Source organism: Oreochromis aureus, linkage group 1 (genome assembly GCF_013358895.1).
Source record: "Oreochromis aureus strain Israel breed Guangdong linkage group 1, ZZ_aureus, whole genome shotgun sequence".
Classification (NCBI taxonomy): Eukaryota; Metazoa; Chordata; class Actinopteri; order Cichliformes; family Cichlidae; genus Oreochromis; species Oreochromis aureus.
The window spans coordinates 5921262-5980834 of NC_052942.1; the positions used below are offsets into that span (position 1 = coordinate 5921262).

Consider the following 59573-nt stretch of genomic DNA (forward strand, 5'->3'; position numbering starts at 1 on the left):
ATTTCCGCTAAAAAGAGATTTCTGCTAAAACAACCGAAAAAGCTGGTATTTGTGCTGAAAAGTGATGAAAAAACTCACAATTCTGCTGAAACGGGATGAAGAAGAGGTGTTGGGGTCTTGAGAAGAGTTAAATAAGTTGAACTGATATGGTTGGGTACAAATACTACGATTTGGCAATAATACTGGGTTTTAGCACAACTACTGAGATTTGGGTGAAATACTATGATTTAGAAGAAATACTATGACTTCGTTACAAATACAATGTTTTGGTTCAAATAATATGATTTGCAAAAATACTATGATTTGGCACAAGTACCATGATTTAGTACAAATACTACAATTTCGCTCAAATACTATGAAATTGCATTGATACTATGATTTTGAAGGAATACTATGATTTGGTAGAAATACTATGCCTTAGTAGTAATAATACTATAACATAGCAGATATAATGTGATTTTGCAGACATAGTATGTTTTGCACAAATACTACGATTTCGCTCAAATACTATGGAATTGCAGTAATACTATGATTTGGAATACTATGATTTGGTAGGAATACTATGCCTTAGTAGTAATACTATAACATAACAGATATACTATGATTTAGCGAAATTCTATGTTTTTGCACAAATACTACAATTTGGCAGAAATACTATGTTTGGGCAGTAATACTATGATTTGCTATAAATACTATTATTTGGCACATATACTATAATCAGCAGATATACTATAACATAACAGAAATTCTACGACTTAGTAGTAACACTATAATATAACAGAAATTTTAACTGGGCACAAATAACATGATTTGGCACAAATACCATGATTTGGCAAAAGATACCATGATTTGGCACAAATACGATGATATTGCAGAAATACTATGATTGGGTACAAATACTATGATTTGGCACAAGTACTATGAATAAGTACAAATACTATGATTTGGCAGAAATACTATGATTTAGCAGAAATACTATGTTTTAACATAAATAATATCTTTTGACACTAATTTCTGCTAAAAGGTACTATTTCTGCTTTTAGCAGAAATACTGTAATTTTGCACAAATACTATGATTTGGGATAAATACTATGATTTGGCAGATATACTATATTCAGCAAATATACTATAACATAACACACATTCCTCCACTTAGTAGTAATACTATAACATAAAATAAATATTATGGTTTTGCCCCAAAACCATGATTTGGCACAAACACCATGATTTTTCAAAATACTATGATTTAGCAGAAATACTATGATTGAGCAGAAGTACTAAGATGTAGTAGAAGTACTTTGATTTAGCACAAATACTATTATGGAGGAGTAATACTTTAACATGGGAGAAATATTGATACTCACACACGCATACACAGAGAGCAAAGTGTACAGGGGCTGTTAAGAGTCTGGGCTTGGTATATCTAGGTCAGCTAAATTAGCTGCACCTGCTGTAATCAGCACTTACACACACAGACACAGAGAGAGCTATGGGTTTTCTTCAGTGTATTTCTCACATTAAGGTTTACCCTCAACAAATGGCCATAATTTCCTAACCGTAGGAGCTAGAATGGTCATTCTGACACCGTTTTGTTCAGAAGAGATGGGGAATCTGCAGGTCTTCATAATTCAGAGATAAAATATAAATTATTGAAGATATATGACTTGTAACACACTGTAACTGAGTAGAGGCAAAGCAAAACTGCCTTGACTTGCCCTCAAACAACGTTTTGTAACTCTAAATCTATATGGAGCATCAAAATCATTCTTTCACCGTAAGAAACAGCAGGCTTTGGTGAACAGTCATGGAAATTTTCAGGTCTCTGTTGAAATCCATCAAAAGATATGACGAGAGAAAAAGTGCCTCATTTCCAGAGTTTGAAATCTGAAGAGATCTGAGCAAGGCACGAATTTCCTACCCTCAAACAAGTGTAACTCATCTCAAAACGGTAATAGGTGGGAAAAAATTCTTGAATTGTGAGCATCAGGGATGTCTGAAGATATATGGGCACAAGCCTCATGTCTCAACTTTGTTTCGTTAAGGAGATATGATGATTTGAAAATGCCTCTCATTAGAGAATTCCAGCGCTGATTTTGAAGAAACTCTCCATTGAGTTTCTATGGAGAGTTTTGAGACTTTATGTTACTCTGAGGAGATTTGCAAAAATCTATAAGTCCCACAACAATGATGGTGACATTTTCTGAAAGCCAGCAAAAATACCTACGTTTTGATGTATAATTTGTGGGGGTCGAGTGGAAATTGAGCGAGTAGCAAGAAGTCATTCAGACATGAAGAGAAAATTCAGAAAGGACGAGTGCACACTCTGAGTTAATTGCATAGCAACCATAGCAACGCATGTATTTTCTGAAAAATCCAATTTTGCAACTGAAAACTTAAAGAGGTATAAAATTAAAACGGTAGAAGATCTGAAAAAGCTGAATCACACAGCAATAGCCCAATAGTCTGAGAACATTTTAAAGTTTGAATGGAGTTTCTAGGTGAAAGTATGACAAAGTAGTTAAGTTTCAAAAACAAGCAAGTTTTAGCAGAATTGTGGAAGTTTTCCATTCATTTCAATGGGACAAATTAAAGGAAAAAAGTGTAATATTTTAAAAAGTATAACAGTAATAAACACCAAAAGTCATAGCAAACATTAGCAGAAAGAGCAGAACAGTATAGAGTTTGAACGGAGAAAATCGGCTGAAAACTGAGGCAGTAGTTAAACGGCAAAAAACGTACGGAAGCAACTTGAAGAATAATAATAAAGAAGAAAGAGAAACAGGATCTCAATAGTGTGGAAGCCCTTTTAGGGCATCCACACAATAAAGAGAAACAGGAACTCAATAGTGTGGAAGCCCTTTTAGGGCATCCACACAATAAAGAAGAAAGAGAAACAGGAAAACAATAGTGTGGAAGCCCTTTTGGGGCATCCACACAATAAAGAGAAACAGGAACTCAATAGTGTGGAAGACCTTTAGGGCATCCACACAATAATAAAGAATAAAGAGAAACAGGAAAACAATTGTGTGGAAGCCCTTTAGGGCATCCACACAATAATAAAGAATAAAGAGAAACAGGAAAACAATTGTGTGGAAGCCCTTTAGGGCATCCACACAATAAAGAGAAACAGGAAAACAATTGTGTGGAAGCCCTTTAGGGCATCCACACAATAAAGAATAAAGAGAAACAGGAACTCAATAGTGTGGAAGCCCTTTAGGGCATCCACACAATAATATAGTGGAATAAAGAATAAAGAGAAACAGGAACTCAATAGTGTGGAAGCCCTTTAGGGCATCCACACAATAAAGTTTAAAGAGAAACAGGAACTCAGTAGTGTGGATGCCTTTGAGGGCATCCACACAATAAAGAGAAACAGGAAATCAATATTGTGGAAGCCCTTTGAGGGCATCCACACAATAAAGAATAAAGAGAAACAGGAACTCAATAGTGTGGAAGCCCTTTTAGGGCATCCACACAATAAAGAGAAACAGGAACTCAATAGTGTGGAAGCCCTTTGAGGGCATCCACACAATAAATCCGACAAATAGTAATAAGTGTGCCTCTTGGCATAGGCATACTTAATAAATCCGACGAATAGTAATAAGTGTGCCTCTTGGCATAGGCACACTTAATAAGAATAATAAATCCGAGGAATAGTAATAAGTGTGCCTCTTGGCATAGGCACACTTAAATATACCCATCTAGAGATTAAATGCATAAGTACATGGAGGCAGGACCTCACAGCAGAAGCATACTGCATAATGTGCATTATTATATGTATGTTATATGTAACGTGGTATATCATAACTGCTTTAAGTCATACAGAATAGATAGCAGAGCCTTAAGCACGATGATTTCTGCTAAATGGGTCAAACTGGGCAGAAATGATACTAACACATAACATCCTTATAAAATATGGATACTCATTTTCAGGTGCATACTGGTGCTGATACTTACATACTTTAAGTTTCTGAATATAAAAACTTTTTACTGCCTGTCATAGTTTTTAACTTGAAAGCCCTGAGTACTTTCTCCCACACTGAAAACGCTTGAATGATAAAATTATTTTAGATATCACCTAATAAGACTGATTCAGGACAGATAATTAGTTATTTTAAACCTTTCAGTCCTTCACACAAAGGGAACAATCTGTCTATTCTCTCCATCTCTCAGCTGGTGCTGGCTCTTCCTCACACACTGCTGAGTTTGTCCTGGTGGATCATCAGGGGTGCAAAGCCTCACAGATGATTTGCAGCAATGGGTTCCTCAGTCCTGACTCTGGACACTTGCAGGTTTCAGATATGTAAATCAAATGTGTGATAAGCTGCAGGATTCAAACACACTTTTATTTAACAATCAGAGAGAAAGAAAAAAAGAGAGAAGGTGAAAGTGCAGGACAGACAGAAAAGTGACAGGCTCAGGTGGTATACAGTACTACAAAACAGCACAAGAGAAGGAGTATTTTCTCTTTGTGTTATTAGGAGTACTAAATAAGATGAGATGAGTTCCCAGTTGTGGCCACATGTTTGACTCCTATGAAGAAAGCACCTTTCTTTTCGCCTAACGAGCGAACTGTCAGCTCATTAAGACAAATGCTAAAGTCTGTTTGGCTCGACACCACCAAACAGAGGCCGGAAAATAATCAAACTTACATTAAGAGTGCAATAAATCCTGCTTGTGCCGTGATATTCAGGGCTGAAAACCAGGCCTGTCTATATGTCAGCTTGTTCTGTGTAATACGGTTTAGCCTGACTTTAAATATCCATAAAATCTTCACAATCTCTGTAAGATTAAAGTCAACTTTTGAAAGGCTTTAAAATGAAGTAGAACCTAAACCGCGTTAAGTAGGCTACTAACATCACTAATGTCAGATAACTTTGCCGACACGTGGCCAATAGTAATGTTTTAATGTTCTTCTTAAAACATTTGTTTTGCCGCATAAATAAGTGACATAAAACTGAGTACTTACTATTAAAAGCTTACTCTTCTGCCATGCTATGAATCCTGGGATAGCGTGGACAACGAAGGATACACCCGACCCATCTTCAAATCCGGGGAAAAGGAGGACACATTTGTTTTTGTTGTTTTTTTTGTAATGCATTTATTGAATAACAAAAACATGGCACAGTACAGTATACTGTATCATTCATAATCAACGTCACAAACAGACAAGTGCAGATGAAATAAAGGAGCACAAAAAAGGGCAAACAGTAAAAATAAATAAATTGCCAAACAAAATTAGATGAAATGTGCAAAGGGTTAACATTTAGTTTTTCGATATTCTTCATCTGCTCCATTTCTGGAGCAGCATTTATGTCACCTCGCTGTGACATAATCAGCTTTCAAATCGGTCTTCTCCGAAAGATTTCGCCCCTGAATTGGGAGACTACACTACACTTCACATTTGAAAAACATCGTCATAGATTCACTCTTGCTGTTTTGCTTCCACCGCAATAATATCACACTTCCTGCACAGCTCTCTCTCTCTCTCTCTCTCTCTCTCCCTCATTGTGCTCCAAGAACAGTTTACCATCAAAAATCTGTTTTCTGCATTATTTGTTTGCTTATTGGTCTACTGTGGTCTAAGGCGGTTACCTGCTATAAAAAAGCCAGGCCAAGAAAATCTCCTTCATGTTTTTCTGTGTTTTATCCTCATCACAGCAGATGCCTTTGACACAAAGGCATCTACTGTGATGAAGTCTGACAAGTGTCACCTTTGTTTTTATACATAGATATAAGAAATGATCTGAATTATATTAATATTTCTGACTGTCTGAGTCAACATGGAATCGAATCAGGGATTGAATCACATCAGGACCATGTCGTTCGGATTCGAATCAGTTATAGAAATCGAAATTGATAGCCAGCCCTAGTTACGAGTGTTTGTGTGTGTGCGCATCTGCAGGGGTCATCCTCATCACAGCCTGTTTTCACTCATGCAGCCAGGAAAAAGGTGCAGGAGCACACTTTGCCAAAGCACAACAACAGAAAAGGGCTCACACAAGCTGTTTTATTTCCACTATTATTTTAATGTTTTCCCTTCTATTCATTCAGCACCAATTAGCTAGATTCTTAATCTAGGAGCTAGATCAAGAGCTAGGAAGTTTAATCTTTTGTTATTGTTATAGTGGTGGTTTGCACTGCACGTGTTTATGTGATGGTCTCACACAGAAAAAAATCCCTGCTCTAATACGTGTAATATACTAAAGCTGATCTTTTTGTATCTGCTCATTTTCGTCATCATTCTCCACATGTCTGACTAACATGCTCACAGCAGTGTTGTCTTCTTCTACTTTTCTGAATTTCTCTAGTATTTGTATGTCTCGTGCTCTTTTAATTCTTTCCTACAGTTAGTATCCCCTTGTGGTTCCCTCTTTTACTCAGTCATCCATATAATTACGGTTTTGATTTTGATTGAACTTCCATCTTGGAGTTTTCAGTCTCCCATTCCTGATCTAGTTATCTTTATTCCAGTCTTAATTAGCTATGAACCAGCAGAGATCTCTGCATATTGCAGAGTTTAAATTTCCAATACAGGTTTAATCCAAAGTAAAGGAAAAGTTAAACAGATATGGGGTTAGGCCGTTGAATATTGAAAGGACCTATTGTGCATTGCCTTATTTCATGTTGAGGGGTTGGGGCGCTCATATCAAACATGGGAATAATCCGTCAGCATAAGTAATGCCTGTGACTCAAAAGCATGAGACTGCTTTGAACACTCACTTCCTTCTTTCTGCTCCTCTCAGGCGTCTTTTGTTTGTAATCAAGTCAGCTTAAAGGAGTAATGGGAAGCTAATGACTTGTTTTTGACAGAAGTTAAACTGGAAGAACCAAGATTTTATTGAACAGTGAATGATTTAATTTCAGTGCAGCCGATAATACAAACCTGGAGCAGTTACACCATATTTGCTTTTATTAGATAAATTAGATTATTAGCTTAAACGGAAACAGCAGGAGGCGCTGCGCTGGAAGCTTTCGATCCATTCTTCATTAAACCAATAGACGAAGAAGAAGAAGCGGTGCGGGGGTGAACGCGGCAGCCAGGATCTTTTAAGGAAGTGTGTGAAAGCGGAGTCACATGAGCAGGCGCCCGCCCAGGAGACGGTACCCCGACATGGACCTGGAGTCTCGGATACGGTGACTGACATCCACGGGTAGCACGGGAACAGCGTCACGGCGTCTCGGGCCGCGGTGAACATCTGTGGTAAGTCGTCTAGTCGGTGGTCTCGTGCAGTTAGCCGCGGAGCTAACAGCGGGTAGCCGCGGCGGGCGGTGTTTGCTCCCCGAACCTCCCCCGGCCGAAGCACGCCGCCATCCTGTGACTGCTACTTTGTGTGTCCACAGATGGACGAGATTAAAGTGTCTCCGGACTACAACTGGTTCAGAAGCACGGTGCCACTGAAAAGAGTGAGTACACAGAGCTGCTCGGCCCACTGCGTCATTAAGGAAGTACACACTTGTTATGTCCTCTCTGTGCCTGCGAGGAAAACCAAACTCGCATGCAGTTAGAAGCCACGTTACTGTTTAGTACAGGTGCATGGCGGAGACTGGCTGGAACCGAAACTATGATCTGAGCTCACCGGGGCCTTCTGCTCCACTGAACCACAAAAATGAAAAAACAAAAGCAATTTTTATTTAACTTTCGTGCTGGATTGAGCAGCATGAAAACAAAAATGTCAGTAGGCAGTCTAATCTGAGTTTGCACATGTAGTTCGACTAATTAGAAAATGATTGTTAAATAATTTTTTTTGGAAACACACTTTGCGAGCATACCCTGGAGGAGTCGGGGAAAGTTTAAAGTACAGGAAGTGGCATTAGAAATAAACTTTGAGGTTTTTTAACGTCTGTCCTAAATTACAGATCCTGATTTTGATGTAAGACAGTTTAGACTTTTTTCTTTAATAGTTTTTGAAATGCTCATGTTCAAATCTGGCCTCAGACTTTAAAGTGTGGAAAAGTGGGTGGATAGGCCTTTAAAAGTAAATGTATGTGGAAAAGTATGTGATATATGAAGGTATAATTTCAGAGTCATCATCATCCATGTCCGAGTTTTCAGAGATGACTGAGCAGGAAACTCTCTAAAAACATTGTTTGAAGTGGAATGACTGAAAGGAGAGTTGTTTATGTTGTTATACGCGTGTTTCTGACATGGCAGTGTATTTCATTTTGAAATGTCACAGTGATTGTGACAGAGCAGTGTACATGAATACATGGAGGGTTACACGTGGACGTACAAGCATTCTTGTGGTCAGATCACCAGACCTGTGACCTTTGGCACTGAGCATGACAACATCTCATATGATCCACAGGATCAGTTTTTGGTGCAGCTGCATTTGAGTTGCACCACAAACTAGTTTTACTACATTAGTACTTTAGTACTACATTAGTATGTACCACGTTTCCCCCCCTCCATGTGTTAGAGCTGCTCTTCATCACTACATCTTCTCTTTAGTTCCAATGACACTCCTCCAGGGAGAGTCACAGCAGCTTAGTGCTGCTCACACTAACACACTGCTGTTGCTGGTGCTGTCTGAACATGGGCTCACTCTGTCGCTGTGCCAGGAAATAGTTAGGTTCCAAGTGGTTAGTCTGTGAGCTACTGAATGCCTGGCTGTCCTCAGGTCTGGTGTGCATGAGGCTTTCTGCCACTGCAAACTTCCTGCGTTGTTGTCATGTGAGCACTGAAGCCTTCTGTCCTTAACACGTTGGTCAGTCAGCCATCTGTCACATGGTCACATTTATACTGATGTTGTGTGCAGTAATCACAGGGCCGCTGTTTTCAGGATCACGTGTTCGGACAGCTAAACTAGGGCGGCATGGACGATAAAAAATCTTTTGTTTCCAAGCTTCATTTAATCCACAGCTGTGCAGTGCCCATATTTGTGCAGTAGAGAACACGTGTGAGAATAAAGTGTTCAATTTCAATTCAATTCAGTTTTATTTATACAGCGCCAAATCACAACAACAGTCGCCTCAAGGCGCTTTATATTGTAAAATAGACTGTACAATAATACATACAGAGAACATCCTAACAATCATATGACCCCCCCCCCCCCATATGCAAGCACTTTGGTGACAGTGAGAAGGAAAAACTCCCTCTTAGCAGGAAGAAACCTCGGGTAGAACCGGGGGGGGGGGGCCATCTGCTGCATGTAGTTGGGGTGAGAAAAGAAAGACAGGATAAAAGATATTAGATAAAGATTTAGCTACTAGCCAAATCCAGTGGAGTGGTTTGGTTTAAACTAGAATAAAACCAACAATGGTCTTAAAAAATTATATATTTTAAAATAAAATAATTAAACATACTAACCAAAAATGGGTTTTAATCTAGTTTAAACCAAAGCACTCCACTGGATTTAGCTACACTTTGGACAGTGTTTCCGGAATGCAGTAGCTAGCGAGCTGATTGGAGACCAAAACAGCCATTTAGGATTTTTGCATCAGTTTTTTTTGTTTTGTTTTGTTTTGTTTTTTTTGGCACATTTATAACGGTGAACAGAAAAACTTGAGCGTGCAGGGAGCACAGATGTTGAGAGTGGGAGTGACATACACTGGGAGCAGGTCTGCAGATGCCTGTCAGCACACAGAGAAGAGATCTGAGGAAGAGCAAATGCCAACAACTGAGCGAGAGGGGTTGTTATTATATGTGTGTGTACATGGATAATAGCAAACACTGAAATACATTTCTTGCAAGCAGCAATGAATTTTCTTCACTCAAAATAATTTTCTCCTCAAAATGCAACATTTGTATTTGCAAAAATTATGTACGCGCACTCAGAATAGAGGCACAAAAATAACGCCATATACTGATGCATCCATCAGTGTGAATGCTGGATAGAAAGCACATGCGTAGAAAAATGCTTGGGTAGAGTAGAAGCAGTCTGTTTACAGTTTACCGCAGCATGGTTATATATGTAACATGAGCCAGGCCTGCAGCACTTTTACCACTCATCATTCTGTATTTAGTGAACACTGTAATCAAACTCCAACACGGACTCATGTAGTGAGCATTTAGTTACAGATGGGCGGCACGTAGAATGGCCAACAAATGCCCTGGAGGGACTTTCCCTGCTGGATACACGATGGATGGGTGGCAGAAATGGAGGATCGTGTGCCTGGCGGGACTGTCGATCGAGGACGCTGAAGATATCTACCTATTGGGAACCATGATAACAGGGTTCTTGCTGATCGGAGCTGGCCTGGCCCTGGCTTATCGGAGAATTAAGAAAGCGGAACCGACTGTTCAAACCCCCACAAGGCTGCCCGCTGGGATTGAATCGATGGGACGAGGTGCGGCTTCTCAGAAAGGGCTCACGGAAGGCAGCATGGTTAAGAGCTTGGAGGCGCTTGCGGCTGCAGTGAATACTCAGAATAACATCTCTGAGCGGATATTGGGATACATCAGGGAAGAATCCGCTCAGAACAACACCTATGGGCGGAAGCTGGAATACATCACGGATCAGGGGTCCGTTCTTCGTACCTTGCTTACTACATCCAAGATCAAATCATCGCGCCAACTTTGAGCTCGCTAATCCGGTTCTCCGAACACACCTGTTGTTGACGATTAGTATAGTTGGATGAAGTAATCTGAGATCACTGGGTGGCTTAAAAGGGGCTACGCATCGATAGTAGAAACATTGATCGGCAACCCTTTGATTGGTCGGCGAAGATGTCGAAGGAGCGCGCTCAGTATTTTTCGGCAGCAGAGCAAGAACTCTTGATTGAGGGATTTCAGGAGTTTCAGAGTTTAATTAAAACGCAAGGGAACACTGCAAAGGCTGCAAAAGCAAGGAGAGAGGGCTGGCAGAAAGTTGCTGACAAATTAAACTCGTAAGTAATTTATTATATTATATTACAGTATATCCTCTTTCACATTAGAGCCACAACAGGACCCACTAGAACATGGGAACAAGTAAAAGTGAAATATAAGAATATTCCACAGAATGGTAATATTTATCACTTATATTGCTTTTAGTCTCTTGAAAAGAGACCCTGAAATAATCTGTTTGTTTGTTTATAACAGCAACTAAGAAAAGGGCAGAGCAAATAAAGACAGGTGGTGGTCCTGCACCCCCTCGTCACACCCCGGCTTTTTGTACTGTGACATTTATTGACATTGTGGGTTTTTTTTGTGTGTAGTTTTACATAACACTCCATCACTTTTACCTGTTCCCTAAAGGATCCTGTCTATCCCGCAATATCCGCTGAATTCTGGAAACTCTCCTTATCAATCTTGCACCTTCCGCAATGGGTTGCTCGCGTACAAACGGACAGGACATGGCTGCGACAGACTTCCCAAATCCACCTTCGCTTTTATAGCCGTGGTCTCTCATCTTGATTACACGAAGTGTTTTACTATTACTACTCTAAAATATGAATTACATCTGAAATAATCAAATACATGAAATGAAATGTACTATTAATCATTCTGCTTTTTTTAGGAAATGACCTGTATGTATCTGTATGAAATCAATAAAAGAATCAAATACATTATCTTTAGTTACATTGATAATATTTATTTATGGAAAAACAGTGGAGAAATATCGCTGTTGCTTTCAGTATAAATGAAGCGGACATACCTGAGTGGCATGATCTAATCCTGTTTACATAAAGTAAGCCTGCTCCCAAGCAGGTTTACGCTTCGGATCTGTTGCTATGACAGCAAGTCCCGGATGAGCTTCGGAGAACCGAACGATCCAAGATCACGCGAAATCGTCAACAATCAAATCCAGCTAACTTACTTAGCGAGGTACGAAGAACGGACCCCAGTTGGCTGTGGTCGTGAGGTCTCAGAATCTGCTCTGTGAGCAAAAGAGTGACAAGACCACGGAATTGAAGGTAAATAACATCATGGAGAAACTGGCAGCTATCCAACGGGAGATTGAGAGACCAGTGTCGGAGTGTTAAAAACAGCTCGAAATTCTCATGAGTTTGTAAAAGAAAAATCACCATCATAATGCGGCTACCCCTTCGACGCCAGCTGCGGTCTCAAGGCTGGAGCTGAACAACAACACCCTGATAACGACTGTGTTGAGTCTGTTCCTTCCCATTCCATGCAAGGCCACCTGGGTTGGCTGGAAGACTGTTTACTTAGCCTGGCATGGCGAAGGACACTGTCTCAGCTGAACTCTGGACATACACACACACGCACACAGACATATACACTCATCCCCCCCTCCCCCCCCAAACGCCTTCGATGCTTATTCCCTTCCGATGCTGACGGTGGATCATGGAGACCAGCACATAGGCTGCAGGCCCGGATGTACTGTCTACATTGGATGTCTCTTACCCTTTACCCACCCCTGTTGCTTGTCATGTGTTCTTTGGTGTATTAAGAGTTTTTTATCATGTGCTATGTGCAGAGGTGTTTTTTTTTTTTTGTTTGTTTTGTTTTTTTTTGTTTTTTTTCTGTTCTCAAACTGATCTCCCTGTTGGATCTCAGTCTGGGGGGAGTTTTTTTTTTTCTTTTCTCCTTATCTTTCCTCATGTTGTGCTTTTCCATGTTATACCCCTCTGACCTGTCTTCCCCATGTGCTGTTTGTGTAATGTATGTATGGTCGGATGGGTAAGATGGCGCCGCCATTGCGTGCAATAGGTCGGCAGCCTTAACATGAAATTTACCCTTGTGGGATTAATAAAGGTATATCAATCAATCAATCATAGTGAATGTTTTTGAAAAACAGAGATGTGAGTGAATGGGCTCAGGAAACGGGAACTGTAAAATGTTTGGTCTTCATGACAACCTCGAAGAGTTGCAGTCTTTCTGTTGGCATGTTGTTTTAAATAGGCAGCTGGTCTCTGTCACATGGCTGTGCTTCTCTCCTCAGATTATTGTTGATGATGATGACAGTAAAGTGTGGTCACTGTACGACGCTGGGCCAAAGAGTGTCCGCTGTCCCATCATCTTCCTCCCTCCAGTCAGCGGCACAGCGGAGGTGTTCTTCCAGCAGGTGCTGGCTCTGACGGGCTGGGGCTACAGAGTCATCTCGGTGAGCTATCCCGGTAGACTATTGTGTGCAGTAACTCTGCACACGATAGTCTGCCTGAAATTTCTTTGGCAGTTCTTTGAATGACATATTAAGTCCAGTTGCTACTGGAAGATGAGACACTCTGCCACGGTAGCACAAAGCCTCAGTCGGGATTAGGAGTGGGTTTCGATATTTGATTTTCCGATTAAAATCCATTTTACCTTGAATAAAGCAATATCGATTCATTAAATCCTGAATCGATTTTTAAATATAAATGTATTTTGCCAGAAACACCAGAATCTCAGGTTGAACTAGGGGTGGGCAGTAGAAACGGTATACGGTAGAAACGATATAAATCTGGCCAACGGTAGAGATTTTCACTATACCGCTCTACTGCGATAGCCTGTGGCGTGTCCAGCGGGGTGGCCTGGGGGGGCACAGGCCACCCCCCCAACCAGACTGGCCACCCCAGGTGCCACCCCGAAGCCAAAACAATAAAATCCAATGAAATATCAAATGTACGATTATGTTTTCACAGTGAAGCTCAGATATCCGAGTGTAAGTGAATGCAGCATCGGCTTCTGCGCTATTAGCATCATGTTAGCAAAGGTAGGAGAGCCAAGCACGAAAGACAGCACCACAGAAAACAGTTTTTCGGCGAAAGATTAACAGTTTAACATAGCTGGACTGGCCATCGAGCATGGCGGAGCTTCCACAGAGGCCAGCAGGTGGATGAGGGAAGGGGAGGCAGGAGGAGGAGAGACCCGAAGCGGCCGCTGGTCCGAGTGTCAGGTGAACTGAACTTCAGGTAAGAAGTTATGACCTGCAGTCTATCCGGGTCAGATATAAACCAAGTTTAGGTGGAGTTTATTTTCGTTGTGCTGACTTTTTACAGTCAGTTACAATAACTCGTATCATGCACTAGCTAGCATGATGGAGTTTATATACAGCTGGGTGGGTGCTGTGATGTTACTGATAGTGAACTTTATTCATAAGGTTAGTTAGTAGAGTTGCCAACAGCTCCTTAAAAAAGGGAATGGTCCCTCATTCAGAGACAATATTACAGGTTTTGTATTGAGCTGAGAAGAGACGCAGTTTGTCCCGAACGAAGCTAGAATGGAAAAGACACAAAGCTGGAGTTATTCTGTGTTTACGCTGCACAGCTGCCTCTTCTTCTCTCATTCTCTCCCCCTCCCTCTCCTGTTGCTACTTCAATCATGAGACTGATCAATGATCAGCTGATCGGCTTTTCTGTCTTGTTTGTTTATCGCCCACTTTGCGCCAGAAAGAGGAAACCAGCGGATGTCGCGCTAAACAACAGCAGCATCTTTAAGCTTGATCAGCTGTTAGAATTTATTTAATATTAATTTCTAGTATCAGCTGATGTTTGCTGGAGCCACAGCTGTAAAAGCTGCTGGTCATGATGTCAGTTTGGATATGTGGTGAGAGGAAACATGAAGATGAAACCAGGAGATGTCCTTACTGAATCATCAGAGCTGAACAGGTGATGGAGAAACAGGTTTACCTTTTAGGTCACATGAATGAGTTGAAGGGAAGTTATGAGCTGTTTCTGAGAGACAAATAACACCAGGATCATTTTCTAAGTAGCTGACAGCTGGTAACTGTGCAGGGGCGGTCTCTAGCAAAGTTATGCCAGGGTGCCAGGCAGGGCATTAACAGGAAAGGGGGCACACAAGAAATACTTTTCTTACTTATTCTCATTTAAAATATCTAGCTTTTATTAAATAATTATCTGAATCTTGCGAACAAAGTTTTTATCTGATGTAAAATCGATAGAAATCATACACATACCAACAAGACCGTGTACATCACTGTCACAACAGCATTTGTTTTCATTCAAAGGCTTTATGGCTTTAATACCTGGTGGGCCGGTCTCTGGTCAAAATGCCCAATTTTTTGTCCCAGTCCAGCCCTGCAGGTTAATACTGGCAGTGTCACCATACCAGCTGACTGTATTTCATCATCAGCCAGTGTTGTTCTTTATACATCAATATTACCAAAGTTTACCATAAGGCAGCATAGAAAGTATTTACTTGCTTTCAGGTTTCATTCAAATGTTAGTCTTTTCATTTGTTTCCCACTTTTCCCTGTTTCAAATCAAACACCAGTTTGTGAGAAGATTATCTTCCTATTAAAAAAAGAAGATAAAGTTTTGCATTGGCTAATTTGCCAATTGTATGTTAAAAATGTTTGTATTTTAATATTCAAAAATGTTTGTGCCCAAAACATATGTGCACTATATGTCAGTAAAAATACTATGCAAATATTGCTGTCCTTGAATGCTGAGCAAACACTGACAAAGCACTGATTGTATCTCTTGTACTTCATCAACACAGTATCTAAAAACTTTGCACCGTAGTGGTTAAAACCTCATTCTAATAAGAGTCAAAAGCAAATTCAGTTATTAGGTTTACAGGGTTATTGAATGATGGTTAACTGTTGGTAGAATTTTTTTTTAACATTATCTGCCAATTACATCTGCCACCCTTCTCCAAATCTGTGCCCCTACCTGGCCCCCCCAACAAAAATTTTCTAGACACGCCACTGGCGATAGCGCATGTTGATGGAGTCATCAAGCTACGCCTGTTTTGGATGAAAGCATGGCAGCGGCTGCAAGCAGTATAATCTGCAAATTATGCCGGGCGACAGTAATAGCAAAGAGACTAAGTACTTTTGGAATATAGGGAAAGCCAAAAACTGCGCTTCCTCCAGTTCTGTACCATTGATTCATTAATGCTGAATTCTCCTCTCTATTCCCATGCAGCAGTATATTAATAACTAACCTCGTATTGTGGATGGATCATCTCAGTTGTTCCCCTGAATGAAGTTTGGTCCTTTTTTTTTAGCATCCTGCCATGCGATTGCATTTGTCCCTAACCATCAGACCCCCACGTTAACTTTTATCGAGTGGGGAAAAAAGTTAGCGTTTGTACTCCAGCTTCACTGTTTATATTACGCTAACATAGCTGTGTAGCTAGCGATCACGTAGCACGTCATTATATACCAGCTAGTCCAACTTCAGCAACCCTACAAAAGTCACTGCTGTTTAGTTTTGTCTTCATTTATGTTGGAAGTGATGGCAGAGCTGTACGTTTTAATTTATTCAGAAATCTCTCAGTCAGAACATGCTATATCATGTTAAGGTGGAAACTAGCGTGTACTACATTAAATCTGTTCGAGGTCAGTAAGCACAACCAGAATTCATACATAAGGCGCACTGTCGATTTTTGAGAAAATTAAAGGATTTTGCCCCTTGTAGTGTGGAAAATACGTTATACAGAAGAACGGAATATATCGTGATATATATCGGTACCGCGCATGCTTCAAATTATACCGCGATATGGATTTTAGGCCATATTGCCCAGCCCTAGGTTAAACCTCACAAAACTATTTCAACAACCACCAAACAGCTAAAACAGTAAATGAGAGCAGGTAAATGGATTCAGCACAAACATAAAGCGTGGACCCGACGCAACAGGTGCATCTGTAAGATGTCAGCTTTCTCACAAGACGGCACGTACACAGACACGCCGTCGGGGGTGAAAGCCGACAGCTCACAGATTCTGATGCTGCAGTCACTCTCCGACCAAAATTTACTGAACCAGCAGCAAAAGAAGATCCAAACTACACTTCATGTTTGATAAACATCGTCATGAATTCCCTCTGACTTTTGCTGCTTTGCTCCCACCACGATAAAATCACACTCCCTGAACAGCTCAGTTTCCTCTCTGTTTTCTGCATTATTTACTTGCTAATTACCCACCAGTCAAACATTGTGTACATTGCTGTCAGCTGCTGTTTTTTTGTTTATGTTTGTTTTTTAAATGACTTTTGACAAGAAAGCCTCATTACTGCTGTGTAGTACTGAAGAAATATAAACTTCTTAAAATTATACCAAATTGCAAAACACTTAGCAATGTTTCTAATAAAACCTCTGTAACATTGCTCTACTTCACTTCAGCAGCATCAGGTAATATTCATATGTTGATTCGTGGTTTTCTTTCATTTTTGTTCTACTGCAGAATATTTTTGAGGTTATCTGTTATGAAAAACCAGGCTAGGAAAATCTCCTTCATGTTTTTCTGTTTTATTCTCAGTTACTTTGACACAAAGGCATCTGCTGTGATGCTCACACCTCTGATGAACTCTCACAAGTGTCAGTACTGATAAATGATCAGAATTATAATATTTCTGAATGTCTGAGTTAAAATGGATCTAATCGAGTCATGGATCGGATCGAATCGGGACCTTGTGAATCGGAATCAAATCGATTCTAGAAATCAGTGACGATACCCAGCCCTAGTCAGGAAGTTGTGAAACTGCAGGAGTGTGTCTGCCGCTGAGTCAGGGACATGCTGGACCTGCTTGAAATGTTCATTGCTAACCCCACACAGGAGTTTGAGTTCCAAGTACAAACGTACTAACCAGATAATCAGACTGCTGTTGGAATATGCCTGACACCACTAACTGAATGTGATGGAGTTGTTTTGGTTCTGTGATTTGCAGCTGCAGTATCCGGTCTACTGGGATCTCATGGAGTTCTGCGATGGCTTTAGGAAGCTTCTGGATCACCTGCATCTGGATAAAGTAAGGCCGTACTTTGTGTTGTGTTGATGCTGACTGATCTGTATATAGACCAGGGTTGTGATTAGGGCTGCTACAAACGATTATTTTGATAGTCGACTAGTCACCGATTATTTTTGCGATTAGTGGACTAATCAGATCATGCATCCATTGGATGTAAAACGTCCAGCTTATTGCACCAACATCCATCTGCTCTTATATAACTATCATTAGCTTACAGCTTGAAGTGTTTAAGGTGTGTGCTAACTAAAAATAAAGACAAGACGATAGTTTATGAAACTTTTAATGAAATTTGCAGATTGTCTCAGTGGAGTTTAATAAACTCAGCCGTCTGCTTCTTGCTATCTAAAATATAACAGGACACTGAAGTAAATTCTCTACCATCTCACACTTCAGTTTAATCAGTTTTCTGTTTGACATTTATTCAGCTGTGTTTAAACTATAACTTTAATCTCAGCCAAACAGATTTATTCAGGAACAAATAAAACACTGAAAAAACCAAAAAATTACATTTTAAGTTATCTAAAAGACTTCTATATCAAGTTTAACCTGAGTAGCGAAAGACTGCGGGGAGTCTGAAAATGATGTGCTGGAAGTTCACTGTTCTTGCCGGCTCTAGGGAGCCTTGAACCCCGGGCTAGCTATCGAGCTGGTGGGTAGCAGACGTCTCCAAAAACATCAGAGCACTTTTGCAAACGTGATGTCTTGATAAACCGGGCAGATATTTTAAGTTTACACTGCTACATTCTCTCCTGAAAATATCTTAAAAGTTTATTTCGTGACCTAGAAAGAGTAATATTAAAACTAAGTAGCTGCCGCCATTGTTGGAAACTGGAATTGGCTGGGCTGCGCTATGAATTGTGGGATAGGTTGGGCAACGAAGGATACACCCGACCCATCCTTCAAATCTGGGGGAAAAGGAGGACGCATTTGTCGGCCGCATTTGGATGAGTCTTTGAATTTGGACGGCCTTTGTCGCGTCACTGTAACGTAACGGCCTACAAATGCGGCCTCCAAAAGATGTGGCACTTAAATTTGGACACCGCTACAATACGGGAGACTGCTTCTTCTTTTTTGGCATTAGACGGCAGCTGGCATCCTTGTAGATGCATTGCTGCCATCTTCTGTTTAAGAGTGTAATAACGGACTTAAATCTTACTACTTATTCCTGCATCTTTCAGGATCTTACAAAGCGTCAATTTAGCGTCGCGTCGACTATTGACGTTGACGTAATCGTGGCAGCCCTAGTTGTGATCAAACAGTCCTCCCCCCTCCTGCTGATAACTTTACCTCATCTGTGGTCAAGAAAGAGAGGGCTCTGACTGCACTGGGCTCTGTAATAATCATTGTTTTTAAACTGCACTGTCACCTTATCTCAGTAAGAACTCATAAATGACTACACACAAACAATATTAGGGAAGGCTGTCGGGTTTTGAAGTCCCTACACGCTGGTGTCTGTGTCAGTCAGGCTTCAGGTGGCTTTTATCCTGCTCACTGGATTTGGCCAAAGCAGTTATTTGCAAAAGTACTAAAACCGCAGCTTATGAGTGCGACCACCCTGACAGTGAGCTGAGAGCAGAACTGGAGGTCACGCAGAATTCTGCCAGGTTCTAAAACACAGGTAAGACTAATGAGCAGTGTGCTTCAGGAACCACCACAGTGCTCCCTTGTGGTGAAAGCAATTCCTGCACTCTGCAGATACTCCATTGTGATAGAAAGTCTGTGTAATGGAATCCATTCACATCAGAGCCAGAACTGCTAACAGTGGCAGGTGTGTGGATGTAATCATGACATGAATATGGAGACAGAGCTACTGTCATGGTCATCTGAATGGCTGGAACTGCGACCTTGTGAAACACCTGCTGTTGGACACCACTGGCACTCGCCATCATGGCCGCAGTATAAACAATGTTTACCCAAACTAGGACAGCTTTCACTCATTCCTTCTGTTTACCGTTCCCATGTTGTTTTTAACTGAACATGTATTAAGGTGTAGACCTCATAGCCGGTTTGAGGTGTGCCTCGAGTGTGTGATGGTGTTGCTGTGGCTCTTCAGGTACATCTGTTTGGAGCATCTCTGGGAGGGTTCTTGGCTCAGAAGTTTGCTGAGTATACACACAAGTCTCCCCGAGTGCACTCTCTCATCCTCTGCAACTCATTCAGCGACACCTCCATCTTTAACCAGACATGGACTGCAAACAGGTGCTATGGATGGATGATGGATGGATGGATGGATGGATGGATGGACGGATAGATCAAAGTGTTTCATGTGTGTCGGTGTTGTTCCTCAGTTTCTGGTTGATGCCAGCGTTCCTGCTGAAGAAGATTGTTCTGGGAAACTTTGCAAAAGGACCAGTGGACCCTAAAATGGCAGATGCAATTGATTTCATGGTAGACAGGGTAAGTGTGTGCGCGCCTGTTACTTTTACACTGTTGTTACCACAAAATACCCTACTGCTTCATCAGCTTTTCAAAGGCAGAGATATTTCACTTTGCTAAACACGGTGTTCTTTCAGGCTGAAGAATAGGACCATCAGTCTCATAATGCATCATATTTACAGTACTGTGCACCCCTCATTTCTCTGTTTTATTAAGAAATTGGAACATAGGTGCAACAATTTATTAAAACATGTACAAATATATACAGAAACCCAGTATATGAGGCTGAAATGCATTGTATACAATTCTTAACCCTCAATATTTGATTTGAGCACCTTTATTTGTCAACACAGCCTGAACTCCTGCCGACAGCTTTCTTTAAACCAGTGCAGTGACATTCCTTATGCTCCATCAGCTGTGTCTGAATAGAGCCAGAGGTGGATGGGTGACCCTCCGACTGCCTACTGTGAACACTGCCCTTTATGCTAAGCTAGTCGCACTCAGACTGTAAGCAGGAGTAAACGTGTAACCTTTGTGCACCTCTCTGCTCTGTGTCTCCCCTCCTGGTCCCGCAGCTGGAGAGTTTGAACCAAAGTGAGTTAGCATCGCGACTAACGCTCAACTGTCAGAACTCGTATGTGGAGCCACACAAAATAAAGGACGTTGCTGTGACCATCATAGATGTAAGTGTTAAACCAGAGTTCTAATGAAGTCTAGCAGAACCCATTAAGCTGTGTTCCTGCTCCTGTCACCTGATGTGGTGTTTCCTCTGGATGTTGAGGTGTTTGATCAGAGCGCTCTGTCACTGGAAGCCAAAGAGGAGATGTATAAGCTGTATCCTAACGCCAGAAGAGCGCACCTGAAAACGGGAGGAAACTTCCCATACCTGTGCAGGAGCGCTGAGGTCAACCTCTACATACAGGTAGGCTCCGTTTCTTCCAGGTCTGTTTTCTGTGTAGCCCTTTTCCACAAACACATTCTAGCCGAACTTGTCTTCTGAAGGCAGGATAGTTGGTTGCAGCTTTAGATGACGGAGGATGAGGATGATTTTCATATTGGATGAGCTGTGCTCACTCACGGATCATGTTGTTGTGTGTCGTACGCTGTCAGCTGATGTTGTTTTAACTTGTCTACAGATTCATATGCGCCAGTTTCATGGGACAAGATACGCTGCTATAAATCCTGCCATGGTGAGCGCTGAGGAGCTGGAGATGAGCAGTAACCAGGACTCTGAAGACTACCAGTGAGCTGGCATCCACCTTTGCCCATCTCCACAGCTCGGGTCTTTCTGAGCAGATTTCACAGGACGTTGGCAGATTTTCTGTGGAGTTCAACAGCTAACCAGCACGTAACCTGAGATTATTTTTTATTGAACAGATGAAGCAATATTTTGATTAAAAAAGACCTGGACATAAATGGGACTTTTGCACTGCGCTTTGCTTAAAAAAAACGTCTAACACTCTGCCTTATGTGGAATGATTCTGTGTCACTTGTACTGCCTGGACTGTGTTCACGCCTGTTTGGGGACGGAGGATAAATTGTAGTTAACACCACCAGCAGTAAACTGGTCTCATGTTAATAGCAAGATGAACAGAAAGATTCATGGTGTATATCTGAAAATGTTTGCATAACTCCTTAAGATAAAATTACGTTTTTGTCCTGTGTATTTGTCACATGTACAGCTGTTTTTTTTTTTTTTTTTTTTTTTTTTTTGTCTCATGGACGTGAAAATACACTTTACTTGGTTTCTGTAAAATGTGAGCAGTCGGACTCTTAAGTGACACACGAATGTTGTGGACAACTTCAGGCGTCATTAATGCACAAAGCTTTTCTAGCTCATCCCAAGTCATGAAAATGTTATCATCTGGACTCTGAAGTCACCCCGAGGATTTAAAGTCTTGTCACACAGTGACACCAGGGGTCTGACAAATAGAACCAAAACAGCGCAGAGCTCGACACAGTGCTTCTCAGCCTGGGCACATGCTGAGTGAGGAATCCATCCCCGTGCAAAGGTCTGAACACAGTCCTCTGTGGTGAAGAGAACTCCAGCAACATCTGTTGTGGAGCAACCTGAGACCTGTGCCTGTGCAACTGTGCCTGCCCCCTGCCTAACAGTGCCTTATAGCATTTTTATAAAACAGACATACTTCTACACTGAAATCTGTGCAAAAACTCATGGTGCTGTGAGTAGACCTGTAGGGAAAAGCACATTTAGTTAGTTTTAATCAGGTGGGTGACCAGTGGGACATAGTTTCATGTCCCATTGGTCAGGGTTGAAGTTTATCCTGCCCCCCAACTCTTACTTTGAAACAAGATCGAAGTACTGCCTGAAAAATGTCATGAAGCGACGTGGCAGGATTTCCTTCTAAAAGGTCTGCAACACAGTAAGTGCTGGGAGTAGTGGTGCTATAGTCACTGTAACAGGAGACAGACACATCCCCGGAGACAATTACACTTTGTGAGATTGAAATAAGCAAATGTTTCAGTGACAATGGCAACTACAGCTACTTCAGGTGAGGCTGTAAAGTAACAAAAGTAAGAGAAGTGTCAGCTGTCTAGATGTCTAGATGCTGTAAATACAGTTAGGTCCAGAAATATTTAGATGGACATTTTTCTAATTTGGGTTCTGTACATTATGAATTTTAAATTGAGGAGCTAAAGCATTTTTTGTAACACAATCCCTTCATTTTAGGTGCTCAAAAGTAATCGGACAAATTAAATGGCAGAAAATGAAATTTCTAATACTTGGTAGAAAACCCTTGTTTTTTGACGTCCATGAAGTTTTGAATTCATGGACATCACCAGATGCTGGGTGTCCTCCTCTTTTATGCTCTGCCAGGCCTTTAATGCAGTTTCAGTTGCTGTTTTTTTTTTTTTTTTTTTTTTTTTTTTTTTGTGGGCCTTTCTGTCTGAAGTTTTGTTTTCAACAAGTGAAATGTTCAGTTGGGTTAAGATCAGGCGATGGACGCCTCAGAATTCTGTCCTGTGTCACATCATCAATAAACACCAGTGTCCCAGTGCCACTGACTACCATGCACGCCCAAGCCATCACACTGCCTCTGCTGTGTTTTAAAGGGGCTGTGGTATGCTTTGGATCATGAGGTTTTCCACGCCATCACTCTGGTAGAGGTTGATCTTGCCTTCATCTGGCAAAGGATGTTTTTCCAGAGCTGTGCTCTTTTCTTTTTTTTGGTTTAGATGATTTTCAATCTGGCTTTTCTATTCCTAAGGCTTATGAGTAGCTTGCACCTGTAGCTTTATAGTAGACTTGGATATTGTTATTTCTACCTCCTGGAGAGTGTTGTTCACTTGGTTGTTGTCAAGGGGTTTCTCTTGACCATGGAAATGATCATCCACCACTGTTGTCTTCCATGGATGTCCAGGTATTTTTGCATTGCTGCGTTCACCGGTGCTTTCTTTCTTTTTCTGTACCAACTGTAGATTTTGCCACTCCTAATATTGTAGCTGCTTAAAGATGGCTTGTTTCACCTGCATGGAGATCTACTTTGACCCCATGTTGTCTGTTCACAGCAAAATTTGTCACATGAAAGCACCACACCTCAAATCAACTCCAGCTCTTTTATGATAATGACAGAACATACCCTGAAAGGATACACTGAAAGCTGAGACTCAAAACATTATGTCCATTATATAACTATATTTGGAATGTTTCAGTAAAGAGGTAAAAAACAAACAACTTGTCAGTGTCTAAACATATATATGGACCTAACAGTGCATAAACCATGGCATTTAAAAAGGAGTTGTACATTAGGTTTTTGTGTTCTTCATTAATGTAATTACACAGAAATGGTCGAGGACGGCCACACAAGTTTGCTAGCAAAGACCCGACCTGTCTGACATGATGTTGTGTTCCTTGTCCCAGGTAAGGTGCACATCGAGACAGAAAAGGATGGGGGAAATATGACTTTAAAATGTATTTTATTCATCCATTTCACAAAATGCATCATCAACCACACTTGGTTCTTTCTAAATATTAAACTGTAGAGTTAATTTTTATTCCATTTTCAGAACATGGCAAATGAAACTTTTCTAAACTATTAACTTTGTCATACACATCTGAAAATCTGAACTCATCAATTTAAAAAGCATCTGTGTGAACCTCAGCACTGGGCAAGCCACCACCTCAGAATAAAACAAACAAAACAACATGTGGATTTAAAAATTTTTTAAAGCAGCAGCTCAGAGGAATAAAACAGATTAAAAAAAAAGTGCAAATTCCAAAGGAAGGGCCCATCCACAGTCACTGGACTTCAACTCTGACAACAACAGAGCTGATGTTCAGAACTGCCCATGCACAGCTCCACACATGTGAATCAGAACAACACATTCCTGCAACATTTATTTTATGGCAAAAAGATTAGTGTCATCATACACACTGGGCAGAAACGCCGAGGGGTGCGAGGCAATGTTAGGTCACAGTGTTAGTAGCAGAAGGTGCCAAAATCGCCCATGCCATTGCGCTTGAACTGGTTTCCTTGAAAGGACACAAAGATTTGGTGGTCTTTCAGATCCTCAACAGCTTGGATAGACATTTCCATGTTCCTGCTTAGCTGATGGCTAAACTGCCACTTCCTGCCTGTAGACACAGCCGCATCACCATCTGAGCTGTTCTTAGCAGACTCAGCCAAAAGAGGTAGTGAGGGGCTGCTGGTGGACGTGGTGTTGACAGGTGGTGTTGAAAATGAGGTGGAGATCAAGTGATGGTCTAAAGATCCTCCCTGCTTTTCCTCTTGTGTGTGTGCATCAGGGTGCTCTGCGAGGAAAAGGGGAGCGGATTATAGATTGTGCACTGAGCTATCAAAGCTGCCTCACATTACCACCTTACCCACCTTCACTTCTGCTCACAGGGATGCTGGGCTCTTCCCCACTGTTGGGTTTCACCAGAATCACCCCATAGCCTTCATTGTTGTGGATCACATTGTTCTCCATGGTGATGGAAGGCAATGCATCCATCTGATCTGCAAAGTCCTACACGCACGCGCACACACACACACACACACACACACACACACACACACACACACACACACACACAAAAGCTGGGCATCACACCTGCAGCCTGTTTGTTGCAATGCAGCAGTGCTAACCACTGCATCACTGCCACTCAAAGCACAAGCACTACTGTGTCCACAATGGGGGTAAAAGACCTAACAATACAGCATCAGTGATAAAGAACAGCTTTACAAAGTCAGGAGGATGAAGTTGGCAGAAATATAAATATTGGCAAGATTCATCTCATCTCACCTTGATGAGGATCCCATCCTTACAATGATGGATGCCGTTACCAACAAGACTGCAAACGCTGCCGGGGTAAATCTCCACACCTGCCCCCTGCACACAGACAAGGAGCAGCATAATCAGTCAGCTAATCAGAGAACCGTCACACATAGAACAAGAACACTGGGACATTTGTTTGTTTGTTTTTTTACACAAAGCTTTACTGATCTTGTGTCAGGGCATTAGCTGGCAGATCAGTATAATTTCCAGTGTAACACATACTTCACAGCGTGGAGGAACCGGCTATACTTTTTGTTTCCAGAAACCCATGTGATGGGTGGAGTTCAGGTCTCACCTTGGAGCCATACAGGTCGCACATGTTCATAGTGAGACGGGCAGATGTTCTCACGATGACTCCAGTGGTGTCGCACTGTAGCACACAGTTCTCCATATTCAGAGTCCCCTGACGCACACCTGGCAGTCAAACCGGAACAAGAAGAAAAGCATCATCACATTATTACTACACACCTCAACACAACACCACGCACCAAAGATAAACACATTCGAGTGTTTTCTGCTGTTGTCCCTCCAGTCCAACTGACCACACGACCTAAAACAGACCTGGGCATTTTACACGGGCCACATACGGTATGTCGTAAGCACAAATTAACACGTGTTTATGCTGTGCATGCAATACAACTGTGTTGCTTTTATTTTGAAAACCCTCAATTATCTGCTTCTGTCTGCACAGTGTCAGGTGATGCTAGCCAACTACCCCTGGCCCCCTAAAAATGTCGGTCATGTTCGACTTTGACTACTTTTCCCTGGCTCTGGATGAGAGCTGCGGTGTACGTGACACTGCCCAGCTACTCGTCTTTTTACGTGGGATCACTGCAGACTTCAAAAATCACGGAGGAGCTGGCAGCCATGCAGTCAGTGAAAGGGACAGGGAGTGATTTCTTCACAAAGTTAAATGCATGTTTGGAGAAGCTGGGACTGAAATGGGACAAACTGATAGGTGTGACAACAGATGGTTGACGAAGTCTGACAGCTAAAAATGTTGGACTTCATCAGAGCAAGAGCACTGAATCACAGACAGTGATTCAGTGCAGGAAAACGTAAGCTACCACACAGCTGTCAGGTGGCTCGGCATGGGAAAACTGCAATCCAAGGGCCTTTTTGTGCATGAAATGTACAGTGCAGTGAGGGCTTTCATGAGAAAGTTGCAGCATCTCTTAAGCCAAATGTGGGACAATATTCTCACTCACTGAAGGAAGCCACACCATCAGCTGATCACCTCCAAAGGTACTCATCCATGTTGGAAGCATTGCATGGTGAATTTTCAAGGCAATTTCAAGACTTCAAAACAGCTGAGAGTGAAATGCACATAGTTTCTTCTCCCTTCACCTGCAGTGTGGATAATGCACCAGTGATGTTCAGATGGAACGCACTGACTTGCAGTCTGACACACTACTGGCAGAGCAGTTTAGGCCAGTCCCACTGCTCGAGTTTCACTCTCCACTCAAAGAGGAGGACTTTCCACACAAGCTCAGCCTATGTATGTGAACAGACATTCTCAGTGATGAAGTTCAACAAATCCAGATACAGATCCTCTATCACTGATGATCACCTCTTAGCTGTATTTCGAATAGCCACCTTAGACATTCAGCCAGATTTCAAGCCGAAGACAGATTGGATTTTTCCTCACTAAACTGAACTGAAAACATCAAAAGTTGCTTATCTTTAAACACCTTTACAGTATTTGTGAAAATCAAAACGCTAAAAGGAAAATTAAACGGTGATGATTGTTTTTGTTTTAAGTTGTTACTTTTATAGGATTATTTTCCTCTTTGACCTACACCACAATTCAAAAATATACATAAATATCTACAGAATATTCTTAAACTTCTGATTACCAGTTGCAGCTTATCAAAATATATAATTTATAGCTTTTTACAATGGGAGAAAATTAATATTGAGCAGAATTAAGCTCAATTTATTGTGGTTCAGCCTTCCAACACAATTCAGATTTTGTGGCCCCCTGTAGAAATTAATTGTCCAGCCCTGACCTAAAAGGTCATCCCACTGACACTGGTGCAAGACATTACTTTCATATCACAATATCAAATATCCCAAACTAGTCCAGAGAGCTGTTTATCGTGTGGTGGGAATCACACGCTCAGCCCTGATACAGTCCAAGAAGGATTTTAAATTTGATTCTGGATTTAACAGGGAGCCAGTGAAGAGAAGCCAACATAGGAGAAATCTGTTGTCTCTTTCTATTCCCTGTCAGTACTCTTGCTGCAGTATTTTGGATCAACTGAAGACTTTTCGGGGAGTTTTTAGGACAAACAAAAACAAATGACAGTAGTCCAGCCTAAGTAATAAATGCATGAACCAGTTTTTCAGCATCACTCTGAGACAGGATGTTTCTAATTTTGGAGATATTGCACAAATGGCAGAAAGCAATCCTACATATTGGTTTATTATGTGCATTGAAGGACATATCCTGGTCAAAAACGACTTCAAGGTTCCTCACAGTTTTACTGGAGACCAAGGTAATGCCATCCAGAGTAAGAATCTGGTTAGATACCATATTTCTAAGACTTTCAGGGCTGAGTACAATAAACTCAGTTTTATCTGAATTTAACAGCAGAAAATTAGAGGTCATCCAGGTCTTTATGTCTGTAAGAAAGTCCTGCAGTTAATTGGTTACTAATTGGTGTGTGTTATCTGGCTTCAATGGATAGATAAAGTTGGGTGTCATCTGCATAGCAGTGAAAATGTATGCTATGCCTTCTGATGATACTGCCTAAGGGAAGCATATATAGTGTAAAAAGAACTGGTCCTAGCACTGAACCTTGTGGAACTCCACAGGGGTTCTTAATTTATTAACCTTAGTGTGTGAAGGGGACTCTCCATTTACATGAACAAATTGGAGTCTATTAGATAGATATAACACAAACTACTGCAGCCCAGTACTTGCAATGCCTACAGCGTGCTCAAATCGCTCTAATAGGATATTATGGTCAGGAGTATCTAATGCTGCACTGAGGTCAAGCAGGACAAGCACAGAGACGAGTCCACTGTCAGAGGCCATAAGAAGATAATTTGTAACCTTCACTAAAGCTGTTTCTGTACTGTGATGAGCTCTGAACTGACTAAAACTCTTTAAATCAGGCCATTCCACTGCAGATGATCTGCTGTTTGACAACTACTCTTTCAAGGATTTTTTAAAATAAAAGGAAGGTTGAGATTGGCTTATAATTAGCTAAGACCACTGGGTCAGGTGATAGCTTGAGAGAAATAACGGTTTAACTACTGCCAGCCTGAAGGCCTGTGGTACAGACTTTTTGTCAGCCTGGCTACAGTGCTGAAGAGAAATCTAGGGCTGCTTATATTTTCTTCAATTAGTCATGAAAATCAGTAAGATGTTCTAGCTTTAAGGAGAGCTTTTTTTTTTTTTTTTTTTATAAAGCAGCAAACTGGCTTTCCGGGCTAAATAATGGTCTTCTAAATTAGCGAGATATCATTTCCTAAGAATTATCTGTTTAAGGTGTGAGTTTGAAAGTTATACCGAGTACTGTACTTCTGATTTGACACTTTCGTCAGGAAAACTACAACACCCAAAATGAAATAATCAACTTACGTCTGCACTTGTTTCAGTGTTTGCGGCTGGGCTTTTAAAGAGTAAAGGTTAGCTCCACAGTTTCCCTGCCTGGTTGAATATGACACACTACGTTAGTGTGATGGCAGCTCAGAGCATGTAATACTCACACAGAATGCCTTCAATGGCATCATGCTGGATGAACTTGATGTTGGAGAGCCTGACATCAGCGCCTGTAGACTCCACAAATGAGTCACCTTTGCTTTTCTTCTCAATCACCACTTCATCAGGAAACCCAAAGCCTGACACACACACACACACACACACACACACACACACACGCACACAGAGTTAAAGAAGCCCCTGAAACCACACAAAGGGGCTCTGCATTTCACACACTTTCCATTAAATGGTGGCTGCATGTAAATGTAACCATGATCAAAGGAGATCTCAGCTAAGTTGAGTTAGCCAACAGACCGTGGCATTCAGGATGAAGAAAATGTGACAAAGATGGAAATGTGTGCAATCTAGCCTCAAAAGTGTCAGTAGGTACATTCATTTACATCCGGCTCAACGTCAGCTCCCTCATAGCTGATTGTGCTTGAAAGTGACATGTCCATCTTGTCTCCCTGAATGTGGACACATGGTGTTGCTATAGCAACAATAATGTTTATATCAATGTACAAGTGCTATCACAGGTGATATGATATCACAGCACCAGTGTATGTGCTGTCTTTTTTTTTTTTCTTATATATCTACCTGCAAATGTTTGGGTTCAGCAGGCTGCAGCCGAGGAGCTCCGCTGATGATGTAAATGTTCGAGGGGGCCTGAAGTGTAGCTGGATGTACGGTGTACATTTTAGGACATCGTCAGGTCTCAGGAAAAAAGTCATCAGGTCTCAGACAAAAAAATGTCAGGTCTCAGTTCTCAGGAAAAAAGTCGTCAGGTCTCAGAACACAAGCTATCAGACAGAGAGAAAATCTTCCTGCAGGTGGCGCTGTTGTCATGTGCCAGTCGAATTGATTTCCAAATACGTCATCAATGTGTGACAGTGGAAGAACGTAAGGTCATTGACCTCACCGGAATTCTACCACAGTTCATGCTCGTAACGACACAACCTAAGTTTAACTTGCTCTCCCTTTTGTCCATACTTTTGCCACAGTTGTGTTATATTAAGTTGCGGTTAGGTTGTGAAAGTTACATAACGCATATCAGAGAAGGAAAGCTAATTTTGTACAATAAACTAAGTCAGCACTATTTTTGTCTGGCTAATTCATTCTAGCTAGCGACAGTGGTGTTGAAACGTGATCTAAATTTAAACTGGTTAGTAATTGTTTTATATACGTTTCAGTGAATGGACAAGCTGAAAGCTTACGAGGAGCCTGCATCCTTTCTGTCGCTGTTTTTCTTTATTTCTCTTTTTTCTGTTGCTACTGTCAAGATATTTTGTGATCTCGATATGTTGTTTTTTGTTGTTGTTCATAGATTTGCTGCAATATGTCATCTGACGAAGATGAAAGGAGTATCCGACTTTGGCTGGTTTCTATGACTCTTCCAAAAATACTTTTTTTAATCGAGCATTAAAAATAAATGACAAAAGTACAACTTATTTAGTAACTACTGTTCACCTCTTTCATACATACACCTCTGTATGTATTATTGTAGGTTCTACCTTACAATATAAAGCGCCTTGAAGCGACTGTTGTTGTGACTTGGCGCTATATAAATAAAATTGAATTGAATATCAAAAAAGTGTATTTTTTGGCTACACATAATATTTCCTTTGTGTACACTGAATAGATGCTGCTTTTAGTGTAATTACCACCTAAAAAGGTTTAATAATTTACCGGTTAGTTACTTATGGTCAGTGTAAGAGGTGGGTGATCAATTAGACTGTTGTTGTCACACTTAACCTTTCAAGATACAATGATAATAACATTGTTCAAGAAAGGCTTAAAACAAAGGGAAATCAGCTGTGTACTGAATTCATATAGGCATAAAATAAGGTAAGTCTGCATTTCAAAAGCATGTGTTTTATGAGATACAGTTTCCATGACAAATCTCTAAAATGACAAAAGATGCACTTTGTCTTTAATAATGTAAGTCTGTGTTGTGTTTTAACAGTGAGAGGTATCTGAGAAGAGTTTTAAAACTTCTAGGGTTGAAGTCTGAATTAGCCAGACAAAAATAGTGCTGACTTAGTTTATTGTACAAAATTAGCTTTCCTTCTCTGATATGCGTTATGTAACTTTCACAACCTACCGCAACTTAATATAACACAACTGTGGCAAAAGTATGGACAAAAGGGAGAGCAAGTTAAACTTAAGTTGTGTTGTTATGAGCATGAACTGTGGTAGAATTCCGGTGAGGTCAATGACCTTACGTTCTTCAACTGTCACACGTTGATGACGTATTTGGAAATCAATTCGGCTGGCACATGACAACAGCGCCACCTGCAGGAAGATTTTCTCTGTCTGATAGCTCGTGTTCTGAGACCTGACGACTTTTTTCCTGAGAACTGAGACCTGACATTTTTTTGTCTGAGACCTGACGACTTTTTTCCTGAGACCTGACATTTTTTTGTCTGAGACCTGACGACTTTTTTCCTGAGACCTGACATTTTTTTGTCTGAGACTGAGACCTGACATTTTTTTGTCTGAGACCTGATGACTTTTTTCCTGAGAACTGAGACCTGACATTTTTTTGTCTGAGACTGAGACCTGACCATTTTTTGTCTGAGACCTGGCCATTTTTTGTCTGAGAACCTGACAACTTTTTTCCTGAGAACTGAGACCTGACATTTTTTTGTCTGAGACCTGACAACTTTTTTCCTGAGAACTGAGACCTGACATTTTTTTGTCTGAGACTGAGACCTGACATTTTTTTGCCTGATACCTGATGACTTTTTTCCTGATACCTGACATTTTTTTTGCCTGAGACCTGACAACTTTTTTCCTGATACCTGATGACTTTTTTCCTGAGACCTGACATTGTTTTGTCTGAGACCTGACAACTTTTTTCCTGAGACCTGACGATGTCCTAAAATGTACACCGTATCAGCTAGACATCTTTGCTTTCCATGTATGTTTAGCATCACTTCTACACAAGCATGACAATGAGTGTCCTACCTTCTATGGTGATGGAGTCTGGTATGAAGATGGAGCTGCTGACACTGTACATTCCTGGGAGAACAATCACCAAGTCGCCCTGATGGCATGAATCCACAGCTGATACTGGCTCTCTGTGGAACTACGTACATGACACAGTCTTTAGACATACAGTCACCATTAGCAGCTTACAGTCACCTCACTATGGTTACAAGCCAACAACATTAAAAGCAGTTTATAAATACTTTTGCCATTTGGTGTGTAATAGAGCATGAATGTACACAGCGGGCTGAGCTTCAGTCATGTTTCAGCATTTTCAACAAAATGGTACGTCTTTGGTTCACACTGCAGCTCTGTGTGTGTGTCTTTAAAACTGAGAAGAGAACTTTTGATTTATTGTGGTAAGTTTCTCTCCACCACATTTTACTTTTGATCCCTCATTTTTTTGTGTTACTGTCAGTGCAAGGGGTTAAGGTGAGAGTTTGGGTGGCTGTAGCTCAGGAGTTTGAGCATGTCATCTGCTAATTGGAAGGTTGGTGGTAGGGGTGGGCGGTATAAACGGTATACGGTAGAAACGACATAAATTTGGCCAACGGTAGAGATTTTGACTATACCGCTCTACCGCGATAGCGCATGTTGATGGTGTCATCAAGCTGCGCCTGTTTTGGTCGAAAGCATCGCAGCGGCTGCAAACAACATCATCTGCAAATTATGCTGGGCGACAGTAATAGCAAAGAGACGAAGCACTTTTGGAATATGGGGAAAGCCAAAAACTGCGCTTCCTCCACTTCCCTACCATTGATTCATTAATGCTGAATTCCCTAACAACTGCTCTATTCCCATTTTGTTGCAGTATATTAATGACCAACCTCGTATTGTGGATGGATTATCTCAGTTGTTCTCCTGACTGAAGTTTGGTCCGTTTACAGGATCCTGCCATGCAATTGCATTTGTCCCTAACCACCAGAAACCCTCACGTTAACTTTTATCGAGTGGAAAAAAGTTAGCGACCATCCTTCAATTTCACTGTGCTAATGTTATGCTAACGTAGCTGTTTTGCCAGCGATCACGTAGCACATCATTATATACCAGCTAGCCCAACTTCAGTAACCCTTCAAGCGCCGTGTACTACATAAAATCGGTTCGAGGTCACTAAACACAACCAGAATTCATACATAAGGCACACTGTCGATTTTTGAGAAAATTAAAGGATTTTAAGTGCGCCTTATAGTGTGTAAAATACGTTATACAGAAGAAAAGAATATATCGCGATATATATCGTTACCGCACATGCTTCAAATTATACCGTGATATGGATTTTAGGCCATATCACCCAGCCCTAGTTGGTGGTTCAATCCCTGTCTGCTCCAGTCTGCATGCCAAATACCTTTAAGCAAGATACTAACCCCAAGTTGTTCTCTGATGCATCAATCAGAGTATGAACGTTAAAAACAAGAAAAAAAAAAAGGATAGAAAAAAGTGCTTGTGGGTGTGAGGCATGTTGTAAAAAGCGCTTTGAGAGTTCAGGTAGATTAGCAATTTATGTGTCTCGATTAGCCGATTCGCTGACGTGATCTTTGGACACACAGCTATGCTTCTGTGGAACTGACCTGAATTTCAGTGTCTTCAGATGAGCATAGAGGTATGAGTCTGGCACTAAGCAGGGACTGCAGCTGAACGGTGCTGCAGGACGCTGTAACCACATGAACCACCTTTGCGCCTGATGCTCGAGGTCCTCTGCTCTGCACACACTGCTGCCTCGCATTTCCTTTATAGGCCAGCACATATCTACATGAGAGGAGGGGTGTAGAAAATTGGGCATGAGAAGGAACAATGAGGAGGAGGAGGCTCAAGGACATGCAGACTACCTCAGCAGGGGGTTCTCAATGATGCGCAGCTTCCGTTTGAAGGTCTCCAGCTGGTCACAGAGCTTCAGGCCCTCTACCATGGACACGTTGTCGAGCTCTGAATCCGAGTCGGCACTGAGGCCACTGCGCAACGCGGAGAACTGCTGGAAGCACTTGGAACACTTCTCCAGTAAGGACTGGTACTCTGCCACCAGGCCTGCTGGGACTCTGTCCTCCAACATGTCGTAGTAGCTGACATAAGACATGTTTTAGTCAGGGCTATGGGCATAAACCAACACTTCTTAATATAGGCTCATCCTAGAGTGCTCACAGTCTTATCCGGGGTTCCACACAGCGGACAAAGTAGTCAAAGTCATCATCCTCCTCTTCCTCATCCCACTCCCTCCAAATGTGTTTATAGAAAAACCTGCAGATGAAAGGAAAGGATGTCACATCTACGTCAGGGTAAAACAACAACATGTAATCTTCCTGTGGCCTCCAAGCCCTACCTTACATGCTCAAGGGCAAGAGCAGTCTGATCAAAGTCCCCAGACTCCTCGTAGACCACCTGCAGCTCCTGCAGAGGCACTTTGTGCTGAGTGGCCTCCAGAAGAGATGTCATGGCCTCTTCATTGAGCTCACAGCCTCTGGTATCACACTGCAGAGGCAGCACCAGCCTCAAACGTGCCTTCAGGTCCTTCACTTCCACATCTCGCACCTGAAATCACCAACAGTCACAACCCAAGGATTACAAACCACCTTCCCCTAGGGCTGCTCAATTAATCGAATTTTAATCTAAATTACGATCTGGGCTTTCAACGATCATTAAAAATGACTGAGTCGATTATTAGCACCTCCCTCGTGCTTTACTCTTGCACTGCTCCATGTGGTATAACGAGCGCACCTCTCTGCGATTTGAACACGCGTCACAACAATTAAGAGGAAGCTCGGAAAGCTAAGCAGAAGTTATTTGGAGAGGATAATGGCTGCTGAAGAAAGAATGCTGTTGGTTGAAAAGAGAGGTAAAACGACTTCAGTGGTGTGGAAACATTACAGGTTCGCGGAGTCAGACGTGGATCAAGTAGACATAGTGTGTAAACTTTGCTACGGTGTCGTAGCTGCACCACAGAGCAACACTACAAATTTATTCAATCATTTGAAGACCGCTCACAAAGTGACATACGATCAAACAATGAGGAGCAGCAACTTTAGTTGACATACCTCAATGTCAGTTTGATGCAATTGTGCATTGTGTGGCTACACAGCTTGCCTTGATGTTTGGTTATTTGTATGCATAAATACTATGCAATATTTTGAAGTTCACTAAACATAGATGTTTACATTTTTCATTTATTTTTTATATTGGAAACATTTGCACTGTTATCAGTATTTACACACTATTTTATATTATTTTTTGACAATCTTTAAAGCCATTATTCAATACATTGTTATTGTTAAATAAATATCGTCAAATAATCGAGATCTCAGTTTCATTGAAAATGATCGTGATTATCATTTTTGCCATAATCGAGCAGCCCTACCTTCCCCCAAGCTCTACATTAGCACACACATTTGTCTGTTGCGTCTTTGATTATGTGCATTTTGACATTCTGTAAAGGCAGCAGATACTGTGCAGGCCCCTCAAGCTCTATTTTTTTTCTGTCCTTTTCCAGTGAGCTACAGTCACTGATGGCAGGCTACCTAAGCTGGAGTGCGAGTCTACTGAGACTAGGTGCCATCAACAGCGTTACAGTACAATATAGCTGTGGCACAGTGTGTAAGTCACACGTAAGCACTAAAGCACTGTGGGTAGTGTTTCCATGGAAATCTTAAGTCAAACTATAAAATAACCACTGAGCACTTTAAGAATAACTAAAGAAATTTTAAAAAGGTAGAGAAAGTAATGTTTTTAGTAAAAAAAGATTGCTGCACTCATAAATATACATTGATTAGTGTGCAATAACATTTTCTAACAAATTGATGTGTTCTTAAAAACTTATCCATTAAGAGTGCATAGGAGCAGGCACCAGTTTGTGGATGCTGCCATGCTGGCCCACCACCTTGAATACAGCAGTCAGGTTGGACGTCTCTGTTCTGCCTAATTACGACTGTATGTCACTGGAGAGTAACAACATACGTACTACGCCATATGCATAATTTTTCATTTAAAGATCACAAATGCCTAACTCTCAACCTACATGACTTCACCACTGGCCTCTGTCTTCTGCCCCTCATCCTCCTCCTCCTCACCTCATACCTTGGCTGTGTCCCAATTCAGGGTATGCACGCTTGAAGTACGCATTTCAAGTGCGATTACGTCACCGCCACGCGACGACGGCTGTCCCAATTCAAAGTGTACTTCAAATGCGTCTCCAAATGCGCCCGTCGATTTCCCCAAATATCAAGCGTGGTCCGTGCACGCTTGCAGGCCCCATATATCCCACAATCCATAGCGCCGGTGTGGTGTGGATAATTTTGCCGCAAAATACGGCAGAAGGGAGCGGCTGAAGAGTGAACTGTCAAAAGTAAGTACTGAATATGATGTCACTTATTTATGTGCGAATGTTTAAGAACATTAAAACATTACTGTTGGCCACATGTCGGCAAAGTTATGTGACATTAGTGATGTTTGTACTTTCAGCGGTAACTTGGTTTTAAAGCCTCTACTTCTAAATATATATATAGTTGACTTTAATCTTACAGAGAATGTGATGATTTTATGGATAATTAAAGTCAGTCATATATCCACAAACACAACAAGCTGAAAGTCAGTGATGCTGCTCGGTTTGCAGTCCTGAATATGACGGCACAAGCAGGATTCACTGCACTGTTAATGTTAGCTATGTTATATTAATGCCTCTGTTCGGTGGTGTCGAGCCAAACGGACTTTAACGTGTGTTTGAATGAGCTGACGGTTCACTCGTTAAGCTGAAAGAAAGATGCTTTAATCACAGGAGTCACACGTGTCCACTGTACCATCTGGAACTCTTCTTGTTTAGCACTCGTAATAACACAAACACTAAATCCTCCTTCTCTTGTGCTGTTTTGTAGCAGTGTATACACCTGAGACTGTCACCTGTCTGTCTGTCCTGCACTCTCTCTCTGTTTCTTTCTCTCTGATTGTGGAATAAAAGTATGAACATGTATTTATAAGTTACACTTGTGTTTGAATCCTGCAGCTTATAACACATTTGATTTCCATGTGTGACAACTGCAAGTGTCCAGAGTGAGGACAGACTGAGGGACCCACTGCTGCACATCATCTGTGAGGCTTTGCACCCCTGATGATCCACCAGGACAAACTCAGCAGTGTGTGAGGAAGAGGAGGAGGAAGAGCCAGCAGCAGCTGATAGATGGAGAGAATAGACAGACTGTTCCCTGTTTGTGAAGGACTGCTAGAAAAGTTTAAAATAACTAATTGTCTGTCCTGAATCAGTCTCGCGGTTAGTATCATGGTTGCTAGGCAACCTGAACAGCGCGACGAAGGCTAGACCGTCCCATTTCACAAGCCTCTCACTTCCGCACTTCCCGTACTTGTAGTACGCACCGTACGTAGTACGCGTAGTGTGCGTACTTCAAGCGTGCATACCCTGAATTGGGACACAGCCCTTGTCTCCTGAACTGAAGTCAGGGCTCCAACACAGAAAAACATGTATAAACATGTGTCTGTGAAGGTTCTCAGTCATCCAGGTCATCGTAGTCTAAGGCAGCGGTCCCCAACCCCCGGGCCTCGGACCGGTACCGGTCCGTGAGTCGTTTGGTACCGGGCCGCGAGGAGTTGAGGCTCAGGTGTGAAATGTATGGTTTTCAGGGTTTTTATCGGTTTTCAGCGTTATTTTGTTATCGTTTTTATCGTTAACTCGGTTTTCCTGGGTCTTTTCACGTGTGTTATGAATAAATCTTCTTTTTTTCGGTACCGGCACTAGTTTTATTTTGTTGTATTTATCCGCGACACCTTATTGCCGGTCCGTGAAAATATTGTTGGGCATAAACCGGTCCGTGGCGCAAAAAAGGTTGGGGACCGCTGGTCTAAGGAGCTTGGAAAGAAAAGCGTCTGGACTCCTTGAAGTTGCTTGAAGACGTTTCACCTCTCATCCGAGAAGCTTCTTCAGTTCTAGGGTCAAATGGTGGAGAGTCCCAGATTTAAACCCTGTAGGAGTATCCCCCCAAAAAGGGACAAAGGACCCACACTGAGTGGGTGTGAGGGCCATCTCACCTCAGGAAATCACATGATAGGGTGGGGCCAGGTTTCACAATGAGCTCACCCGAAATCTTGGCTGATTGTGACCTTCACCCGTTTTCACGCCTTGGCTCATGTGATTAAAGGATCATCAGGGGGTCCTTTGTCCCTCTTTGGGGGGGATACTCCACAGGGTTTAAATCTGGGATTCTCCACCATTTCACCCTAGAACTGAAGAAGTTTCTCGGATGAGAGGCGAAACTTCTTCAAGCAACTTAAAGAAGTCCAGACGCTTTTCTTTCCAAGCTCTTTAGACAATGTATAAACATGCTTTTTTATTCCTGAAATTGTCACAGCAGATTACACATCTGACCCTTCTGTCTCAGGACAGCTGACTACAATTTGGATAAAGAACAGCTGGTCATAAGCTAACATCATGCCAGCATGTCAGGCTCTAGTGTCTTAAAAATCACACTTTCCCTCTGATAAACACTTAGATTACATTCTTAAACAGTATAAAAAATTTTTCACTAAATGTCTGAGTCTGGCAACATTAGATCCACTTCAAGCAAAGTTTCTCCTAACAGAGACTGCAAAAAAATAAAATAGACAACACTTAGTGACAGAAAAGTTCAGAATATCCTCAACATATTCACCTCTGTCATGAGACAAAAGTGAGCTTCACTGACTGATCCACGCATATCGACTCCTTTCACAAAGTCTTACACTTTCCTCCAGAGTAAATGATGTGGACAACAGACATTTTGACAGTTGAGGTAAACAGCGCACCGACAGCCTACAATCGCTACAGCTGAATGGCAGCCAGAATCATTTCTAGGCATTTAAATTGCTGTAAAGGACTCGCTGGCCTACATTCTGTCATGAATGACATCAAGTCAATGTGAGCCAGAAACAACATTCCTGTCACAAGTTAAAGACGGCAATCGGTGTTTGATAAAGCTGATAAAGCTGACAAAGCTGAGACGGTTTTTGTTTGCACTTTTGAACAAACTAACTATTGCAAACTGCCGCACGCAACTAAACACGATGCACAGTGGAGTACATGGCTACAGCCATCACCCTGCACAGCAGACTCAGCTTTCACATGTGTCATTAGAGAGGGATGGAAAGTGGTCCTTACAATGTCATTATGACTAGACTGTGTGATCATAGGTTAATGCAGAGGTTCCCAAAGTGTGGGGCCGGGGGCGCGGTATGAAAAGAAAAAAAAAAGAAAAAAAAAAGAGCGCTTGGACACTGTGGACAGGTTTTTGACGGGGCTCCCACACAAACGCAAAGCAGGAGATGAAGCATCGCCAAATATGTTTCCAAACCAACTTCCTTCCAAGTCAAAGACAGGAAAATATGGTGAAGCATATCTTCCCTTTGGCTTCACCTGCACAAGTGCCAAGGTAGGTCTCCCCTGCAAAATTAGTTTTCCTGCGTCGGGAGCACGCGCTGGGCTCTCCAAATCACGGACAAACAGGATCCCACATTCTTGATTTTTAGTTCACAAACACTTCTTGTAATGACTAACTACTCCTGACTTTTTGGACATGTTAGCTCTTTATGCAGTAAAGTTACAGTGGGATACAAATAATATCAGGCTGATCGTGCCGTAATTTGTTCCCCGGTTCAAATCACGGACAAACAGTATCCCACAGCTGTTTATGTGTTTAAACTCATTTTGCACAGAGAGGCATTTTTTGAAAAATGTATTGACAGCAATGTTGAAAATTATTACACAGGAAAAAAAACAACTACACGTAAAATAATTACACCGTGACGCCTCTGCCTTTCTAAATGCAGGGACAGTAACTGCGTGTGTATGTAAGCGTGTAAAACCTGAAGATAGTCAGATTAACAGTAACAGTATTTTATCTCTATCTGCCATTCTGCAATTCATCTCATGTAAACAATAACGTGGCGCACAGCGTGACGTGAAAAGAGGCACATACCTTTGACGCTGCGTGATGAACTCTGTAATCCTCGTCCCACACGTAAACGCAAAAAGGAGTTTTAAATAATCTCCGTTTTCGCTGAATCGCATCGCCGCTTACGTGTGTTGACGAAAAGCCCAAACGCATAGAAACAGCTGCGTTTTCAAAAATACCCGTAGGTGTGGACGTGGCGTAAAAGAGTTAGTAGTATATTTTATTACTACCTATTTATTGCCGTTTACTTGTATTTGCTTAATCGTTTACTAAATGTTTGAGGTGTGAAATAAACCGCAATGGAGTTTGTAAACAAAATATGGGTGTGTGTGTTTGGGGGGACATTTTCTTGTAAAAAGGGGGCCTGGCAAAAAAAGGTTTGGGAACCACTGGGTTAATGAAAGCATTAAGTCACCTCCACCAGAACATCAAAGATATCAGTAGACCACAGAGCCAACCAGTCACATGGCTCCACTGTCTTCTCCAGGTAGTCTGCTGTGAAGTCCTTCACCTCTGAAGGCTTACAGTCTCCTACACACACAAGAACACAAGGACTGAGATCAGCAGTCTAATTTCTCAGAGTTATGATTATTAATATTACCAGACGTTGGTTACCAAGCATGTAGTCCTGGTAGGCCTTGAACCTCTCATAGAACAACAGGTGGCTGGTCTGGAACGTATCAGGAAGACTTGAACTTCCTCCTGAAGGTGGCTCACGTCTCTGCAGCCGAGTCCCCGACGCTTCAGTGTTAAAGTAGTATGTTCCACTGTCGTCATCACTACCATCTTCATCTTTCTTCTCCTCCTCATTTTTAAAGAGGGCTGTTAAAGACGGAAACATCATAGAGAAAAATCTTCTCTCTTTTTCATGCCTTCATTCACATGGACTATTTTACTGGTCAAAAGTAATAAGACTGACGGACTGTGTTTAAATTAACCTCATAAATGAAATATTCAGCGTTTATTTCCTGGTTTGTTGTTAGCGACTCCTGAAAAGCAAGTCTACCACACATCTGTTTGACCGTTGTTGTAGGATGGATTCCCAGAACACCGTCACCACTTAATCTGAGACACCAGTTACCTTACAGCTGGAGCGTATACTAGCATATAGTAGATTTGCACAGAGGGCTGAAAGAGCCATTCAAAATTTAAGCATACCTCAAGTGCCACAGTAGTGTTTAAGGTTCAGCCTAGAGCATGATGTGCGTGTACGTTTATCTGCATTACTGCTGCAGAACAGTCTGCGTAGACGCGTGAACGAAACATGAAAGTTAGCAGTGTTAACGTGACAGGCCTGCTACAAAGCGCATATGCGCTGTAATTAGCACACACGGGTCGGTTAAGTAGTACTAGAGCAGATAAATGCACGGCAGGAAACCTAGAAGCTGGTTCATGTTTTAAAAGATTACAACGCGGACGTGGATGATCACTGCTGCTGACCTCACCTCGATTTATATCCGTCCCGCTGTAGCCTTTATCGGCCGGGCCGTTGTCCGTGTCTCCGTTAACAAAGTCCAGATTAACCACGACCACGTCTGACGCGTCGTTCCCCGGACACGCAGCATCCCGCGAATCCTGCTCCATGAAGAACTTGTAAAATCTTTTCTTTTAAACTTTTAGGCTGAAAGCCACCAACGTCTCTTTGGAAAACAGTCACAAACCTAGCAGCAGCCACACTATTTTCAAACTATCCCGGCTTGGAGTGTCTCAACCAATCACAACAGGGCAGCTGCAGGATGGTCCGCCCCCTAGTGCTCCAACTGGTCTTAAGCATTGACTGTAGAAACAGTCAATGGTCTTAAGCCAATAGTGGAAAAAGAGGTAGCAGACGTGTGGAGTAGCGTCCGCCCTGATGATTCTTCTTCTTCTTATTATTATTATTTCAATAATACTTAATTTTATTAACAGACATCAATACGTATACAGTCAAACCAAGAACTAATGAACACTCATGAACAGAGCGAGGAGCTCAGACATGGTTACAATATCACCCTCACACTCCGTTCCCTCATACATTTTAGTTCTCTGTCTTTTTTGTACTTCTAGAAACGAATAATCCTTTAATTGTCCCACAAGGGGAAATTTGGGTGTAACAGCAGCAAAATGAACAGTGTTTTGAGTTTATTCTGAACGTTTCTGTAGATTGTAGTTGTTGAATTTTTCTAGAATTTGCTGTCTCTGGATCAGCCAAAACACATATCTTCCTTATTTAACAGTGTTTATGTGGTATTATTCCACTTGCCACAAATGTCAGTGTAATGGGGAAACAGCGCCCCCCCCCCCCACGGTGTGGCTGGTTAGGTGAGGCTGGCTGCAGTAATCGCTGCCAGTCTGCCGTAGCCATATGAGAGGTGAGTTGTATTGTTCCGCACACAATGTAGCTAAGTAGTACAGACACATAAAACATGTTTGATCAACTGATGGGCACTGAGTGTAATAAGTGCTTAGTGGACACATGTCCAACACCAGTTTTATGTACTTTTCATTTGTTTATTATTGTGTAAAACTGTATGCTAAAGCGGAATGCTAATGGGATGTTCTACCGTACTGTATGTTGCAATTATTTTGTTTTAATGAAGAGGACACTGATGTCATTATAGGATCCAGACAGTTGGGGGGCGGGGATGGGTTGATCATTTGTCCATTTTTTAAGAGTGAAGAGGGAATGACATCTATAACTGATTCTGCGAATGCCACATTTTTTTTTAAATAAATTCAGAGTAATTCAGTAATGCTCTACTATCTGTGTCAGAGTCCCTTGATTAAATTGATTAAAAAAGAACTGAACACTGCGTTCGGTATAGTTTTGAATATACACTGGAGCGGCCTTCTTCGGCTTCTTCGGCTTGTTTATTGGCGGTTGGCAAGCAACGTTTTGGTGCAGTACCTCCACCAACTGGAATGGAGTGTGAATGGTATACTGACTTTCTACATATATATCTAGGACTGACCTCACACCCTATTGTTTGCCAGTGGTGGTAGTTTCAGTCATTGTGCAAATGTGCTGTTTATACGGTTGGGGAAACCTGCAGTCAGCTGAGACTGAAGAAGTTACTTGGATGAGTGATGAAATGTTTTTCCCACTGAAAATGCTCTGTCCAGATAAACAGAATCAACCCTTTGGGATTCCCTTACCTGGATGATTGAGCATGCATCAAGACATATATTTATAATATATATAATAATAAAATTATAAACTATATTCTCTCTATTAACTTAAGTACCTCACAAAAAACAACATTCTGAACTAGAAACTTTGTCCAAAACGACTTGTATGTCCAGCTGCAATTTGTTGTTTTGTAAATTATGTTAAACAGACAGACCAGAAAGTTAAAGAACTATTATCGGGCCTATGTATTCAGGACAAGCTCTTATCTTTTGCAAAGATAAATCAACAAATGAGGTTGATTTACCGTGCAGCCAAAATGACTTGATTGCAATTTTTTTTCCTTTCCCCAACATAGTTTTAAAATCTCTTGACATGGATGATCCTCATTATGGGTATTTAAATTAAACCAGTATGTAGAACATATTCTCAGCTGAAGTGGTATTTCTTGGTGTTGGAGTTGTTCTTATGGCACCTATAAATAATCTCAATGCTTGATACTGAATATTTTATAGTTTTTTCAGTAATGAAACTCCTGTGCTGAACCAAATGCTATACTGCCATAATCAAATACTGACCTTATTAAACTACTCTCTCCCAACCAGACACCTCATAACATTTAAAACTCTTTTACATTTATCAATTGTTTTTGGAATATGTACTTTCCAGGTAAGTTTTCCATACAACCATATTCCCCAAAACGTAAATTGTTTTAACCTTTTCAAGTCATGAGTGTAAATGTGCAGGTTTAGATTTCCAGAAACGTTTTTCCTTGTTAAAAACATACACTTTTGTTTTATCCAAATTTAAAGGACCAATCGTCTATTTTATTAAATTCTTCTTGTATCTTTTTAAAAGCAAAAGTTACATTTTACCCCTCTTCCAGATTATGCCATCATCAGAAAACCCCATTCCATTCTCCAAATGTTCAAACTTATCAGTAATAATGATAGAAAAGAATGTGGACTCACTATACTTTCCTGGAAGAAACCATTCTCAAAAATCCCTGAAACACTTTGTGCTGTTCTTACTTGTATTGACCGATCATGTAAAAAATATTTTAACCAACAAAACATTGAACTATTAATTCCTATCTTTTTTAATTTTATTAAAAACCTTCCACGATATATCATAAGCTTTCTCTATGTCAAAAAAGGCAGCCACCACACTCTCCTTCCAAACATAAAACGGTGCATAGTATTTATTAGGATCCTTCCTGGGCGAAACACGCTGTACCTGTAGACTTTTCACTATGGACGGGAGGCTGGTCTGATCCTTTTGCAGCCACAGTTTGTGGCCGCTGGGGGCAGCAGCTTCTGAGACGCAAGCGTAGAGGAAGTCAATATTTACCCGTCGTTGTAAACTACCGGGTCGGTGTTAGCGCCAGCGAGTCAGGTAAACCACTGACAGGGTGAAATGTTTTTTGAGAATAATCCCCAGCAGTTCTGCCACCAGCCGTTTTCTTACCGCTGCTCTGCAGCGCAAGAGCACTTAGCATTAGCGTGCTAGCTGGCTGGAAAGGAGCTGGGACTACGCAGAATCAGTAACCCGGGAGATCCGCACAGCGTTGTGCCAGAAAGTAATTTTCGATGTTTCTTTGTGTTTCCAATGTATGGTACATTTACTTCTATTGTTAGATAGCTAGGCTGTGGATAACAGGGTTTGCAAAAAGGTTATATATATAAAATAAATCAGAACTATGCTGGTATATTTGTTACAGTTTCTGCTGTCCTCTTGGCCACATCTCTCTTTAAAAAGACATTTTTTTTTATGTTAGTGCCACTCTTTACCCGGATAAAGGAAGGATGTATAGCAGTCACTTTGTCAGCCACTGACTGCAGTGTTTAACTTGTGTGTTGAAGGTGAGAAGGACATATCCTGGTCAAAAATGACTCCATGATTCCTCACAATGTTACTGCAGGCCAAGGAAATGCCAAAGAATCTTGTTAGATATTTCTAAGATTTTTAGGGGCAGAGTACAATAATCTCAGTTTTATCTGAACTTAGAAGCAGAAAATTAGAGGTCATCCAGTTCTTTAAGACATTCCTGTTTTTAAACTAATTGATGTGTGGTATCTCTGTTCATTGACAGATAGAGCTGGGAATGATACTAATGATGGCATTATCAAGGAAGCCTATATAATGTAAACAGAAGCACTTGCATGAAAATGTGTGTTATTTGTTGAATGAGGCTTGCAGCAGAAAGCACTTTGGCTACGTTCACACTGCAGGTCTTAATGCTCAATTCCGATTTTTTGATCAAATCCGATTTTTTTTGTCTGCTTGTTCACACTACAAATAAAATGCGACAGCAAACGCGCTCTAGTGTGAACGCTCAAAGCGGCCCGCATGCGCAAAAGAAGATGTCACATACAACGCGCTCTGTTTAGACCCAGACCAACAGTATTGTTTGACTGATGGCCCTTAATATAAAGACTTCGGACTTTACGTTTCCCAATTTTTGCTTTAAGTTATTTTGTTATTTACATAATAATGTAAATACATTAAAAATTATCCTTATTGCTGTTTTAGAGGAGCGGTGCTTCAAAGGATATGCAGATTTCTGTCAGAATCTGCAGATTATACAGTACAAATAAAATGTTCACGTTGTCTTCCCAACAGTTTCACTGACATCTACACGGGATGGCCAGGAAGCATTTGCGATGTCTTCTCGGGCGCTTCTCTGGCACTGATAATTGGCGTCTGCCTTGTGTCAGTGACGTAAAAGACGGATTTAATGCGACATGACCGTTCAAGCAGCAGTCGCTTTCTAAAACATCGGATATGTATCGGATTCAGTACCACATACGAAAGTGACCCAGATCGGATTTGAAAATATTGGATTTGTGCCGTTCACACTGTCATACCATGATTGGATATGGGTCGCATAGGGTCAAAAAAAATCGGATTTGATGCGCTTTCGCCTGCAGTGTGAACGTAGCCTTTGAGTGCTCACTTGAGTAGAAAGGTCAGTGTATTATTAAGGCCTATGCTAACTTTACAGTATTAGTGGTAGGCCTGCACAATAAATCAAAAATTTATTGTCATCGCAATATCAGCCTGTGCGATGGGCCCATCGCAAAACACGGCATAAACTGTGATAATTGGGTACCCTAAAATGTTTACACACGTGCTTTAAAGACTTTACCAATCAAAGAAACCCCTTGACACATTTGACCAGTCGAATAGAGCCCTTCACGGCATTAACCACTCAAATGGATTAGTGGCCCGCCTCCTACGTAGGGGGATGAGCGAACAACGCTGCAGCAACAAGCTACTATGAACTCGTAGCTAAAAAAAAATAGTACCTCGCTTATTTGGAGGTACTTTGGATTTGATAAAGATGACGTTCTCCAAACACAGGTACACTGCAGAACTTGCCGAACACTCGTGGCAACCACCAGAGGAAACACGACTAATCTCCACCATCATCTTCAATACAACAACAGAGAACTGTTTGAAGAGTTCCAGAAAGTTAGGGCTAGCCAAACAAAGGTTGCTAATGTTAAGATAAAGAGCACAGCAGTCCAACAGCCGTCTCTGTATCAGAGTTTTTCAAGTGGAACTCCTTATGAGAAAACGTCAAAGTGGTACAAAGAAATAACAGAGGCCATTACACATTTTTTGGCTAAAGACATGATGCCTATAAATACAGTTAGCAGAGAGGGCTTCACCAGTCTGATACATAAAGTGGACCGGAGATACCGCATCCCCTCACGAAACTACTTTTCCCATGTCGTCATTCCACAAATGTACGAAACATGCCGCAAGATCGTCATGTTTGAACTGAGCCAAGCTGAAAACTACGCAAGCACTACAGTAAAGTTTCCTCTCCAGTTTTGACTTATATCATAACTACTTGGTGAGTGGTAAAATGATGAACAACTGCATTGAGATAATTTGCAGTATAATTTATGTTTATTTAAAACTAATTATAGAGACCGTGAAGGATGTCTTTCAGAATTCAAGCCTCAGAAAATTTTTTATGGGGGCAATGTTTCAATGTTAAAGTGCACTTTGTTGTTACACTGCTAATACAGCAGCTTTCTTTAAATAAAACTTGCAGTAAAACGGAAATTATGTATTCGGGGTTTTTTTGTTTTGCTATTTATTTTATCGCAAGTCATATCGTTATTGATCACAGTTATCGCACATCGCAGGTTTTCCTAATATCATGCAGCCCTAATTAGTGGCACGATTTTCACTCTTAATTGCCATTTCTGCTCACCATGTCGAGGGTGTTGCATGCTGAATTTGACATCACATCCTGTGTCACGCGCTGCAGTCGGTCGTGCACCTCTCACCCCCTGTTTTGTAATGCGCTGTGGCCGCCACAGCTGGATTTCAGACATGAGTGTACAATCGTGTAGGTTTTTTACCACCGTTTTAATTATGTATTCCAGTACAAAAGCTCAGAGACACTGAAACAGTTTGAAAACTTGGAGAGTTTGACAAAGTCTTGGCATCCAGTTTTGGCTTCTTGTCCAGAATCAGTATATCTTTATTGTCATTGTAACAGGAACAGGAACAGCAAAATTAAGTGCAGTCCCTGCAGTGTCAAGAGAAAAAGTTTAAATATAATTACAAAATAATACCATGAAATGTTTTTTTTAATCTTGCAATGTTCTTTGAGGAACAAAAGTTGAACCATGTTGGAACCAGCTCTGACCTGTTCCTTTCTCCCTCATCAGGTTCTTGATGTAGCCAGAGTGTTGGTGTCAAGATGTGTGATCAGAAACATGTCAGAGAGCATGGTGATATGATAAACAGTGACGATGGAGACCAGCTGTCAGCCAGTGATGAATCTGAGCCTGAACAACAACCCAGCAGAGCTCCATTTGACCCAGACCTAGACCACAGTGATCATGATGATGATGAACATGATGATGTGTGTGCACCAGCAACTATTCCCATATCTCAGAGTTCATTCAGTTTGAGTGGAGGGACCTCAGCCTTCTCTGACCGCAGCCACAGTATCTTTGACTGCCTAGACAGTATTGGCAGGCAGACTTTCTCCTCTCTAAATCAGAACACTGTTGCAGACAAATCCTCACTTCACAGTCAAAACACAAGCCATCCATCATCCACCTGTCCCACACCACCAAAGAAGAGATTAGTCCCAGACTACCTAGTGCATCCTGAACGCTGGACACATTACAGTCTGGAGGATGTGAATGAGAGCAGTGATCAGGAAAATAGCAGGGTGGCTTATCAGTTCCTGTCCAGCCTGGGGCAAGAGGCAAAAGGCAGTTCCCCTTGTGACCTCCAGCACAAGATGATCTTCAGACCCAAGCAACTGCCGAAGGAACAACCTAATGATCAGCTTTCTCTTGTGAGTGCAAAGGAGACAGGAATGCATCTCAGTCACCTACTGGAGGAGGAGGAGGACGAAGAGGCAGAAGGAAGGAAAACAGAAGAAAATCTAGACAAAACTGAGAAAGGACAAAAAGATGAAGAGAAGGACATGAGTGGAGCTATGGGTCAAGGAGAGGAAAAGAAAGAGGTGCAAAAAGAAAAGAAGGTAGAAGAGTCCAGGTACCAGTTTACCTCCTTCAGGAATATGATGACTAAAAACTACAGGAAGCGTTCTGGCTGTGAGGACAACTGACGACAGCAAAGCAGTGACGTCCTCACCGTCAGCAGGGTGGATCTCAATGTTTCATCGTCCAGTCACATATGAAACGTACTTTTACTCCACATGCTTCATCACCTGCCCACAGGTGTTTGTTCTGTTTCACCCAGCAGCGATGTTCCAGAGTGCTTCACTTCCTACTTCAAGTTTCCAGTCCTTATTGTAGAATTTTAGTTCCTGTTGTATTTGGTATTCTGAAATAAAGTATTGAATTCAAAGTTTTTTGAGAAAATAAGAAATGGAAAATTTTCCCAATGATAGTAATTCAGGGCTCGCAAAATTTCAAAATCCCTGGTAGCCCTTCGGGCAGGCACTCTTCAGTTTGTGGTAGCCCAAAATAAATTTAAGTAGCCCGAATAAAAAGAGAGCAATTTTTGATTGATGTTTTGTTTCCTGTTTTGTTTCGTTACAATATTATACATTAAAGTATAATATTGTAACGGAAACAAAACATTAATCAAAAAATTGTTGAAACACAAATTACAACATTGTATAAAAATTACAATCATCAACTCAAATACTTGGTTCTAATTGAACAGAAATTTCTATGAACTTGTAAGAACTGTGTCAGGTCCTGAATTTGAAATTTCCACTGAAGTCAGAAGTAAGAGATAAGTGGAACCAAGATCTAGGACATCTTTTTTTTTTTTAAGTTTGCAAAGACTGCTAAATTTTGCCAATGGTAGTTCACTCTTTGCAACATAGTACGCTGTTCTAAACAGATTTTTCAGGTTTATTTTTAGTATGTTCTTTGCAATTGGTGTTTGTTCTGGGAAAGATATTGCAGACTGAGCAATAATGCATTTCTTGCATTTCTCATGGGTTCTAATGGGGGTCTTTCTTAAAATTACTGGTCCCAGTAATAAAGGCGCTGTCGACTCTGAAATCGAGGGAAAACCAACAACACACCCGGCAGAACATTATGTTATTTACAGGGCTGCACATACAGTTAAGCCCATAATTATTCATACCCCTGACAAATTTTGACTTAAAGTTACTTTTGTTCAATATGTAAGTTCTTTTTTGAGCAGAAATGACACAGGTGTCTCCCCAAAGATAATAAGACAATGTACAAGAGGCATCATTGTGGAAAAAAATATTTCTCAGGTTTTATTTATATTTTAGCAAAAAGTATCATGTCCAGAATTATTCATACCCTTCTCAATAATCAATAGAAAAAAGACTTTATTGGCTATTACAGCAATCAAACGCTTCCTATAATTGCAGACCAGCTTTCTGCATGTCTCCACAGGCATTTTTGCCCATTCATCTTTAGCAATGAGCTCCAAATCTTTCAGGTTGGAGGGTCTTCTTGCCATCACCCTGATCTTTAGCTCCCTCCACAGATTCTCAATTGGATTCAAGTCAGGACTCTGGCTAGGCCACTGCAAAACGTTAATGTTGTTGTCTGCTAACCATTTCTTCACCACGTTTGCTGTATGTTTTGGGTCATTGTCGTGCTAAAATGTCCACTGGTTCCCAAGGCCAAGTTTTTCTGCAGACTGCCTGATGTTGTTGTTGAGAATCTTCATGTATTGCTCTTTTTCATGGTGCTGTTTACTGTGATTAGGTTCCCTGGTCCATTGGCTAAAAAACACCCCCAAAGCATTAGGTTCCCACCACCATGTTTGACAGTGGGGATGGTGTTCTTTGGGTTGAAGGCTTCTCCATTTTTATGCCAAATGATCACAATGAAGGCAACATCATTGTGACCAAATAATTCAATTTTTGTTTCATCTGACCATAACACTGAAGACCAGAAACCTTCTTCTTTGTCCAGATGAGCATTTGCAAAGGCCAAATGAGCTTTTGCATGCCTTAGAAGTGCCTGGAGAAGAGGCGTTTTCCTTGGTCTGCATCCGTGGAACCCAACAGTGTCCGTTGGACTGTCTGGCTTGAGACATTGCCACCAGCAGAGCCCAGATTCACCAGAATGGCCTTGGTGGTGATCCTTGGATTCTTTTTCACCTCTCTCACTATTCTCCTGGCCAGCACAGGTGTCACTTTTGGCTTCCGACAACGTCCTCTGAGATTTTCCACAGTGCGGAACATCTTGTATTTTTAATAATACTTTGCACTGTGGCCACTGGAACTTGAAAACATTTGGATATGGCCTTGTAGCCCATTCCTCACTTGTGAGCAGCCACAATGCACAGCTGCAGGTCCTCACTGAGTTTCTTTGTCTTAGCCATGACTGTCCACAGACCACCTGCAGAGAGCTGCTGTTTTTCACCTGTTGAGTTGATCAAAACAGCTATTTCCAATTAATCAGGGTAATTGGGATGCTTTAGAACAGCTTTGACTATTTGGAATGGTATGGAACTTTGGATTTTCCCAGAGACTGTGACAGTTTGTAAAGGGTATGAATAATTCTGGACATGATACTTTTGCTCAAATGTAAATAAAAGCTGAGAAATATTTTTTTCCACAATGATGCGTCTTGTACATCATCTTATTATCTTTTGTGAGACGCCTGTGTCATTTCCAGTCAAAAAATAACTTGCTAGTTGAATAAAAGTAACTTTAAGTCAAAATTTGCCAGGGGTATGAATAATTTTGGGCTTAAGTGTAAGTGGTCCGCAGGTGCGCATTTGCTGTCAAAATAAAAGACGCGCACCAGATAAGAAGCTGCAACGCGCGTTTGCGTACATATAAAAGGCACCGTTTTTGTCCACTAGAATGGGATTTTCACGGCATATTCTGCACCACATCTCTGTGCGTTCATCATTTGTTTGAAGCCAGCTCACCTCCTGCAGCCACTTTTCCGAGAATATGCACTTCTTTTGCGGTTCGGACTCCTTCTGACATTTCTTTGGAGGTGGAGGAACACCAAAGTAATTGCTTAAAGGAGCTTGCTTCTTCATCTTTAAGAGTTCTAAACAAATGTCTGTCCTCCTCCAGAAAATCTTATGTACGCAAATGCGCGTTGCAACTTCTTATCTGGTGCGCGTTTTTTATTTTGACAGCGAATGCGCACCTGCGGACCACATATGTGCACCCCTGGTTATTTAGCTTGTCATATTCCAGCCACAGAAATTCTTTTGTCCATGAAACCATAAAGCTGCACTTTCTTTTTCCCTCATAGTCTGATTTGTCATAACTTTTCCGTTTTGTGGTAGGCTTTTCTTTGGCTGTCACTTCTTCACCCTGACTTGTCTTATTTGGCTCAGCAGAACTAAAATATATATCCTGCTGCTTTTACACACGCACTCACATAACGGTCAGCGACTCTCTGCGCAATCAACCTCTCACATGTTTAAGCTTGCTGTGGGAGATTTCACTTATCAGGTTTGAATAGTAAGCTAATGAGTGATAAGACGATGTCAGAGGAATTGGTGCGCAATTAATCGTCACTCACCAATCAGTACTGCTGCTCTCTATACACAGTTTGCGCGATCGCAAAGTGAAAGCAAAAAACAAGCGCAAATTCAAACGCGATTTCAATATGTCACATATTGACAGTGGTTCCCCGATGCCAATGACACAATTACCCAGCTACATTTCCGAAAGAATGCAAAAGCAATGACATATATTTTTCCTTCCTATGATAGCCCGACGGGCAGGGCTGAGATAGATTTTGGTAGCCTGACTGGAAAATTCGCTAGCCCCGGGACATCGGGTTAGCGATTTTGCCCCTGTAATTACTATCATTAAAAACAAATAAACACACCTTTGAAATCATCACCATGAAAAGTTTCACCAACACATTAATGAATGAGACAGGCAGTATGCAAAATGTAAAAAGATGTTAAGTAAAATTAAGGGTTTAATATTTGCTACATCTTCCAATTTGAATAGCCTCTTTGGGTTTAACTGTCATTATTTTAATTGAAAAAAATGGATGCAAATTATTCCCTTTTGGAAACAAATGTTTGGATAAGTCCATTTTTAAGATAAGATAAGATAACCTTTATTAGTACCCTGCGTGGGAAATTTGTTTTGTTACAGCAGTGGACAGTGCAAAGTTGCATAGAAAAATTAGAGAAAAACACTGAAATAAGATATCAATAAGATACTGTACACAATAGAATAGAATAAAATAGAATACAACGATGCCAGAAAGAGTATTGCACTTAGTGTTATTGCTATTGCACGTGTGGATGTGTGTGTTTGATCAGCTGCAAAAGTCTTTGTGGTTTTAACCATCGATTTAACACCGTTGCCATCTTCTGGAATGAAACTGAAGTTTATAAAAAGCCAAAAAAGTTCAAGTTAAAAAACAAACAGAAAACTGTCCTCTGACAAAATGTCTAATTTCATATCATAAGCATTTCTTTCTTTAGGAACTCCTGTCAGTGACAACATCAGGTTTCGTGAAATAAACACCAGCCAGCCACAACATTACAAACTACTCGTCTAAAATTGTGTGGATCCTCCTACTGCTGAAACAGCTCTTACCCAGTGAGACCTGACTCTACGAGACTTCTGAGAGTCCCCTGTGTTACAGATCCTGTAAATCCTTATATTTTATAGGCAGGGCCCTCATGGATCAGACTCATTCTTCCTGCAGACTAGACTGAACTGCGATCTGGGGATTTTGAAGGTCAAGTTAATACCTTGCACTTAGTCATGTTCCGTTACCGTCGGGCATTCTCCTGCCTTGATGGGGTGCATGTGGGCTGCAGGTAGTTCACCATCCACATGGATATCATGACACGAGAACTTTATGGGTTGATTTCTTTTCATAGGCAGTGTTCTGGCATATCTTCTCCTAGTCAGCAATGTATAGTCCTCAATGAGGTAAGAGGAAAAAACCACGACCAGGTGACCAAACCAGCTTTTTCCATTGGCCCGTGGCCCAGTTCTGAGATTTGCTGCAGGTGTAAATCCATGCTTCCAACACATTCACATAAAGAATTGTTTACCTTTACCATTTGACAGTCAGTGTTTAATACTACATTTATTTCATCTTTTAGTGCCTACAGTTTTGTGGCTGATTGTTGTATTTCCATTTTTAATACAAAAACAACAAATGTAGGGATCTGAGCCATGACCAGTTGTTGTAAGAACAAGTCCATTACAATTCATAAAGAAAATGCATTTGTGGGTTGTGCCCATGAAACACTTGTCAGATCTTTTCTAATGCCAAACAGCTTATTTTGTTATTGAATCTTCTTTTGAGCTTCTGGTACTCCAGGTGATGAGAGTCACATGCCTAATTAGAATAGAATAGAATAGAATGCCTTTATTGTCACTATACAGTTGTACAATGAGATACAGAGCATCTCCTACTCAGTGCAAACATGCTGTGGGGGGAGGGGGGGCACAGTTCTGCAGCGCTATATACATATGGACAGTATTAACAGAGGGAAAAAAAATATACACACACCCATCTCGCCCCTGCGGGCGGTTTATCCTTCAAGCTCGGGTCCTCTACCAGAGGCCTGGGAGCTTGAGGGTCCTGCGCAGTATCTTAGCTGTTCCCAGGACTGCGCTCTTCTGGACAGAGATCTACGATGTTGTTCCCGGGATCTGCTGGAGCCACTCGCCTAGCTTGGGAGTCACCGCACCTAGTGCTCCGATTACCACGGGGACCACCGTTACCTTCACCCTCCACATCCTCTCGAGCTCTTCTGTGGGCCCTTGGTATTTCTCCAGCTTCTCGTGTTCCTTCTTCCTGATATTGCTGTCATTCGGAACCGCTACATCGATCACTACGGCCGTCTTCTTCTGTTTGTCTACCACCACTATCTCCGGTTGGTTAGCCACCACCATTTTGTCCGTCTGTATCTGGAAGTCCCACAGGATCTTAGCTTGGTCATTCTCCACCACCCTTGGGGGCATCTCCCATTTTGACCTCGGGACTTCCAGGTTATACTCGGCACAGATGTTCCTGTACACCAGGGGTAGGCAACCTTTCTGATGGCGAGTGCCATTTAAAATTTCCTCAGAAGTCAGTGTGCCATATGATTGCATTAGCAATAAATTTAATAACGCTCTATATGAACAGTTACACATTATATAGAACCACTTTATAGAATTATATTTGTTTGCAAATGTTGGCAGCTATCAGCGAATAGTTATCAGCTATTTTGAAACAAAAAAAAAAGACACTTTTATTCATAACAAGAACTCCATAACAGCAAATGAACTGTACAACAACAGAAAATACAAATGCTATTTATGGTCTCCTCACAACAATGATAAGAAAAATAAACTGGGCCAATATGGTATGTTTGTTAATACAGAGACACACATGTTAATGTGATCTCTGGTCTCCCACTCAGAGACACAGGTCTCCGAGTGTCCAGCATTCAGACGGCTACCTGAGGACACTCATGTGAGAGAAAATCTGCTCACACAGATATGTAGAGCCAAATACTGTCAATAAGGCCTCTGCAATGTTCTGAAGACAGTTAAACTTGTCAGGTAGTGATGTCCGGCCTGTGAAAATGCAAGCTCCATGAACAGGCACAGCTGTGGATTCCAGCTGCTTCGATGTCGCATTAACTGGCATTAACTCAGTCAGTTAATGCGAGACAAATCTAGCTGCTCATTAAAGATTTCTGGTTTAATCAGAAAATAAAACATTGGTCCATACACCTGAAAGTCCCAAAAATGCATTGTGTCTCGAGTCTCTGGATGCATTTTGACTAAAGACCGGCCCCCCAGATATTAAAGCCATAAAGCCTTTGAATGAAAACAAACGCTGTTGTGACAGTGATGTACACTGTCTTGTTGGTAAATGTATGATTTCTATTCATTTTACGTCAGATAAAAACTTTGGTTGTAAGCTTCAGATAATTATTTAATAACAGCCAGACATTTTAAATGAGAATAAGAAAGTATTTCTTTGTGCCCCCCTCTCCCTGTTAATGCCCTACCTGGCCCCCCTGGCAAAACTTTGCTAGATCCGCCCCTGCACAGTTACCAGCTGTCAGCTACATAGAAAAGGATCCTGGTGTTATTTGTCTCTCAGAAACAGTTCATAACTTCCCTTCAACTCATTCATGTCACCTAAAAGGTAAACCTGTTTCTCCATCACCTGTTCAGCTCTGATGATTCAGTAAGGACATCTCCTGGTTTCATCTGCATGTTTCCCTCTCACCAGATATACAAACCATCATGACCAGCAGCTTTACAGCTGTGGCTCCAGAAAACCTCAGCTGATACTAGAAATTAATATGAAATAAATTCTAACAGCAGCTGACCAAGCTTAAACGTGCTGATGTTGTTTAGTGCGACATCCGGCGGTGTCCTCTTTGTGGTGCAAAGTGAGCGATAAACAAACAAGAGAGAAAAGCTGATCAGCTGATCATTGATCAGTTTCATGATTGAAGTAGCAACAGGAGAGAGAGGGGGGAGAATGAGAGGAGAAGAAGATGCAGCTGTGCAGCAAAGACACAGAATAACTCCAGCTTTGTGTCTTTTTCCATCCTGGCTGAAGTATGGGACAAACTGTGTTCCTTCTCAGCTCAACACGAAACGCGTAATAATTTCTCTGAATGCCAGACGATTCCGTTTGTATGGGACGGTTGGCAACTCTACTAACTAACCTTATGAATAAAATAAAGTTCACTATCAATAAAATCATAGCACCCGCCCAGCAGTATATAAACTCCGTCATGCTAGCTAGCACGCAGTACGAGTTATTGTAACTGACTGTAAAACATCACCTAAACTTGGTTTATATCTGACCCAGATAGACTGCAGGTCATAACTTCTTACCTGAAGTTGAGTTCACCTGACGCTCCGACCGGCGGCTTCCTCAGGTCTCTCCTCCTCCTGTCTCCCCTTCCCTCATCCACCTGCTGGCCTCCTCCACTTGTTAATTTTACTGAATCTGTGGAAGCTCCGCCATGGCCAACACCAAACAACTGAGTTATTTTTACACACCGACCAGCGTCTGGCCAATCCACCACCCAAAAAAAAAAAAAAATCATCGGGCCACCGAGCAAATGTCCGGTATGCCCAATGGCCAGTCCAGCTATGGTCGTGCGTGCCATCAGTTAACCCTTCGCGTGCCAGTGGTGACACGCGTGCCTAGGGTTGCCGACCCCTGCTGTACACTATGCCGGCCACTTGGTTATGGCGTTCCATGTATGCCTTGCCTGCTAGCATCTTGCACCCTGCTGTTATGTGCTGGATTGTCTCTGGGGCATCTTTACACAGCCTGCACCTGGGGTCTTGCCTGGTGTGATAGACCCCAGCCTCTATGGATCTTGTACTCAGAGCTTGTTCTTGTGCTGCCATGATTAGTGCCTCTGTGCTATCTTTCAGTCCAGCTTTGTCCAGCCACTGGTAGGATTTCTGGATATCAGCCACCTCCTCTATCTGCCGGTGGTACATACCGTGCAGGGGCCTGTCCTTCCATGATGGTTCCTCGTCTCCCTCCTCTTTCTTGGGTTTCTGCTGCCTGAGGTATTCACTGAGCACTCGGTCAGTTGGGGCCATCTTCCCAATGTATTCTTGGATGTTCGTTGTCTCATCCTGGACTGTGGTGCTGACACTCACCAGTCCCCGGCCCCCTTCCTTCCGCTTAGCGTACAGCCTCAGGGTGCTGGACTTGGGGTGAAACCCTCCATGCATGGTAAGGAGCTTTCTTGTCTTTATGTCAGTGGCTTCTAGCTCCTCCTTTGGCCAGCCTATTACCCCAGCAGGGTACCTGATCACGGGCAGGGCGTAGGTGTTGATGGCCCGGATCTTCTTCTTACCGTTCAGCTGACTCCTCAGGACTTGCCTGACCCTCTGCAGGTATTTGGTGGTTGCAGCCTTTCTAGCGGCCTCTTCATGATTCCCATTCGCCTGCCGGATCCCCAGGTACTTGTAGCTGTCCTCTATGTCTGCAATGTTGCCTTCTGGTAGTTCAATCCCCTCAGTTCTGACTACCTTCCCTCTCTTTGTTACCATCCGACTACACTTCTCCAGTCCGAACGACATTCCAATGTCATTGCTGTATAGCCTGGTAGTGTGGATCAGTGAATCGATGTCTCGTTCACTCTTGGCATACAGCTTGATCTCATCCATGTACAGGAGGTGGCTGACAACCGCTCCGTTCCGTAGTCGGTATCCGTAGCCAGTCTTGTTAATGATCTCACTGAGGGGGTTCAGGCCTATGCAGAACAGCAGTGGGGACAGAGCATCTCCTTGGTAGATCCCGCACTTGATGGTGACTTGTGCTATGGGCTTGGAGTTGGCCTCTAGTGTTGTGCGCCACATCCCCATTGAGTTCCTGATGAAGGCTCTTAGGGTCCTGTTGATCTTGTACAATTCTAGGCATTCCAGTATCCAGCTGTGGGGCATTGAGTCATAGGCCTTCTTGTAATCAATCCATGCTGTGCACAGGTTGGTCAGTCTGGTCTTGCAGTCTCGGCTGACTGTCCTGTCTACCAGTAGCTGGTGTTTTGCGCCTCTGGTATTCTTGCCAATCCCTTTCTGTGCCCCGCTCATGTATTGACCCATGTGCCTGTTCATCTTAGCCGATATGATGCCTGACAGGAGCTTCCATGTAGTACTGAGGCAGGTTATTGGTCGGTAGTTGGATGGGACCGGTCCCTTCTTGGGGTCCTTGGGGATCAGGACCGTCTGACCTTCGGTTAGCCATTCCGGTGTCTCTCGTTAACTAGCAGCTGGTTCGTTTGTGCTGCCAGACGCCTCGTGAGTGCAGTCAGCTTCTTCAGCCAGTAGGCGTGAACCATGTCGGGCCCTGGTGCTGTCCAACTCTTCATACTGGAGACCCTTTCTTGGATGTCTGCCACTGTGATGGTTACCGGACCCTGTTCAGGGAGGTCACTTTGGTCTGCCCTCAGATCCACTAGCCACTGAGCATTGCTGTTATGGGTTGCGTCCTCCTCCCATATGCTCTTCCAGTATTGCTCCGTCTCCAGCCTTGGTGGTGCTGTTCTGTTATTGTTCCCTTGCCACTGAGAGTACACCTTTGCTGGTTCTGTGGAGAACAGCTGGTTTATTCTCCTGCCTTCTATCTCTCTGGTGTACCTCCTCAAGCGGGTGGCCAAGGCTGTGAGTCTTTGCTTGGCAGTTTCCAAGGCCTCAGGTATAGACAGCTTGCTGTATTTCTTATGCACCTTCTTTGTCGCACCTTTCTGCAACTCCGTTAATTGGCTAACCTCCCTTCGTGCTACTTTGATCTTGCCCTCTAGCCTCCTTCTCCATGGAGGGTACTACCCCTTGTGGCTGTTCAACTTGTAGCCAAGCATCTCACTGATCACTGCTGCCGTAGTGTAGATCAGCTTGTTAGTGTCGGTAATCGTGGTTGTAGGTATCATCCGTAGTGCTGCAGCCACTAAACAGGGCAGGACTGCAGGAAACTGCAGTCCTGCCCTGCTGTCATTGAGTAAGGACAGTCTCAATGACTGCAGTGTAGAACTGGATTAGCAGCTCCTGTGGAAGACTGCAGTTCCCCAGTTGTCTCAGGAAGTACGTCCTCTGCTGGGAATATGTGGGTTTGTAAGGGTCCTGGTCCCTACCCTATCCATAACTGCTCAGGGGAGCAGTTATGGACAGTTATGGAAACGTCGTTTCCGTGTAGACGTCAGGGCCAGCGTGTCAGGCTGTGAATCCACCGGCCGTCTGGGCCGGTGAGCAGCCTGAGTAGGAGAGTGGAGGTGGAGGGTAGAAAGCAGAAAGTCCAGGACGACTGGGTTGAGGGAGTCCACCAGCCAGGGAAACTTAAAAAGCGTCTCCTTGCGGTTGCTCGTCGGAGCTACGCTGCCGTCGCCGGAACTGGGGCAAGCCGCCGGAGAAGCAGCGCCGCCGCCGTCACTGGGCCTGGGGCAAGGCGTCGGAGGAGCAGCGCCGCTGCCGTCACTGGGCCCGGGGCAAGCCGCCGGAGGAGCAGCGCCGCCGCCACTGGCTCAGTGGCAGGCCACCAGAACCGTTTCGCCGCTGCTGCCGGACCCGTGGCTGCCCGCCGGAGCTGCTGCGTTTCCATCAAGGGGGTAGAGGTAGGCCACCTGAACTGTTTTGCCGCCACTGCCTAACCCACAGCAGGTCCCGCTTGTTTTGCCGT

The 59573-nt window shown here is 42.1% G+C and overlaps 3 protein-coding genes across 8 annotated transcripts; 2 read left to right on the plus strand and 1 right to left on the minus strand.

The window, feature by feature from the left end:
* The first annotated feature begins 7005 nt into the window (after positions 1–7005).
* On the plus strand, positions 7006–21618 carry spg21 (SPG21 abhydrolase domain containing, maspardin). 2 transcript variants are annotated; one of them, XM_031730383.2, is made up of 9 exons: positions 7006–7204; positions 7345–7407; positions 12828–12989; positions 17496–17576; positions 19630–19775; positions 19865–19973; positions 20528–20635; positions 20734–20874; positions 21089–21618. In XM_031730383.2, the coding sequence occupies exons 2-9, from the start codon at positions 7345–7347 to the stop codon at positions 21197–21199; spliced, it is 921 nt and encodes a 306-aa protein (XP_031586243.1). In that variant the 5' UTR covers positions 7006–7204; the 3' UTR covers positions 21200–21618. The 2 variants fall into 2 exon arrangements, with proteins under 2 accessions (XP_031586243.1, XP_031586244.1); XM_031730384.2 differs by lacking the exon at positions 12828–12989.
* Positions 21619–22816: 1198 nt separating this feature from the next.
* Positions 22817–41599, minus strand: shcbp1 (SHC SH2-domain binding protein 1). Its single transcript, XM_031730385.2, has 13 exons — positions 41312–41599; positions 40482–40688; positions 40282–40397; positions 34262–34470; positions 34084–34179; positions 33774–34004; positions 33516–33693; positions 31927–32047; positions 28968–29099; positions 25546–25664; positions 25218–25304; positions 24803–24941; positions 22817–24726 (listed from the first exon to the last, which is right to left on the minus strand). The coding sequence occupies exons 1-13, from the start codon at positions 41448–41450 to the stop codon at positions 24395–24397; spliced, it is 2106 nt and encodes a 701-aa protein (XP_031586245.1). The 5' UTR covers positions 41451–41599; the 3' UTR covers positions 22817–24394.
* A 595-nt stretch (positions 41600–42194) lies between these two features.
* Positions 42195–48825, plus strand: tssc4 (tumor suppressing subtransferable candidate 4). 5 transcript variants are annotated; one of them, XM_039599727.1, is made up of 2 exons: positions 42195–42217; positions 47664–48825. In XM_039599727.1, exon 2 carries the CDS (start codon positions 47696–47698, stop codon positions 48578–48580), a length of 885 nt encoding a protein of 294 aa, XP_039455661.1. In that variant the 5' UTR covers positions 42195–42217; positions 47664–47695; the 3' UTR covers positions 48581–48825. The 5 variants fall into 5 exon arrangements, with proteins under 5 accessions (XP_039455661.1, XP_031586254.1, XP_031586253.1 ...); XM_031730394.2 differs by lacking the exon at positions 42195–42217 and adding an exon at positions 44241–44367; XM_031730393.2 differs by lacking the exon at positions 42195–42217 and adding an exon at positions 44261–44551.
* Positions 48826–59573: the final 10748 nt, after the last annotated feature.

Coding starts and splice junctions, on each gene's coding strand:
- spg21 (XM_031730383.2), top strand. CDS start 7,345: ATGGACGAGATTAAAGTGTCTCCGGACTACAACTGGTTCAGAAGCACG. Junction 7,408..12,827: donor GCACGGTGCCACTGAAAAGA/GTGAGTACACAG, acceptor TTCTCTCCTCAG/ATTATTGTTGATGATGATGA. Junction 19,776..19,864: donor CAGACATGGACTGCAAACAG/GTGCTATGGATG, acceptor GTTGTTCCTCAG/TTTCTGGTTGATGCCAGCGT.
- shcbp1 (XM_031730385.2), bottom strand. CDS start 41,450: ATGGAGCAGGATTCGCGGGATGCTGCGTGTCCGGGGAACGACGCGTCA. Junction 40,689..41,311: donor CGGGACGGATATAAATCGAG/GTGAGGTCAGCA, acceptor CGTCTTTAACAG/CCCTCTTTAAAAATGAGGAG. Junction 32,048..33,515: donor CTGAAGACACTGAAATTCAG/GTCAGTTCCACA, acceptor TCATGTACGTAG/TTCCACAGAGAGCCAGTATC.
- tssc4 (XM_039599727.1), top strand. CDS start 47,696: ATGTGTGATCAGAAACATGTCAGAGAGCATGGTGATATGATAAACAGT.